The sequence below is a fragment of the Lolium rigidum genome, chromosome 7 (genome assembly GCF_022539505.1).
Source record: "Lolium rigidum isolate FL_2022 chromosome 7, APGP_CSIRO_Lrig_0.1, whole genome shotgun sequence".
Taxonomy (NCBI): Eukaryota; Viridiplantae; Streptophyta; class Magnoliopsida; order Poales; family Poaceae; genus Lolium; species Lolium rigidum.
Window position 1 is genome coordinate 326711536 of NC_061514.1, and position 72089 is coordinate 326783624.

The following is a 72089-nucleotide window of genomic DNA, read 5'->3' on the forward strand; positions in this document are numbered from 1 at the left end:
TTGGGACTCTTAGCAAGTTTTTGCAAGAACTTTATAACTTCAGAGATATGGCAATCATCAAAATCTAAATCATTACAATCTAAAGCAATGGGATTATCATCCCCAAGGTTGGAAAAAATTTCAGCAGTTTTATCACAAGCAGTTTCAGCAGTTTTAGCAGTTTCAGGTAATTTTGCGCGCTTTGCACTAGGAGTAGAAACATTACCAACACCAATTATTTTACCATTGATAGTAGGAGGTGCAGCAACATATGAATCATTAGCATTGCTAGTGGTGGTAATAGTCCAAACTTTAGCTACATTTTCCTTTTTAGCTAGTTTTTCATTTTCTTCTCTATCCCACCTAGCACGCAATTCAGCCATTAATCTTATATTCTCATTAATTATAACTTGGATGGCATTTGCTGTAGTAACAATTTTATTTTCAATATCCCTATTAGGCATAACTCTCGATTTCAAAAGATCAACATCAGAGGCAAGACTATCAACTCTAGAAACAAGAATATCAATTTTATTGAGCTTTTCCTCAACAGATTTGTTAAAAACAGTTTGTGTACTAATAAATTCTTTAAGCATGGCTTCAAGTCCAGGGGGTGTATTCCTATTATTGTTGTAAGAATTCCCATAAGAATTAGCATAACCGTTACCATTATTATAAGGATATGGCCTATAGTTATTACTAGAATTGTTCCGATAAGCATTGTTGTTGAAATTATTATTTTTAATGAAGTTTACATCAACATGTTCTTCTTGGGCAACCAATGAAGCTAATGGAACATTATTTGGATCAACATTAGTCCTATCATTCGCAAGCATAGACATAATAGCATCAACCTTATCATTCAAGGAAGAGGATTCTTCAATAGAATTTACCTTCTTACCTTGTGGAGCTCTTTCCGTGTGCCATTCAGGGTAATTAATCATCATATTATCAAGAAACTTTGTTGCTTCACCAAGAGTGATGGACATAAAGGTACCTCCAGCAGCTGAATCCAATAAATTTCGTGAAGAAAAATTTAGTCTTGCATAGAAGGTTTGGATGATCATCCAAGTAGTCAGTCCATGGGTTGGGCAATTTTTAACCAGAGATTTCATTCTTTCCCAAGCTTGAGCAACATGTTCATTATCCAATTGTTTAACATTCATTATGCTACTCCTCAAAGATATAATTTTAGCAGGGGGATAATATCTACCAATAAAAGCATCCTTGCATTTAGTCCATGAATCAATACTATTCTTAGGCGAGAGATAGCAACCAATCTTTAGCTCTTCCTCTTAATGAGAAAGGGAACAATTTTAATTTTATAATGTCACCATCTACATCTTTATATTTTTGCATTTCACATAGTTCAACAAAATTATTGAGATGGGCAGCAGCATCATCGGAACTAACACCGGAAAATTGCTCTCTCATGACAAGATTAAGTAAAGCGAGGTTTAATTTCAAAGAATTCTGCTGTAGTAGCAGGTGGAGCAATAGGTGTGCATAAGAAATCATTATTATTTGTGCTAGTGAAGTCACACAACTTAGTATTTTCAGGGTTGGCCATTTTAGCAGTAGTAAATAAAACAGACTAGATAAAGTAAATGCAAGTAAACTAATTTTTTTTGTGTTTTTGATATAGCAAACAAGACAGTAAATAAAGTAAAACTAGCAACTAATTTTTTTGTGTTTTGATATAATGCAGCAAACAAAGTAGTAAATAAAATAAAGCAAGACAAAAACAAAGTAAAGAGATTGAGAAGTGGAGACTCCCTTGCAGCGTGTCTTGATCTCCCCGGCAACGGCGCCGGAAATTTGCTTGATGCGTGTAGTTGACACGTCCGTTGGGAACCCCAAGAGGAAGGTGTGATGCGCACAGCGGCAAGTTTCCCTCGATAAGAAACCAAGGTTTAATCGAACCAGTAGGGAGTCAAGAAGCACGTTGAAGGTTGATGGCGGCGGGATGTAGTGCGGCGCAACACCGGAGATTCCGGCGCCAACGTGGAACCTGCACAACACAACCAAAGTACTTTGCCCCAACGAAACAGTGAGGTTGTCAATCTCACCGGCTTGCTGTAACAAAGGATTAACCGTATTGTGTGGAAGATGATTGTTTGCGAGAGAAAACGAGTAAAACAAGTATTGCAGCAGATTTGTATTTCAGTATTAAAAGAATGGACCGGGGTCCACAGTTCACTAGAGGTGTCTCTCCCATAAGATAAAAGCATGTTGGGTGAACAAATTACAGTCGGGCAATTGACAAATAGAGAGGGCATAACAATGCACATACATGTCATGATAAGTATAGTGAGATTTAATTGGGCATTACGACAAAGTACATAGACCGCCATCCAACCGCATCTATGCCTAAAAAGTCCACCTTCAGGTTATCATCCGAACCCCTTCCGGTATTAAGTTGCAAAGCAACGGACAATTGCATTAAGTATGGTGCGTAATGTAATCAACAACTACATCCTCGGACATAGCGCCAATGTTTTATCCCTAGTGGAAACAAGACACAGCACAACCTTAGAACTTTTCGTCACCTGTCCCGGTGTCAATGCGGGCATGAACCCACTATCGAGCATAAATACTCCCTCTTGGAGTTAAAAGCAAAAACTTGGCCGAGCCTCTACTAGTAACGGAGAGCATGCAAGATCATAAACAACACATATGTAATAACTTGATAATTAACATAACATGGTATTCTCTATCCATCGGATCCCGACAAACACAACATAGAGTATTACGGATAGATGATCTTGATCATGTTAGGCAGCTCACAAGATCCAACAATGAAGCACAATGAGGAGAAGACAACCATCTAGCTACTGCTATGGACCCATAGTCCAGGGGTGAACTACTCACTCATCACTCCGGAGGCGACCATGGCGGTGTAGAGTCCTCCGGGAGATGAATCCCCTCTCCGGCAGGGTGCCGGAGGAGATCTCCGAATCCCCCGAGATGGGATCGGCGGCGGCGTCTCGCAAGGTTTTCCGTATCGTGGTTTTTCGCATCGGGGGTTTCGCGACGGAGGCTTTAAGTAGGCGGAAGGGCAGAGTCGGGGCCCGACGAGGGGCCCACACCATAGGGCGGCGCGGGCCCCCCTTGGCCGCGCCGCCATGTGGTGTCGCCACCTCGTGGCCCCACTTCGTATGCTCTTCGGTCTTCCGGAAGGTTCGTGGCAAAATAGGCCCTCGGGTCTTCGTTTCGTCCAATTCCGAGAATATTTCGTTACTAGGATTTCTGAAACCAAAAACAGCAGAAAACAGAACCGGCACTTCGGCATCTTGTTAATAGGTTAGTTCCAGAAAATGCACGAATATGACATAAAGTGTGCATAAAACATGTAGGTATCATCAATAATATGGCATAGAACATAAGAAATTATCGATACGTCGGAGACGTATCAGGGACCTGGTGCAGCCACACCATAGGGGGGCGCCCCCCCCCCTTGGCCGCGCCGCCAGGTGGGGTGGGCCCCCCTGGCTCCCCTCTGGCCCCTCTTCGGTGCTCTGAAAGCTTCCGGGAAAAATAAGATATTGGGCGTTGATTTCGTCCGATTCCGAGAATATTTCCTTTGTAGGATTTCTGAAACCAAAAACAGCAGAAAACAGCAACTGGCTCTTCGGCATCTCATCAATAGGTTAGTGCCGGAAAATGCGTAATAATGACATAAAGTGTGTATAAAACATGTGAGTATCATCATAAAAGTAGCATGAAACATAAGAAATTATGGATACGTTTGAGACGTATCAAGGATCAAGGCCGGGGAGAAAGAAGTTGAAGCCCCGGTAGAGGATGGAGGGGCATACCATGCTGCACAACGACTACTTTGCAGATGAGGCAACACATGCCGACAATTTTCAGCGCCGGTATAGGATGAGCAAGGGTCTGTTCATGAATATCCTCCACGGCGTTCGAGAGTTCGACCCCTACTTCAAGCTCAAGCACAACGCTATAGGCGTTGTCGGGTTCTCGTCGATTCAGAAGTACACCGCCATCATGAGGATGCTTGCATACAGAGCACCTGCCGATACACAGGACGACTACCTTCGCATGAGTGAGTCTACTGCCATTGAGTGCATGTACAAGTTTTGCCGGGCTGTGGTGGGAAAGTTTGGCAATACTACTTGAGAGGGACAATTGAGGAAGAGACTGCAAGGATCATGGCATAAAATGCTGCCAGAGGATTCCCTGAAATGCTTGGAAGCATCGATTGCATGCACTGGTCATGGAAGAACTGCCCGTTTGCTTGGCAAGGTATATACAAAGGGCGTCATGGATATTGCAGTGTGGTGCTTGAAGCTGTGGCAGATTATGACATGTTGATTTGGCATTCTTTCTTTGGCATGGCGGGATCACACAATAACATCAACGTGTTGTAGCAGTCTCCAGTGTTCAACAGACTAGTGGAAGGGCATGCTCCACCATGCAACTATGAGATCAATGGCCACCATTATACCAAAGGCTATTATCTAGCCCATGGTATATATCCAACATGGGCCGCTTTTGTCAAAACAATCTCGGCTCCATCAGGTTAGAAGAATTCCCACTTTGCTGCGCGACAGGAGGCTTGCAAGAAGGATGTCGAGCGGGTATTTGGTGTGCTTCAAGCTCAATATGCAATTGTCCGGTACCCTGCTCTAAGCTGGTCTCACGACCAAATGTGGAAGGTGGTGCAGGCTTGTGTGATCATGCACAACATGATCATCGAGGATGACCGCAAGAATCATGCCAGGACACATGTTGGTCCCTATGAGTGTCAGGGTCTCTTGCGGAGGTTGATCATGAGTTGCCTGCAGATTTTGCTGATTTTCTCGCCATGCAGGCAGAGATTCGTGAAAGCAATGTTCACGAGCAACTTCAAGCTGATCTCGTTGAGCATTTGTGGAGGATCAAAAAATTATCAGCAAATGTTGCGGCACCTTGACCTAGCCTTATTTATTACATTTGTTTAGTTATTTAGTTGTTTTTTGTATTTAATTTGAAAACAATCTCCGCAAACATATTTATTTGTATGCTATATTTAATAAATAGTTGTTTTTTCAAAAACCCTGGAAAAAAGTTTGGGAGCGGCGTTTGGGGAACGCGGATGGGGAGCGACGTCCCCCAAACACGGCACGAACAAAACACGTCCCCCGAACGCTCAATCCGGCGCTCTTTGGGGGACGATTTGAGGGGCGCGACTGGAGATACTCTTAGATCTATGACATCCTGGGGCACTCCACTCACAAGCTTTTAAAGAGGACGATCATAACTTGCACTACCCATTCAACAATCAAGTCCACGCTGCCATTAATATACAGATCACGAATAAGGACATTGACTGAATAGCAAATTGTGAATAAGCACAACCAATACTAAGAACATCTCCACCAGCGGGTCCCGTATAGTCGTCGGCAGGGTCGCCAACACTGCTGTATGGGGAGCACCGGCAGTGCATCCTCTATTTGGGGACGTTGTTCCCACACCGGCGTCTCCCAAACGGCGGCCCCAAATTTTTTTCTTTTCGCAATATTTTGAAACAACATATCAATCATATTTCATTTATACTATATTCAATAATTCATACAATCATACAAATAGTACTTAAGTTATTCATGCAATCAAATAAATAGTACTTAAATTATTCATACAACCAATCAAACAAATAGTGCTTAAATTATTCATACAACCAAACAAATAGAAATAAAATCATGCATTGTTGATGGCTCCTCTCCTCGCCCACAAATGCGCAGCTAGATCCGTCTTAAGTGTACATGAACACCCGCATCTCGAATTTCATTATGCATATGAAGAAAAGCGGCAAATTTTTGGGGTACATGCTCTACCTCAGCAAGTGGCCCTTGATAATCAAATGGTTGATCATCCTGCACAGGTTCGTCGCACTCGCTCTCAATGATTATGCATGATTCACACAGGTCATCACCTCCCACATCTGAAACTCGGACCAAGTGAGAGCAGGGTACCTGACAATGGTGAAACGCTGCTGAAGTATCCCAAAAGCACGCTCAACATCCTTGCGTGCTGCTTCCTGGCATGTTGCAAAATAAGCTTCCATCTCGTTTGTTGGAGAGGGAATTGTTCACAAATGTAGCATACGTTGGGTAGATACCATCAGCTAGATAGTACCCCTTGTTGTATGTGTGGTTGTTTACCTCAAAGTTCACGGCAGGATCTTGTCCCTCAGCTAGCCTGGCAAACACCGGAGAGCGCTACAACACGTTGATATCATTGTTTGTTCCTGCCATGCCAAAAAAATGCATGCCAAATCCAAAGGTCATGGTCTGCCACCGCCTCAAGAATGACACTGCACTCACCAGTATGCCCCTTGTAGATCCCTTGCCAAGCAAAAGGGCAATTCTTTCAGCCCCAATACATGCAGTCAAGCTTCCGAGCATCCTAGAAAACCCTCTTGCTGTATTTTTTGCAGGATCCAAGCTGTATCATCTTCACTTGGTGCTCTCAAATAGTCTTTAGCAAACACCGCTATGACGGCTCGGAAAAACCTGTAGAGAGTCTCTGCACATGTCGACTCTGACATCCGTATGTAGTCATTGGCTGTATCTGGAGGAGATCCGTATGCAAGACAGCGCATTGCAGTAGTGCACTTATGAATTGAGGTGAAGTCCCACAAACCTGTGCAATCTTGCTTGGCAATGAAGTAGTTGTCGTACTCCCTGACGTCGTAGACAATCTTCAAGAAGAGCTCCTTGTTCATCCTAAACCGGCGCCGAATTTTCTTCGGCGAATGAGTCGCGTCGTCGTTGAAGTAGTTGCTGTCAAGCAGCATTGCGTTGGCTTGACGATGTCGGTTGATGTTCCTCCTCTTGCCTGGCTTTAAGCCACCGCGCCGAGGCACGACGAAGAAATGCTGGCGAAGGCACAGCATGCTCGTCAGAATCAGCTGATGATGTTGCCGCCGGACAGCCTGAGCGTTCTGCTCCTCCATGAACAGCCGCACCATCATCTCGTCGTCGCTTTCCATCGCGGCAATCAGACGAACACCTTGCGGGCGGGGCGGTGGTGCCTCGTTGGCAGCGAGCTCTGTTCAGAGTGAAACAGCGGCTGCCGGTAGAGGGGTGGCTGCTGTGTCGATGGACGGCGGTTCCTAGACAGGCGGTGGTGTCTATTGGAAGCAGGAGGCGCGACGGCGATGGTGGCGGTCTAGAGGGGTGGGAGTCGGCTCGGGCGTGGGTAGGAGGTGGAAAATCGATGTGTCTGGCTGCCAGGCGGAGCCCACGCTCATTTTCTGATGTGTCGCGAGCCGCCGGCGTGCCCGATTCGCGCCCTTGTCCAAGGGGCCTGCACGGGGATGCCGAAGATTCTATTGGGCTCTAAAATTAGCCGACGCCGTTTAGGGCGCACCGATGCGAGCCCAAAAACCACGCCGGCCCCCAAAATGCTATCGGGGCCGCTATGGGGCGCGCCGGTGGAGATGCTCTAACATGCTTACTAAGTCTCGATGTTTTTATACTGAGTGGAGGAAGAAAACTCTTTACCTGAATGTTCATATATATGCAGCAAGAGCCAGTGTCATATAAAGTTATACATAAGTGGAGAGAAGCGGAAAAAAAGAAAACACTAGTAGAAAAAAGGCCTTCCATCCCAACCCATTAGTCCCCAAATACTTTGACCCGGGACTCATGGGGTCTTTAGTCCTGGTTCTGCTGGTGAACCGAGACTAATGCTCACCAACCGGGACTAAAGGGCTATGGTGGGTTGCCGGCCGGCGCAGGCCTCTTTAATCCCGGTTGGGGACCCCAACCGGGACTAAAGGGTCCCCAACCGGGACTAAAGGTTTTTTCTGATTTTTTGCTTTGTAAAATACAAAAGAAAAATGATAAAAAATTCAGAAAATAAAATGTTTTCAGATTCTTGTATGTTATGCAACCGACTATTCGGTGAAATTAAGAAATTCAAATTTTCACTTTGTTTGCAAAAAAGGTTTGAAAAATGGTAAAACCGAATTAACTTTTGCATACGAAACGTCGGAAAAAAAACGTATAATATATCAAAATCATCGTGCGAAAAAGTTACATCCGAATTCTCAAAATTCCAAATGAAAATACGAAACCAGGAAGATTTTAGCTTTCGCTATAAATTACGGATTTTATATTTCTTTTTATTTTTAAAAAATTAAAATTAATAATTGCATCCTGCATAAAGATTAGAATTACTTTTACCCAATTTTTAGATTTTCAAATTTTTAGGTTTTAGGTTTGGAAAAAAAATATTTAAAAAATTAAAAATAATACAAATCAAAAAGTTAATGTTTATTTATTTATTCAAGATTATTATTACATCATTACTTTTGTTTATTAAAAGAATTATTCGAAATCCAAACAATAAAGAAATGTGACATCGACCAACATGTTAATAGGATTGATATGATACTAGTATCACATACATGCGCGTGAAGCACTTGGATGCGGGACGGGATGGAACTTGGAAGTTAAATGTGCTAGTGCTAGAGTAGTGGGAGGATGGGTGACCGAGCAGGAAGTTTGACCATGAGTACGTAATTTAACTAGAGATAAGTGTAGTTATAGATAGAGACTAAACTATACAAATTACTGAAATAATAGAAATTCTGAAAAAAAAATAGAAAAAAATGGAGTGAAAAAAAATTAGAAAAATTCACCTGGAGACATTTTCACCCCGACACATGGAACCCACGTGGATGGACCTTTAGTCCCGGTTCATAAGCAACCGGGACTAAACGGGGGGCCTTTAGTCTCGACCCTTTAGTCCCGGTTGCATAATCGGGACTAAAGCCCGTTATGAATCGGGACTAAAGGCCCTTTTTCTACTAGTGAAACTGCGGCGGAAGCAGTCCTATGTAGTGGCAGGGCAGCGGACAGGGTGTTTCTGCACCCAGGTGCATCTACACCCATTATTTGAAATTATTATAAATTTATTTAGAAATGTTTAAAAAAATATTTTAAAAAAAATTCGTGTATATATTGACATGTTGCATGCTCACAAACTTGTTTTAGCAAAAACCGACATGTTTTGTGCCCTGTGTAAAAAAGATAAATTTTTATGCTAAAATAATCTGTTTCTCGAGATATTTTTTGTCTTTTTTACACATGTCACAAGAATCATCAGTTTTATGTGAAACTTCATGTGCACACCTAGAACATATCCCTCTACATGAGAAATTGTTTACTTAAATTTTTTTAATTTTTTAAAATATATTTTGTAGATACCAGGTGCATATGCACCCAAGATCAATTTGGGGTGTCACCAGGACAGCCAGCCTCTCTTCTCCTGCAGGAGCTCAGGGAGCAACTTCGCGCCTGCCACACCAAGGAGTCTCCTAGGGCTCACGCACTGGAACACAAACTTGTTGCGGCGCTTCCATAGGTAGCAGTAAGGGCATCTTCACCCGGTGAGGTATTTCGGATGCCCAAACGGATCGAATGGTCGAAATTGATCGCGCATCCATTTGCGTCAGGGTGGCTCCAGCAGCACGACGCATACTTTTTTCCCATTTATAAAAGCCATAATTTAAATTAATGGAAAACATAAAAAGACTTTTAAAAGGTCATAAAGGCATGCTAAAACGTAGCTAAGGGCTACTGCTCGTCGTCGGTGACGAGGTCGATAAACTCCGGCATCGGCCATGGAAGCTGGTACGCTGGTGGTGGAGGAGGAAGGGCAGGCTGCGACAACTACGGCCAGGCCGTCGCCTACACGGGAGGTTGCGGTGAAGGTGGCCACGGATCCCAAGCCGAAGCAGCAACCGGCGCGTCGTCGATGGAACGCATCGGCGTGGCTCCGGAGGAGTTGTCGGCCTCCCCTACGCGATTGCCGACTCGCGGAGCTGGATTGCGAGCCCGTCCCACATGGCAAGCTCGTTAACCTCATCGAGCTCTCTATTGACCAGTGCCATGGCAATGGCCTCCTCCTCGGTAATGTCCGGCGGCTGAGTCTCCGGATCCCACGCCGGCCCGCCGTTGTCGTGGTCGTAGTCCACGCGCTCCGACTGCTCGTCCTCGTCCTCGTTCTCGTCCACGCCCTCGAGGTCGTTCTCCTCTTCTTCCGTGGCAATCTAAATGAAGAACATATATCAGGGGACATGATGCAAATTCTCTTACGCGGGGCTGGAGAAAAAAATCAGGGGACATGATGCAAATTCTCTTACGCGGGGCTGGAGAAAAAAATCAGCTACATTGAAGATCATAAAGAGAAATTTTAATAAAATTGGTTTTACATCATGCACTGGGAATTAGGGAACAAGTGACTGGCGGAAAATTGATATAAATAACTCGAGACCAGCATATGGGCAACAGTTGTCCTTATTCGCGATCTGCCATTTATGATAGGGTGGAGTTGCTTGTTGAATGGCAAGTGATCCGCGATCATATTCACGACAGGTGGACTCGGTTGGTGAATGTCTTCTAGCACAGGTTGTGATTGTCATCTTGTACAATTTGATAGAGGGATGATTTACGATATCACATATATGAGCTCTATATATCCAACATGCCTACATCACTTGAAATATTATGCAAGAGAACTTTCGCAACCACATGACGGGCAGTGTACTGTGTTGGTGTAGAATTGGGAGTCACTGGGAAAAACGGTGTTTCAGAAAGATGAAACACCGTTTGATCATGCGACGGACTTTGTATAGCTCGAGCATCTGCCGCTAGGCACCTTCATCGTCCGGGCTGCATTTTGCAGCATTTCGGCGGTTTACACATACAAACTTCTAGAGCACAACTCATACGACACAAGTTGTAACAATTTTTTTACTTAGTTTCCCATCCAATACAAGGCCAGCAGCAAGGGGCAGAGCAAGACTTAACGCCGCTGACCGAAGAGCAGCAAGGGGAAGAGCAGAGAACGAACCACTATCCTGGTAGGCCGTGAGGCAGCGGGCGTCTACTGCTCCTAACGTTCCTGGGATGGATGGCCACGCCAACATGGTGCTGCAGCTCCGCCACCGCCTGGCTTACACGGCCACCGCTCACCGGCAGGCCCTCTACGAGTCTACCGTCCCCTCCACCATTTCTGCGGCATGACCGTTGACCGCGACGCACATGAGCAGGACGCGTTGGCAGGCCATGTTACATTATGAGCATTCCGTTAAACTCGTTTTATCAACTATTTATATTATATGAGTTGCCAGTCTATTTATGCAGCTGTTCACTTCTATTTTGTTCCGAATCCGCACTCTCATATATCCGTACTTGAATCTGCAACCTATCATTCTCTGATTCGCCATGAATCCGTCGAGAAAATATGTTATAGGATATGGTAACGCTAAAATCTGATCCCATCCGATTAGATCCTAGCGTATACACACCTGAGGGAAGCTCACAAATTATGTATGTACTAAAATACAAATGCATGTTTATGGCATCATTTAAATTCTAATGGATGCGGCAATGGAAGACAACAACAAATATTTTTTTGATTTCTTCATTTCTTATGAACCTAGGGTGTTTTTATTGATAAACAAATGCACAAATGTAGGTACCAATGTCGTGTGTATAAATTTGATATGTAAGTACCAATGTAGCTCGGGCTGCATGTAGCCTCTCTTTTTAAAACAAAATGGAAAGGACATTTTAAAGTCTCAAAAAATATCTGAAAAAAAGTTTAGATATCAGTGATGATGTTTTGTACCAATGTGTAAAATCACAACTTGAACACATTGTATTTTGGCATACAAAAATGACAAAATCTAACAAATTTTGGAGGTTTTAAGTCTTGTATTCTTCGGTGTCCACTGTTGCAGATCCATACTTTTGACAATTTTTACAGTCTAAAATACGAGGTATATATATCTAATTAAGACTTGACAAGTTTGTAGAGTACATCATTGCCTATGTCTAGGATTTGACAAGTTATTTGAGTATTTTTGCACAGTCTGAATTGGGGTACTCTTTTTTAACTTACTATAGAACTATAGAAGTAACATGCGACCGAGTAAAGATGTGACCATTGGTTGTCCTTATTTCGTGATCTGCATATATTCACGACTGGGCGTAGAGGTGGTTGATGAATGATGAGTACGTGCAGTTTATTGTTTTTCCTCTTGAAAATTTTGGAGAGATGAATGCTTCACAATATCATATATATCTGAGGACTATATATTCAACATACCTTCATCACTTGAAAATATAAGCTAAGCAATTTCACTTGCAAGAAAAAATTGCAGCTGCTGTGTAGGTGTAGAATTGAGAGTCATTGGAAAAGACAGTGTTTCGTACAGATGAATCACAGTTCGGACGTGGGTTGGCTCTTGTATGACTCGAGCATCTGTTATTACTGGCATCCGCTGTCGTGGCGGCACTGTGCAGAACTGTAGCATATTTTGCGCGTACAAACTTCTGGAGCAAGATTTTTTTATAAACAACGAAGCCAAAAGTTTTACACTATTCATTAATTAAGAAGTAAGACGTCCAGTTCGTTTGCGAAATACCGAGCAAAAACTATACAATACCACGCGGGTACACCCACACTCGCCACAGGGATAAACCCACTCAGGACCTCGAAACACCACTCCATCAAGATAGTTACGGGGCCGCTCATATTAAGGAGCAGAAAAAAAAAACCCTCCCGGGCCGCTCGCGTGAGGGCGGCTCCGGAGGCCCCCAGAAACCCTAGCCGCCCGAGATCCCCTCCGCCTCCTCGACGGCGGCCATGCCTGGATGTCGACGACGAAGGGCAGGAAGGCTCGGCTGTCGATTCTTCTTCGCACAGGAAGGTTGACAACATGGTTGCGCAGGTGGAGACCAAGGCGTGTGGCGGTGGCGCCGTCGAGCGGTGCCGGCGGCGCACGGCAGCGAGGCGGTGCGGAGGCAGAGGCGGCGCGCGTGGTCCTGTGGCGGCTCGATTTCCCATCTAGGGTTCGATCCCGTTCATCGATGTGTGTGTCGTTCGGGCTAATCTCTGGGCTCTCTGCGCTTGGAGGTCCGCCTTCTCCTTCTGCTAGCCGGTAACTGGCCGGTGATGAGGGGACTGCTGGTTCAGATGAATAAAGGTTGCGGTCCTATGATCCCTCTTGTGCGAAGATGAAGATCTTCCTGATGTCAGCACTTCTTGATCTGACCGGAGTGGGGGTTCCGGAAGGCTCCGCCGGTGAATGTAACAGCGCATATTCTGTGTGGAGTTTGCTGGAACAAGAGGTATTCGATCGTGCGCACCCATGCTTTTATTCCGGAAGCTCTGTTCTTTCTTGCTATATGGAGACATTCTGTTCCATGGCGAAGTTAGAAGCGGGGAATACCATGATGGCTGGATGGGAGTGCTAGCAATGGAGGTTCAAGTCTTTGTGTTGTTGAGGGATTTGCTTGGTGCTCTAGGTTTCGCAGCAACGATATGCAAGTGGGGGCGGCAACACAGGTGAAGTTTAGATTCCTACCTCTCAGGGTGAAAATCCAAGGTCTGCCCTTAATTGGTTGTGCCTGGCAATGACCTTGTTGGAGGCATTGTTTTGAGAGTGACGACTATCTTCAGGGTGAAAACCTAAGATCTTTGATCGAGCGACGACGACGCTTGTGCACTATTTCCTTCTTGGAGGTGTCGCTTATGGAGAGCCTGGAGTTCAGGTGTTGTCTTGGTGGTGGATGTATTGTTGCTGCTAGAACTGGAATACCATAGCGGGACTTTTCTTTTCTTAGTTTTCTTTTTCTTTTTTGGTTGTGTGCATCCGTACTGCCATTAGGGTATTGTGTTGTTGCAGAGGCTGGATGTAATTGATATCTTTTGATATAAATATATTCCTTTTATCGAAAATTAAGATAGTTACAACAACTTTCACTTAGTTTCTCATCCAATCCGAGGCCAAGCAGCAGTTGAAAGCCAAGAGTTCATGGATATTGGACAGAGTTAAAATAGATAGCCTTGCCGTTTTCAACAGTTCGTTTTAAATTTGGCTAGTGCATTAATTTAAACCTCAGCTAACGTATTGTTTAATCTAAAAATAGTTGCAGCTACCCATCTATCCCATGTCTTCCCGTTTATCAAGCCTAGACATGAAAGTGGTGTTAAAGTAGATAGCTTAGCACTTTTCAAACAGTTGGGACTTTCGAAAAACTTGCTAGTGCATTAATTCAATATAGAAGTGTGTATTAAAAGTGTATACAAGATACAACCGTGAGTTTTGCTAGTCCGTAGAATACTAGATAGGTATACAAACTTCACTAGATGAAATGAGTATCACGGAGTTGGAATCTTCACCAGATGAAATAATCAAAGAGTTTTGATTTCATCGGAAACGATGAAGATGCTTGCATTTGCAAGAAATTAAGTGAGAGCGCTGAGAAATATTTATAATACTTTATGTGGATGACATATCGTTGATCAGAAATGATGTAATTTTTACATGATGTGATTAAAAGGTTTCATTAAAAGGATATGGACTAAAATCATATTTAGCGTCAAGATCTACGAAGATAGATTCATATATGGGTAGTCAAATTCCAAGTTTGAAAATGGTCCGATAAATTTTTGGAAGGTTCTAGAAGGTTTTAGAATCATCCGGAATATTTCACCATGGCAGGTGGAGTCCCGAGCCCTATCCGACCCACCAAGTGGGAAGGTGGAGTCCATGGTGAACTCCACCTCCATGACCGGCCACACCACAAGGAAGGGGAGCAATCCCACCTTAACTAGGTTTCCTGTTATGGTAGGTTGACTCCCATGAAGAGTATGAATGAACCCTAGAGTTTTCCACCTATTTAAAGGGGAGAGGAGGGGAGGGACCGACCACCACATTGGCCGCACCACCCAAGGGCACCTAGGCCGGCGCCCAACCCCTCTCTCCCAAACCCTAGCGCCACCCTCCTCCACCTCTCTCCCGCACGGCTATGGCGAAGCCCTGCAGGAGATCTCCACCACCACCGTCATCACGCCATCGTGATTTCGAGGAGGATCTACTACTTCCACTGTCCGCTGGACTAGGGAGAAGGACGACTTCATCAACATCGTACGTGTGACCGAGTGCGGAGGTGCTACCCGGTTGCAGCACCATCAAGATATTCTACTCGCTCCTGAGAGCGGCAAGTGATCGACTATATCATCCACGAGATTTATCTCGGTAACGCTTAGCGATTTTCGAGGGAACGTTGATCCCATCTCGTTGCTACCATCTACTAGATTAGATGTTGGCTTGTTGTTCGTTCTTTCGGTAGGAAATTTTTTGATTTCTATGCTACGAAACCCTACACATACTACATTATTTATTTTATGAATGTTTTGTTAAACTTATTTTATCAATTACTTTTTTTGGTATGGTTTGCCGACCTGCATTCGCACGTACATATTTGCTTAATTTTTCTGCGCGAAGTCCAATACGTTTTCGTTTCGAATCTGTGGCCTCGTATACGTACTAGAATCTGTAACCGACCATTATCTTTTTTTTTGGGGGGGGGGGGAACTGCCTCTCTTTATTAACTTATAACAGAGCTGGTACAATCAGCACAAATGCTGTCTACTAAAAAATCTGGAATCGCCCTCATCCATACCTGTGACACACCTCCGAGACACGCAGCGCGCGCATAAATGTGCCACGGTGTTAGCTGAGCGACGTGTAGAAACTAAAGAGAAAAACTGAAAAGAGGCTACCAGTTCACTAACATCCTGAAGCAAGGTTGCTATCGCTGATCGATCAGTTCGCCTTGCTTCCCAATAGCGCACCAGTTCCGAGCAATCCGTCTCAAAGATGACCGAGCGGAAATTTCTTTCTTGTGCGAATAAGACTGCATCTCGGAAGGCCAAAGCCTCCGCGCAAAGAGGGTCGCTAATCCCCTGGTATACTTTACTCCAAGCACCTCGGAAGCCGGTTTCGTCACGAGCTACTCCACCACTCCCAGCCGTGCTCTCCTGTTTGCAAATTGCGCCGTCCAGGTTCAGCTTCACATACCCCTCAGGTGGTCTGTGCCATATACATGCCGGCCGTGGCGGTGGCACTACCTTCACTTTCCTCGAAAGTTCGAGGTCTAGAATAGTCTGACGGACCTGGTCGATCGCCGTCTCTGGATCATAACCTTTCCCCCCATGCGTCCAATTATTACGAGATGACCAGATTGAGTACATCACTGTCACAACAATGGCCCGCTCCCTTCCTGTGAACCAGGGCTCGATAAGGATATCAGAAGCCCATGTCTCCGGATGGAGTCTAGGAAGCTTCACCTTGAGAACATCCTTTGCAGCTGTCCAAAACAGCTTGGCATGTGCACATTCAGTCAAGGCATGAAGCAAATTCTCGCTCGCATTTTTACAGATCCCACAAGTGCTATCTTCTCTGACATGCCGCCGGGAGAGAGTCGAGTAATCAGGCAAAATGCCTTTAAGAACTCTCCACCAAAAAACTTGCACTTTGGGTACTGCATCGAGTTTCCAAACCAACTTCCAGACTTCCCTTTTCTCTGAATCTGAGGAGGAAGCTGCACCTGCTTCTACCATTTCTTGTTCCACACTAGACTCAACCAGAGCTCTATAAGCTGACCGGACTGAATATTGCCCTGACTTCTCTAGTGCCCATGCTATCCAATCTGGCCCCCCCTGATGTCTCAACGGTATTTGCATGGTCCGGTCAACATCAAGGGCCATAAAATTTTCTCGCAATTTCTCCACTCGCCACTGCTCTCCCCGCCACCACAGCTCGCCATGTTCTCGAGGCCGTCCGTGGAACCGTAGCATCCATGAACTCCGAGTTGGGGTAATATCTACTCTTCAGAACCTGGGCACATAAGGAGTTTGGATGGGTCATTAGTCTCCATCCTTGTTTCCCTAAGAGTGCAACATTAAAAGCTTGCATATCTCGGAAACCCATTCCCCCTTTACCTTTCGGCACCGCGATCCGATCCCATGCTAGCCAATGCATGGATCTCTTGTCAAGGTTCCCACTCCACCAGAATTTTGCCATTAGAGAAACTAACTTCTTGCAAGTGCTCTTTGAGAGTAGAAAACAACTCATACTGAAAGTAGGTTTAGCTTGAATAACAGATTTGATTAACACCTCCTTAGCCAGGTAAGAGAGTGCCTTTTCTGCGTACCCATTCATCTTAGCCCTTGCTCCTTCTTCAATGTAACTAAAGGCTTCGTCTGTCAATCTACCCACTGCAGTTGGTAAGCCTAGATACTTCTCACTAAAAGCTTCCACATCAATGTCCAGTACCGCTTTCACAGCTAGTCGGACTGATTCAGTCACACACGGACTGAAGAAAACTGAGCTTTTTGATCTATTCACCATCTGCCCCGATGCTTCATTATAGATTCTCAAAATCTCATTCAGCCGGCCTGCACTTGCTTCATTCGCATTTATAAAGATCAAGCTATCATCTGCGAACAACAAATGTGTGATCCAGGGGGCCCTGTTGCACACCCTAACACCTCGGTCAATGACCCCTCCAAAATATCGATTTAAGAGTGTCGAAAAGCCCTCTGCACATATCAAAAATAGATACGGCGACATCGGATCACCCTGCCTGATTCCTCTTGTTGGGTTAAAAAACGGTAGCATCTCACCATTAACCTTCACTGAGAACCTAACAGAGGAAATACACTGCAGAACGAGGTTCACCAACCTTAGTGGGAAGCCAATTTTCAGGAGCATAGCCCGAAGAAAGGGCCACTCCACGCGGTCGTATGCTTTCATCATGTCTAGCTTGATAGCGCATAGTCCCTTCTTCCCTTTCTTATTCCGTTTCATCGCATGAACACACTCAAAAGCCACTAGGGAATTATCTGTGATTAACCGCCCGGGCACGAAAGCACTCTGCTCACCACTGATAATCTCTTCTAAAATAGGCCGCATCCTATTTGCAACTGTCTTGGTGCAGATTTTGTATACCACTGTGCATAATGAGATCGGTCGAAATTGACTAATGGACTGCGGATGCCGTACTTTTGGGATCAAAACAATGGCCATGTCATTTGCGCCATGGATCCATTCACCATTATTCAACAGGCTCAAAACTGCTGGAACCAACTTCCCTCTCACTAGTTCCCAGTGCCGCTGAAAAAAACCCGCCGTGAACCCGTCCACCCCCGGAGCCTTCGACGGGTGCATCTGGAACAAGGCTGTTTTTACTTCTTCCTCAGTGAATTGTTTGTCCAGTGTCTCTCGTGTGTGATCATCAATCTTTTCCTGGACCAAAGATAAAAGTTCATCCATCACAGGATCACCCTGTGAGGTATAAAGCTGTTTGTAAAAACCCTGTACTTCTTCCTTCACCTCTTCAGGTTCCTCACATGAGGTGCCATCACTTCGTTGCAGCGTTGAGATAGTATTCATCCGTCTCCGCTGCGCCACCTGGGCATGAAAATATGATGTGTTTCGGTCTCCTTCGCGGAGCCAGTTCACCCGGGATCGTTGTTTGACCCAAATTTCTTCTTGGACCAACACCTCATTAATCTTCTGCATAATTTTCTTTTCTTCATGAGATGGTCCTCTACCAATGGAATGCGTTCTAACACGCTCCAATCTCTTCCTGAGATCAGCAAGCTTCCGTTTAAAATTACCGAAAGTCGCTGTCCCCCATTTTGCCAAACCCCCTTGCAATGCAGCAAGTGATTGGGTCAGGCCATCCCCACTATCTCCTGCACGGCCTTCCTGCCAAAGCTGCTGAACTACCTTATCATAGTCAGCATGCGTCTGCCATACATTCTCATATCGGAATTTCTTCTCCGGCCTTTGTTGCGATGAGTGCTGGCGCAACTCCGTCAAAAGAAGGCAATGATCTGACTCCACAGTACTTATATGGCGCACTTTGATCACTGGAAATAGTTGTGTCAAGTTCGAATTCCCCAAAGCTCTATCTAGGCGAGCCTTTACATTGGCACTCCCAGCCTGCCTATTGTCCCAAGTGTACGGCAAACCCGAGTAGCCTAGGTCCAGGAGCCCACAATCGTCCACCACCTCACGGAACGGTCTCATCTGCCATTCCGGTCTCTCAGACTCACTGAAGTGCTCTGTAGAATGCAGGGTTTCATTGTAATCTCCCACACATAACCACGGATAACTCCGGAGTGCATGCAAACGCCTAAGAAGCGTCCAGCTCTGATGGCGATCCTCCCGTCGTGGTTCACCATAGAAACCTGTAAAGCGCCAGGGAGGAATCCCACCATCATTGTGTGTCACGATGGCATCAATATGGTTTGAGTTAAATCCTTTTATATCAACTGTCACCGCTGCTGACCAAAACAGTCCAATACCTCCGCTTAGCCCATCACTGTTCACAGCAAATCCTCCGCGAAAACCGAAGGTGCTAGTTAAATTTTCAACCCTCTTACCTGTAATCTTTGTTTCCATGACGAATAAAAGGGTGGGGTCTTGTTGCTTCACCAAACCGCGAAGCTCTCGGACTGCCGGCTGGTTCCCAAGCCCCCGGCAGTTCAAACTGGCACAATTCATTGAGACTGGCCCAGCTGCTCCGCAGCCGGCGCCTTATTGGTTGGATCATCTAGGTTCACATCATCCACCTTCTTCTTCTTGGCATCAGGAGAAGGTGCTGCTGAGTGGGCACCCTTCTCTGGCCTCTCCTCCCTCTTTCCCCCCGTGATCTGAGGGTCAAAAACCACCATCCGGTTTTCAGTCTCCATCGGCGCCGTTGACCCTTCAGTTCCATCCATGGCCAATCTCCGGTACACTTTTAAGTTTCCTCTGGCATCAGCAAAACGTCCTCCCTGGTTCCCGTCTCGACCGCCTCCCCGCCCTCCACCATTATCTGATCCACTCTAAATCCGCCGATAAAATGTGGTACAATATATTGTAGCGGTAAAATCTGATCTGATTACATTCCTAACGTACAGACCTCAGCGAAGCTCACAGATTATATATATGTACTGAAACACAAACGCATGTCTATGGCATCATTTAAATCCTGATGGATTTAGCAATGAATGACAACAACCAACAATTTTTGGATTTCATCATTTCTGACGAACCTTGGGTGCTTTTTATTGATAAATAAATAGAAAAGGCTAGGAACCTATGCCTTGTATATAAATTTGATATGAAAATACGGCACAAATTTCATGTTAAATTATATGAAACGTAGTTTCTTATATTCAGTCATTTATTTCAAAATAAAATTTCATAGACAATGTTCAAATTGCAAATAGAGAAATATCTAATATATTAGAAAAGAGACATTTATTTTATGATTTAACCATATTAAGAAAATTCTGAGTTAGCCTTTTAAATTGTCATGACAAAGTTCGGTCACGTAGTGTAGATCCCATAAAGTCTATACACATATAAGAATTATAGATTCAAGAGTTTCTCTCTAGTTATTTCTCTCTTTTCTGAAATTGTAAGTTGCTCAAACATTTCGTAAAACTCTGTTACTTGCAATTTCGCAATGTTAAAATTCAGTTATTAAAACAAAATTTAGTGGAACCTTTATTGTGTGAATATTTGGATTGGTTAAGAGAGATAAGTGTCACCAATTTTTTTATATAAAATATTTGCATTACAACATAGGTTTGAGGATTTATACAAATTACTCATATGCAGGACTAGGCTAGGCTTGAAGGCTCAGGAGTCTACTGTAGGTAAAAGATATCAGCTACATTCTTGATGCGCTGGAAACTAAGAAGCACCGTGACTTCAAGAAAAATAAGCTGATTGTAGTTTTCGCAAAAAACATCTTGACCACCTTATAGCTTACTTATAGAAGGACATATGACTGGGTAAACAGTTCAGCATTGGTTGTCCTTATTTCGTGATCTACAAATATTCACGACAGGGTCGAGTTGGTTGATGAATGGCTAGCTAGTGCAGTTTATTATTTGGCTAGCTATTATTTGTCCTCTTGAGAAGTTGGAGAGACAAAAATGTTTCACGATATCATAAATCTGAGGTCTATATATTCAGCACAAGTTCACCACCTGAACAGTCAAGTAGTTTATTTTACTATTTTCATATGCAAGAAAAAATAGCAGCCGCATGGCTCGAGAGCACGGTGTGGGTGTAGAATTGTGAGTCATTGGGAACGACAGTGTTTCATAAAGATGAAACACGGTTCGAACAAGGGTTGGATCTTGTATGACTCGAGCATCTGTTGTTACTTGCGTTCGTTGTCGTTGCGTTTTACATAATTCCAGCAGTTTGCGCATACAAACTTCTGTAGCACGAGTTGAATAAGTTACAACAGGAGAATGACCAGAGGGTCAGATGGTTAGTTCGAGTTGGTGGCTACCCCGCAACCCTGGTTTGAATCTCCTCGGACGCGGATTTGCGGCTCATTTAGCTTCTTCTATAAGAATATGCCCTGGGTGCTAGTGCCCATGGATCCTGTTTTTCTTTTTTTTAATGAATAAGTTACAACAGCTTCAATTTAGTTCCCCGTCCAATCTAAGATCAAGTATTATCTGCTCAAGTTGTACGTCCTAGATAGACTGTTTTTATGCAAGGTCGCAATACCTTGGGCACGGTTGTAACACTGCATGAAACGGTACATAAGCTCCATCTGAAAGAACTTAATGGAGTCATTCTAAAAATAGACTTTGAAAAATCTTATGATAAAGTGAAGTGGTCCTTTCTTCAACACACTTAGAATTAAAGGCTTTTTCATGAGTGGCGCACCCTAATATATAATTTTGTTTTCGGAGAAAGTGTGACCATCAAAGTTAATAATGAAGTTGGCAGATACTTTCTAACGAGAAAAAAAATTAAGACAAGGCGATCCATTATCACACATACTATTTAATATAGTGGCTAATATAGTAATATGTTACCATAATAATGGAGCGTGCAAAAAATGATGGCCAAATTGAAGGGGTCGTCCCACATCTAGTGGATGGGACTTTCTATTCTTCAATACGTTGATGATACAATTCTTTTTATGCAACATGACTTAAAAAAAACGAGTAATCTAAAATTAATTATATCAACTTTTGAGCAGCTCTCAGTGCTCGAAATAAACTTCCATGAAAGTAAATTATTTTTCTTTGGTGAAGCTCAGGATGAGGCTTCCCAATATGTTAAACTGTTCAATTAGGGGAAAGGCTAGTTTTCCGTCATGTATTCAGGCATCCGGTTTATTATCGGATACTTACAAATGCATAATGGAAGCAAGTCAAGGAAAGGTTAAAAACGTTTAAGTAGTTGCAAAGAAAATTTATTATCTCTAGGTGGAAGACTGATTCTCATTAATTCGATACTAAGTAACATGTTACTGTATATGATTTCCTTCTTCCAAATACCTAAAGCAGTATTGCATCGATTAGATTACTTTCGATCAAGATTCTTTTGGCAAAGGGATAGTGAGAAAAGGAAATATCGACTAACTAAATAGAATATTTTTTATCGTCCCAAAGATCAAGGAGGACATGGAATTCATGAACTATAGGTCAAGAACAAAGCACTCCTAGGTAAATGGTTATTTAAGCTTCTTAGCGAAGATGAGGTACGGTAAACACTATTAAACAGAAAATATGTTAGCTCATGTGCATTTTTTCAGGTTTATTGGAGACTAGGAGACTCGCATTTCTGGGCTAGCCTAATGGCAACGAAAAAATCTTTCTTTCCATATGGCAAGTTCTCGTTTAAGGATGGTTCGGAAGTAAGGTTTTGGGGGGATAAATAGCTTGGTAATAATACACTCCGAAAAGAATATCTATCTCTCTACAATCTCGTGCGCCGCAAAGGCGAAATGATCACTACGGTGATGGAACTTCACTACCAAATGTGTCATTCAAAGATACATGTCGGTCCCGGTTAGCATCATGGAATGTCTTGCTACAACGTATGGCTATGGTTCAATTGACGCGGGGACATGATGATTTTCGATGGAATTTACAAGAGAAAGGAAAATTCTTAGTACAAAGTATTAATCTAGACAAACGTACCAGTTAATAATAATAATAATAATAAATATGGAAAATGCAGATCCCACTGAAAATAAAGGTTTCACGTGGTATCTTCGTCGGTTTAATCCTCACAAAGGACAACCTTGCGAAACGAAATTGGCATGGAAATATGAAATGTGTCTTCTGTCATTATAACAAGACTATCGAACATTTATTCTTCCGATGGAATTTTGCTAAATCTATATGGTTAGTCATCCAGATAGGTTATACCTTGTGCCCATCACGCAGTGTTGCGAATATTTTTTGCAGCTGACTAAATGGTATGGACAACATGTTTAAATTACTTTTTTTCGAAATGGGAAGTGAAACCCCGGCTTCTGCATCATGATGATGCACACGGCCTTTTATTAAACAAAATCTGTGAGTGCACATGTTTAAATTACTTATTAGGGTGGAAGCGCTTGGCGTTATTTGGTCGCTATGACTATGTAGAAATGACAAGGTGTTTAATGATACAAAATTCTTCTCACATGCAGGTTATCTACCGGCACTGCTACGCTACGTTCATGGTTGTCTCTACAATATGTGAAGTATCACGACCTATTTACGGAGGTGTCTAACCGGATGGAGGATACGGCGAGGAATATTTTTATCCAATATAGATGGTAGTGTAATTTTTCGATTCGTCCTCCATCACCCTAGATGTCTATGCATTCGTAGTATAATTGTATAATGCCTGCTTTTTTTCTTTCCGTACCTTTAAAAGCAGAAGCTAGAGGTCAAGAGTTCACGGGGATGGAGAGAGCACCAACCACCTGAAGCTCCCTTGCTAGGATAGCTACCTTTATGTTTAAGAGTTCACGGGGATGGAGAGAGCACCAACCACCTGAAGCTCCCTTGCTAGGATAGCTATCTTTATGTTAAAATTTTGTGCTTTTAGTCACAGCATCAAAATCGCTGCATGATCACATTCCCCAGCCATATGATTTGGTTAGACAAATGGGTAGTTAGAGCGGACATCTCCAGTCGCCGTTTTCCAAATCTTTCCTCGAACATCGCTGGATTGAGCGTTTGAGGGACGTGTTTCGTTCGTGCCGCGTTTGGGGACGTCGTTCCTCAGCCGCGTCCCCCAAACGCCGCCCCAAATATTAAAATACTTTTTTTTGCATTTTTATTTTAATAAAGAGGAGAAACATTCCACAAACTAATAGTACATAATTGGGAACATGGTTTACACGAAGACATAATTTGGAACATGGTTTTCCACAAACTAATACATAGTTTGAACCATGGTTGACATAAATATAAAACATGGCAAAAAACTAAACCTAATTAGGCCGGGCATCGAAGATTTCGTGTGTTCGCTGCCAAGAAAGAACACTCGAGGGCACACAGTCACCCAAACTGGAAAATCCAGCTGGTGAGGATGCCCATGTTGGTTCTTCCGAGGAAGACCAACCAGAAACCTCCGTGCATATTTTTGTTGCGAAGAAACAACACTCGTCAGTCGTCCTCCTCCTCGGCGTTGTCGCCGCGGTAGTGCCGGTGGCAACGCGTCTCGTCGAACACCTTGACTCTCATGTCTCTGTTGCCAAAATAGGAGGACACGAGCACGAAGCCGGCTTGGAGGCGGTGGTAGCACGCGAACCTCTCCCAGCCGATGTGGAGGTACATCTTGCCACACGCGTCGTAGATCACGTCGACGATCCACCAGTAGCAGTCGCAGTCATCCTCCCGCAGATGCAGTGAGCGCGGGCGCTCGTCGCCGGCGACGTAGTCGGGGAAGGTGTCCGGCAGCCTCTGGATGGCGTGTGGGTCGCCCTTGAGGATGACGATGAACTCGAACAGCACGGGCACCTCCTCGTCCTGCATTTCCGACGATGAGGACGACGAAGGCGTCGCAGGGACGGCGAGCGTGCAGCTCTGCCGCGGCCACGACCACGAACACGGCTGTGAGCTCGGCCTCCGCCTCTACCAGCCATGTCGTCGACTCTTGAGATGGTGGTGGCTAGGGTCGGGGAGAGAGGCGCTAGGGTTTGTGTGTGAGAGGGACGATGAGAGGCGAACCTTTTGATAGGCCAGAGGGAGGCGGGGGAGCGTTGGCGCTCATTAACGCCGACACGCAGAGCTAGGCGCGACGAGACGCTTCGCTGCGCCTCTGCGGGAACAGCACCGTCGCTGCGCGCCAATAACTTCCGTCGCGAGGTAGGCGACGGTTAGGTTAAAATTCAATGTGCCGCTGACGCATCGGCTCCGTCACTCCCCACCTCGCTTTTCGGTGTGTTCGGCGTCCCCGGAGCGTCCTCTGTGGGGTGGGGACGGGCTCGGGGCACCGGACACCGTATCGGCCGCGCCGAACAAAAAGCGGGTTTGGGGGACGTGGTTGGGAACGTTTTTTGGTCCGGCGCGCCCCAAATCTCTTTGGGGGACGGTTTATGGGACGCGGCTGGAGATGCTCTTGGCTCAAGTAACTGGGGAGTGGATGTACAAATTCAGCATTCGAGTTCAAATCCGCACGAATGTGAATTTAGGTTCCTATGTATAATTGAGGTCTAGGCTGATTCTAAATTTATCTTAAGGACTAGGATTTTATCTTAACCAAGATTACAAATTCTAGTACTAATGCCTAATGGACGTGTGCATCCCTAGTGGGTGTAGAGGGGGGAAGTGTAATTCTCCCCATTTTTAATGTGGGTGGCGATGGAAGAACTCGACAAGTCAGGGACGCGACCTAACCCTACCCACGCACGCGACCCCGTACGGAGGCGGCGATGCACCGCCCTGGGGATCCCTCCATCTGCCACTCCAGCCCCCTCCCTACCCTCCTCTCCTCCCTCCGCCGCAGTTGTAGGCGTCGCCGGCCAAAGGCTACACGGTGTGGCGGAGGCGGGACGTCCCGCTAGGAGCTACCAAGGGTGCGAGGTGCCCCCCCCCCCCCCAACTCCTGCAACCGCTATGATGTGCGGTGCAGCGGCCGGAGGCAAAGACGGATTGTGTCACTTGCATCATCTGGGCGTCGGGGCGACGGTCCGGGACATGGCTGCGGCGACTTTTTCTTTCGGAAGTGGTCGGCCCCGTTGGGATTTGGTGTGGGGGATCTTGGGGTCCCACACCGGTGGTGTTGATTCGTTCGACGTTGAGTTTGGGGTGACATGGCAGCCGGTGAAACAGCGCCTCGGCCTTGGTCTTGGCGGACAATGGCGGTGTCGCTTGGCATCATTAACTTGTCGAAGGCATCGTTTTTGCTTGTCTTGTCATTACACTCGAAAGTGAGATCAATGTCACCAAATTTTTCATACTCCCTTGGTCCCTATAAAAGATGGTCAACTTTGTATAGATACGGACATATATAGATATATTTTAGTTATAGATACATATCTAGAAAAAGTTGTGCAGCTTTTTTGAACCGGAGAGAGTATAAAATATTTGCATTACAACATAGGTTTGAGGATATGATACAAATTACTCGTATGCACCGCTAGGCTAGGTAAAAGATATCAGCTGCTGTAGTAATCGTTGGAGTCCACCAGAGCTACAGGAACACTCGATGGGGATTGTAGATTTTTCTGGAACTTCAACTTCCTCTCTATTCCTCACTGGTTACAAATATACAAAGTACCTTTTACAATTCCACCCTCCTATACTTCTAGTATTACACATAAGTACACCAACACTCCCCTCAAGATGAGGTGAAGATGTCAATGAGCCTCATCTTGCTACAAATATTTACAAATGATACCACACTCACACCTTTAGTCAAGATATCTGCTAGTTGATCTGATGACCTAACATAAGTAATTTTGAGTACACCTTTATCTAGTTTCTCCTTAATAAAGTGCCTATCTATCTCGACATGCTTAGTTCGATCATGATGAACCGGATTGTGAACTATGTTAATAGCAGCTTGGTTATCACAGTACAAGCAAATAGGTACGTTAAGAAGCAGTCCAAGCTCTGACAATAGTATCCTCAACCACATCAGTTCACATAACCCTGATGCCATAGATCTAAACTCAGCTTCAGCTGTTGAACGTGCAACTACACTCTGCTTTTTACTCCGCCAGCTAACTAAATTTCCACCCAAAAACATGCAATAGCCAGCGGTTGACTTTCTATCGTCTAGACATCCAGCCCAATCAGCATTAGTATATCCTTCTATTTTAAGATGCCCATAATTAGAAAATAAAATGCCTTTACCCGGACACCCTTTTAGATACCTTAAAATTCTGTATACAGCATCCAAGTGGCTGGTTCTAGGGTCATGCATGTATCTGCTCACAATGCTAACCGCATATGCAATGTCTGGTCTAGTATGTGATAAATAAATTAAGCGCCCCACTAATCTTTGATATCTACCTTTGTCCACTGACTCACCAGAATCCCCTAATATTCGAAGATTTTGCTCAACAGGTGTGGGTGCTGGTCTACACTCTAACATTCCAGTCTCAGCAAGTAAATCAAGTACATACTTCCTTTGAGAGAGATAAATACCTTGTGCACCATAAACAACCTCAATCCCAAGAAAGTAGTGAAGGTATCCCAGGTCTTTGACTTCAAACGAACATGCCAATGCCTTCTTTAACCTCGATATCTCTTCATCATCATCACCTGTAATTACAATGTCATCAACATAAACAACCAGAATGGTACCCTTGTCATTATGGCGCTTAAAAAAATAAAGTATGATCTGCATTGCTCTGTCGATAGCCCAGCTTGCACACTTCATTTCTAAACCACCCAAACCAGGCTCTAGGTGATTGTTTAAGCCCATACAAGGATTTCTTTAATTTACACACCTTGCCTTCAGTTTCTTTACTACCAAAACCTGGTGGAATCTCCATATACACTTCTTCATATAAGTCCCCATGAAGAAAAGCATTTTTAACATCCATTTGGTACAACTTCCACTTATTATTTGCTGCTATCGATATGAGCGCCCTGATGGTGTTCATTTTTGCCACAGGTGCAAAAGTTTCATCATAATCTACCCCATATGTTTGACTGTACCCTTTAGCCACCAACCTGGCCTTATATCTTTCTACCTTTCCTCTCGAATTTTGTTTTACCGTAAATACCCACTTACAACCAACAACCCTTTTATTAGGAGGAAGTGTAGTAAGTACCCATGTGTTATTCTTGTCAAGTGCTGCCATTTCTTCTAGCATGGCATCTCTCCATGTGGGGCACCTCTTCGCTTCCTGCCAATCATGGGGAATGGGTACAGCCGAGTCAAGTGCAGCAATAAAAGCTCTATACTGAGGTCCCATAGAAGAATATGAGACATAATTAGAAATATCATATTGGGACAAATGTGATGGCAGTTTCCTAGTAGTGGAACGAGGTTGTTTCCTCTGAGCTATAGGGATATCAAAATCATCAAATGGAGTAGAAACTATACCATCACTTGTAGAGGGACTTGAACTTGAGTCATGTAAATCTGGCTGTATTTGAGCATCAGGATTCTGACTCAAAGAGATTTCTTCCTCCCCTTGCACTTGATCATCCTCAGCTCTCTGTCTCCGTGAGTACACCTTAAGGTTTTGTGGCCACCTTGATCTTTCAGTTTGATACTCTTCCTGCTCCCCCTGAGTGTGATCTCGTTCAGCATTTGATGTATCTTCATCTCTACCATCAGGCTCATCTCCGGTTGGAATTACTCCAACAATCATCTTTCTAGATGTTGTTTCATTTTTTCCTTCTTTGTCTTCCCCTGTCTCGCTGTCCATACCTGGAATATCATTAACATATAGATCAAGAAAAACATCAGATAAATCCACCGGTTCTCCATAAAAATGGTTGATATTCTCTGAACACTACATCCATGCTTACAAACATTCGCCTCTCTGATGGGCACCAACATTTATATCCCTTCTGTTTTCCTGAATATCCCACAAACACACACTTTAGAGCTCTTGGATCAAGCTTGCTCACAGAAGGTCTATAATCTTTCACAAAGCACACACACCTGAATACCTTGGGTGGAACCACATAAGAAATCTCACCAGTTAAACATTCTATTGGGGCTTTATACCCAAGCACTCTAGATGGCATTCTATTTATCAGGTAGGCTGCTGTCATCACAGCCTCACTCCACAAAAAATTTGGAACATTCATAGCCATCATTAAACACCGGGTAACCTCCAAAAGATGTCTGTTCTTCCTTTCAGCCAAGCCATTTTGTTCAGAAGTACCTGGACAAGTTGTTTGATGAATAATCCCAAAACTGGACAAATACTTATCGAATTCCTTGTTGACATACTCCGTGCCATTGTCAGTACGAAATATTTTCATGCATGCATTATATTGTGTTTTGATCATATTATGAAAGTCGACAAAACATTCGAACACATCATCCTTGTTTCTCAACACATAAACCCAAGTGACTCTAGTGCAACAGTCAATGAAGGTAACAAATGAACGATAACCATTTAGGGCTGAAACTCCACTGGGACCCAGACATCAGAATGAATAACTTCAAGTGGCGTTGTACTTCGATTATTAGATGGCACATAAGAGCTTCTAGTTTGCTTTCCAAATTGACATGCATCACATACTAATTTCTCCTTCTTAACTTTATTATAAAGATCAGGATAGAGCTGACCCAAAATAGGGAATGGCATATGACCCAACCTGCGATGTTGCAGTAGAAACTCTTCTAATGGTGAAGAAGATAACATAGCTGCAACAAAGGGTGACATCTCCTTGTCCAGGTAATATAAGCCATCACGTAAGCTTCCCATCCCGAGTTTTTTTCCAGTCCCAAGTTCCTGAAATATACACCATGACGGGAAGAAAATAGCAGCACAATGAAGTTCCCGTGTGATACAACTTATGGACATGAGATTAATTGGGAATGTGGGAACATGGAGCACAGATGAAAGTGACAAGTTAGGATTACATATAACTTTTCCTGAACCCGTGATGGCTTGAGCTGAACCATCGGCCAATTTAACACTTTGGTTACCTATCTCAGGAATATAATCATGAAATTCTCCATAGGAACCAGCCATATGTCGAGATGCACCTGAATCAATCAGCCATGGTGCACCTTTGCGATCAGACCAAACAGGAGTTGAGATATTACTACAATGCTTAGCACAGACAGTAGCAACTTCACACATTTTCTTATCACCATGTTCTGTACCTTTGACCTGGTACCAATTTTTGAACTGGTACCATTTTTCCAAATCATCAACAGTCATCCGGACAGTGACCTTTTGAGACCCTCTACCAGCACATACTCCACTGACACTAGAAGGACGTACAGTTCCGCAACGATTACAAGCACCACGGAATGCAAAATTTACATTCCCACAGCTTGTCTCTGGACACAGCCAATCCCCACTTCTCTGCCAAGACTTTGCAACACAACCCCGCGTACTGAAACCATAAGCATGTTCTCTGTTATACCAATTCTGTCTGTGTCCATAACCTTCTCTGATCAGTTCAGGACAACATGCCCTCACATGTCTTGACTGTCCACACCAGAAACAAATTTTATCAAATGTGTTCACTGACCTTGACATCTTCCTGGTTCTGCTAACAGCACACCACTAGCAGCAATTTTATCCGCTGCCACAACTCTCTCCTCAGAGTTTCAGACCAACCTGCAACGGTCCCCTCTTCTGAAATCCCAATAATCAACACACAGAAAAACAATCCACCAGCCACCTCTTCATTCAGTCAATACAGCAATTCCTCCTTCCTTCTGGTCGCTCCTCCTCTCAAGTACACAACAGCTTCCCTGGCAATCTTCACCACTTGCAATACCACACCACGAGCACCAGGACCTGGAATCGCCTCCAAGGCCAAGCACCTCCTCCGGCCCGTACTTGTGCACGCTGCCGGCCGCCGGCTCCGCACCAGCACAACGCCTCCTCCCAAACAGTTGCCCTTCTCTTGGATCTTGTCCCCGCCTGCACCAACTCCCCTGGCTGCCTAGAGCTCCGCCGCATGCTACCGACTCACCACCGGCGAGGGTCGACCGGTGCCTCCTGCTCTGATACCATGTAGTAATCGCTGGAGTCCACCAGAGCTACAGGAACACTCGATGGGGATTGTAGATTTTTCTGGAACTTCAACTTCCTCTCTATTCCTCACTGGTTACAAATATACAAAGTACCTTTTAGAATTCCACCCTCCTATACTTCTAGTATTACACATAAGTACACCAACAGCTGCATTCTTGATGTGCTAGAAACTAAGAAGCACCGTGACTTCAAGAAAAATAAGATGGTTGTAGTTTTCGCAAAAAAATAAAAATATGTTGACCACCTTACCTTATACTTATAGAAGGACATATGACTGGGTAAACATGTGAGCATTGGTTCTCCTTACTTCATTATCTACAGATACTCACGACAAGGTAGAGTTGGTTGATGAATGGCTGGTGCAGTTTATTATTTGGCCAGCTATTATTTGTCCTCTTGAGAAGTTGGAGAGACAAATGTTTCACGATATCATAAATCTGAGGTCTATATATTCAACACATCTTCACCACACCTGAACAGTCAAGTAGTTTATTTTACTATTTTTGTATGCAAGAAAAAATAGCAACCGTGCATGGCTCGAGAGCACGGTGTGGGTGTAGAATTGAGAGTCATTGGGAAAGACAGTGCTTCATAAATATGAAACACGGTTCGCACACCTGTGAGATTTTGTATGACTCGAGCATATGCTATTACATGCCTCCACTTGCGTGGCTGCCGTTAGCATAATTTCAGCAGTTTGAGCGTACAAACTTGTGGAGCAAGAATCATGCACAGGTTACAACATCTTTCTCTTTGTTCCCCGTCCAATCCAAGGACAACTAGAAGCTGAAGGTCATGAGTTCACGGCCATGAACAGAGCAGGAACCACTGTCATACTAGGTCGCCGTGGTAGCGGGTTCCTACCGTTCATGAGGATGCATGGCTACGCCGACACGATGCTGCAGCTCGGACACCGGCTCACGTACCACTGCCTCCGTCTCACTCTCACACGTGAGGCGTTGCCGGAGTTCGTGGCCGCTCCTAAGTTGCCTGCCTCTGGGGCCGAAGGTGATCACCGCCTGTTCGGTGTTTTGGTCAGCTGAAAGCATGTCCCAGGAACAGAGGCCATTGCCATGATTCTAATTTCCACCTAAACAATATTCGTCTGCCATTGAACGAGTCCCACGGTTTCAACCTCGTCTCGGATACTGCTCTCGTCTCCATACATTTTGGATATATCGGAGTTGAACACTAAAGTTTCCTTGCAGATACACGTCAGATTAAGTGTCGTGGAGGTGATGCATGTAGTGATCTGTTGTCTGATGGTAACTGTGGGTGTAGTGTGGGTTATATGTACTCCCTCCCTCCCACAAAGTCCAAATTTTGACAAATCTAAGAAAATCCTCGTGGGACGGAGCGAGCAGATGAGATGACTCGGCTGTAGTGAACTGATGAGGTTCTCTTTTGTGTACTTCTCTTTGTTATCTGTATTATCCTGGAACCATGTGCACAAGCTAGCTCTGCCCTCAGTTTTGTGGCACACTTTTTAGCAAGTACGCAATTTGTAGCCGTGCACAGTTTTCTGAAAAGTTTGGACTAGCCAACAATGTAGCTATAGTTGAAGATGATCGTTGTCTTAAGGACAATAGGTAATTCATAGTACAAGTTCCTGATGGCAGAGTAGGGTATCGCAAGTTCAGCAAAATAGTACCCCCTCTCTTTGAAAATACTTCTCCTTTAGCACATTGACAGGGTCTCTCATGTGGTACTTTGACCATCTATTTGTTTGAAAGCATGTCACCTTCAACAAAAAATAGTAGAAATCATGTAAGCATATATATACTAGTATACCAATTTGCGGATAACAATTGTGGATAAATTTCTCTGAAATGGCAGTGCAGTATCAGAAAGTTTGACAAGACTAGATTTAAATGGACAAGTATATATTTGATAAATGTGTCCGCAATATTTGGGACATGAAGCATGGTCGTGATTTGATTTAGGTGGTCAGTTTGGATCTTGATTTTCAAGCTGGGATCTGGCCAGTATTGGAGCCTTTCTTCAGCTGTCTGTCAGCCCACCTCATTCAGTCAGCAGTGACGCTAACTACTACCATTGGATACTTTAAACAGGGTAGGCATTTTAGGATACTTTAAACAGGGTTTACTAGACTCGAAAATGTGATTTGATTAGTTGCACGCCACACCAGGTACTACTTAATTAAGTACAATTTGCAGGTCTGGACACTGGAACAAGTGGCGACATCTGTCATGGTACATACAGTTCATAATATTCAAACTGTATTCAGAACATGGTCATCATGGGAAAGGATTATTTCTACCTGAAGTTTGCTAATGGAAGTAGTACTGAACAAGCAGCAAGCAATGCAATGTGAAATTATGGAGCAAAGAAATAACATCATAACAAGGCCAGAATTTTCTAACGAGATATGATATGGTAAAGCTTGGTGATCAAGGATTTCTATTCATGCAGTTCAATGATATATGTATATCATCACCACAGTGCATGCCTGAAGACCATAAGAGTGCTCTGGTAATAACTGATCTGTATGACAAGATGCACAACTTACAAGCAAAGAAACAGATAACACAGGTTACAGAACAAGCAAACTACCAGTCCATAATGCTTCCACCAAGCGTAACACAGATCAAAGGGCAAGATAAATATCAGTTAATTAGTGTGCTTATAGTATCTCCGGCTCCTACCAAGCATCATGCCACAAGTTTGACATACCAGCCTAAGGCCACATGTAGCGGCAAATGCCATACTACAAAGTCTGCGCCAAAAAGAGACCCATTTCGTTCTGCCGCGGAAACTAGAAACGGGTGAGAACCTCGAATACACAAAAAGGGTCCGGGATAGAAAATTCTGCCCCAGTTTTGAAGTCTAAAACTTCACCTCCTTCAGGACCGGTACTCCCAACAAAACACTTTTTGCAGGATTTACTTGCCATGTTTCTTGAACTCTTGCTCGCTTTGTTAAAGGCCACATCTTTCAAAAACGGTGTGTGGATTGGATTGGCCGTCACAATAATTGCGGTCTTCAGCACCCGTGCACTCTGAAAGAAGAACTCAAGGAAGCCAACCTCGCCTGGCTCCCCTGTGTACTCACGGAGACTCATCACGGTGATGCGCGAGACGACATTTTCAATGGGACCAGACTCCTCCCAGAACTTGGCGCTGAGGTTACCAGTGGGTTTATCACATCTTTTACTCTGCGAAATTTGATTCAATCAGTCAACAGGTGGGACTGACAATGTTGGGAGAAATGACAAATAAATACTCCCATGCATCAAATTCAACCCTAAACCTACTGGAAGAAGACAATCTGGACATACCAGAAATCAATATGCCAAGCAATAGAAATCAAGATGATGCCACAACAAATGGCACAGCAAAATTTCCAACAAACAGATGAAATATGCAACCCCGATAATTCTATTTGTGCACTCTAGTCTGTGTAGAGATGACCCAATGGTTGAGAAAAGATGGCCATGCATGGACTATAGCTATGATTGGTCAATGATAATTGGTTAAGTATGCGTAGTGCCGTAGTCATATCGCTGATGTTATCATCACCTTGTTTTGTTATTCACAGGCTATCACTTAGCATAGCATGCATAATTACATACATGACTAACATTACACTGTATAAGAAAAATATAAAACATCATACAAAGCTGTAATTAAATTGACTTGCCACATCTATCATCTATGCAAAGACGTTAGAAACTGCGAGCAATATAATCTCCTGCAAGATTAGAAGTTCAGATCAAAATTTTCAACTAACATGTAGAGAGATGTGGTAAGAATGTAAGAAAACATGAATAAGCTGAGACAAACTGATATGTAGCTTGGAAAGAATACTCTAGAAAAGGCAACGCAATACCATAATTAAACTCATTTTATTATGAGAAAATGGACCATTTTTTCATCAAATATAAGGAATCTGTAGTACATGTAGTGCTAACTGCTAAAAACATTAAGTACTGCAAATTAAACTTTTGCATAATTTTTGGATCTGCAAAAAAAAAAGTCATAACTGTACTTCGATCGAGGAAAGTAGCAGAATGCGCTAATTACCAAATAGTCTAGTAGTGAAGAGAGAGAAAAACCGAGAATAATGTACACACTAAAATGATGATGACAATTCATGCATAACAAATAAGATGTAAAGACTGCAAAGTTCAGTCCACAATGTACGTCTTAAGTCATAACCACATTTTGCCAGATATGCTCTTCAATACAAATTTCCACACATGAATGATGAGCCTACGCCATAATCTTTCTATAATAAATTAGCCGCGCCGATAGTTTCCTAAGCTCCTGATATGACGAACCTAGAGTAGTAGCATCCAGCAGTACAGTACTATGGTACACCAATACTCCCTCAAGAACCGTTGACAGGAATGTTCTAGTTATTATGTGTACCTTTCATAAGTCTAAGTAAGCAATGCATGTCAACATCAAAACTAGTACCTCATATGGACAGTGAACACACTAGTACAAGAAAACCAAATCACGAGAAATCATAATACTGGAATAATGACTCATTGTGCCACAAGCCCGCAATGTCATAACGCAAAACAGATGAGCATGAAACCCTTCACAATTTTATTTGTGCATTCTAGTCTATTTATATACAAAGTAGAGAAGACATGATGGCTAACAGTAGATGCAAGGCATGTCATTTGAACTATAATTGGTCACATAAATTAAACATCATAACTGCCTAGTCATCCAGCTGTTGTTGTAGTTACCTTAGCCTATGAAAAAATTACTTAAACTAGCTTGCATCACTATAATCATTCAAATTACAGCTGAGGAAACCAAAGACCATATACAGAGCTATCACAGTAACTGGCCTCAAGTAAATCTATGCATCGAACAGAAATTCGTAGAAATGTGAGCAGATCATGAATTGGTGACAACAAATAGGTACCATGATATGCAGCCTGTCCAACTTGGGAAAGCATCTGAGTAAGGTAGGCACCATCTTGACATCATTGCGAACTCCGAAACGCACAGTCAAACTCAGAATCTTGACGCTTGTGAGCATGCTTGTTGTGGTCGCCCTTATCCCGGGCTGGTATTCGCCCAATTCAAGAAGGAAGATCATGCAATTAATTCATGGACCTCTGTCAGCGCTGGACACCATTGCTAACTGAAGAAAAGAAAAGACTGGGGGAGCAGCAGACGGGATGTACCATGATGATGGTGTCTCGGACCTCTAGGACCTGGGCTGGCTTGAGGTATCCAAAAGCGTGCAGCTTGGGGGCATCTCCAATCCTGACCCTGGTACACAACCCCCCGCCTCGTTTGTAAGATCCATGGAGGATGAGGCGTTCCAGGCATGGAGCCTTTACCACGGCGATGTTCTCCATGACAGAAGCGGCGATTTGCACGCACCGAAGGCTCTGGCTGACGAGGCGGAGGCGCAACCCCTTCATGCATCCGAGGATGTTGAGGATCTCCAGGACGGGGCTCCTGGCGACGAGGTAGTCGACGTCGCCGGGCTCCATTTGCACGAACAAAAGGCCGAGCTCGCGGAGGTGGGGAAAGGAGGCGCCGCGCAGGGCGGCCGTGCCGGGCAGCTTCCAGAGGCCGAGGTAGAGGCGGGTGAGGGTGGTGATGGTGAAGACGGTGGCGGGGAGGGGCACGTCGAGCGGCAAGGGGCGGTTGACGAGGACGAGGTCATGGACGCCCTTGGCGGCGAAGAGCTGGAGCCAGCGCGCGAGCTGGGGGCGGTACGAGTCCATGCGGCTGCAGATGAGGTGGACGCAGCTGAAGGGCCCCGGGTGCGCGTCGAGGATGCTGGAGACGGCGGCGGTGATGGGCTGCGAGTTGGTGGAGTAGGTCGGGGGAAAGGCGTGGCCTTTGGGGAGGAGGTGGGCGTCGACCAGCACGAGCGGCGTGGAGAGCCAGAGCGTCCGCCAGCGCCACGAGAGGACGGCGGTGCGCGCGGCGTCCTTGACGGGGAGGCGGGACACGATGTCGCGCCGGAGGTCGCGGGGGAGACGGCTGATGCGGTCGGCGCGGTCTGGACCGGCGCCGGCGGCGTGGAACTGCTGGCCGGGGTAGAGGGGGTAGTTGGGGAGGCTGGCGTAGATGTACGACAGCATCTGCTCCATGCCTCGGTCCAGCTCGCGCGGGTCGGAGCCGCGGCGCTGAGCATCGCCCGCCGCCGCAGGGTCCAGGACGTTGAACGGGGCGCGCTCCGCCATGGCCGACGACGGCGATGGTTTGGGGTTTCCGCCGATCGAGTGGCAAGTTGGAATGGAGTGTGGATTTCCGTCGAGACAAAATGGTCGGCGGCGCTGTTATATACTGCTCGGCTGTGTGGTGGTGGACCTAGGGTTTCGTTGTCTGGTTGGGCCAAATTTCCGACACGAGTTGCTCGCGGGCCACGGTCATGGTCACTCACTTATTTTTCCTTTTGTTTAGACGATCCTTAGAATTTACTCAAAATGAAAAATCAAACAATACACCACATTATAGCAAGACACCTAGACACTGAGGAAGCGATAGTGTGCTTAAGACACTTAAAATAACATCTCCAAAATGAATTTTTTAACTTAAAATGCAGGGTACTACTTCATCCTAACCCTCTCGCCCCCGCGTCGCGCCAGGGCGGCCGCCGGCGCTCCTCCTCGTCTCGTCTGTGCGCCCACCCCCTCCCCCCGCATCGCCACCGCATGAGGCGTTTCTAGGCAAAACCTTGGTGGCGTGGCTGAGGCAAACTCTCCTCGGCTGTGGACCGGTGGGAACGGCGGTGGTGACCGGCCTAGCCTTCCTGATGCAGCGTTGCGGGGAGGCGGTGGCCATTGCGCCGATCTGCATGGGCGGCTTCGCTGGTCTACGACAACATCGAGATCGAGCCAGATCTAGGCTGATGGGCCTAGATGGGCTGCAGATTTTTCGTGTTGTGGCTCCTGTCGTTGCTACGTCGGCGGTGAGGCGCTACTGGGCCTCTCTTGCATCATGAGGAATCCTAGGGCAGCAGCTCTAGGCATGGCGGTGGTGTCCATCTTCACCGTTGGAGGTGGTCGGCCGAATTGGGGCTGGTTTGTGGTGATCTCCTGATCTCACTTCTAGTCCTAGCAGCGAGTTGGGGATGCTCGGCTGCCGGTGAAAATCATGCTCCAACCCTGGTCGTGGCGGACGATGGCGATGTCACGTGTCGTAACCTTCTTGAAGGCATCGACGTCACAGTCTGTGTCTACTCACTCGCGCGTGCTGCTCCGGGGGAAACCCTAGATCTGGATCTCTCGGATCGTACGATGGCAGTGCTCTCTACGTTGTTCTACCTCTTGGGGCATCGTTTTTGCAGCAGCTGCTGGATGGTGGTGGGTTGCGGTGGTGTGGTGTTTATCTACCGCGTCGACGATGGTGAGTCTCGGCGGCATGGCGCAGTGGATTATCCGTGTTGGATGTGGGATGATGAACACGCGTAGGACGGTGGTGCTGTGAGGCGTCATGGTGGCGTCGATGGAAGGCCTAGCAAGGTCAGTGCGGTGATCTCTCTTGGAGATGGGTTCGACGAAGATGGCTGTAGCGATTTCTGCGCCTTGTGCAATGGCGTGCGCTGAGGGTCTGCTTGACTAGTTGTGCTTCTCACCCGTCAATGGGCGGCTTGGGAATGCATTCGGTTTTAGATGATGTGCGTTGGTGTATTGCTAGGGTACTGGTGCTGTTCATGGTCACCCCGTTCATCACTCTTGGCCAGTTGTCGCTAGAAAGACGGTTCTGTTGCGGTCAGAAACCCACCGGCGGGCAGCGACGGGCAACACCGTAGAGCCGGGAATCTCCCAGGACTGCGGCTGGCCCTGGTCCCTCCGAGCGACGGCCCGCAAAGCCTTCGGCACGCACGTCCGATGCTGATGCAAGGGCGTGCCACCTGACCCAGGAAGGTGTTGGATGATGCCTCGCTTAGTTTCCTGCATGGCATACACGTAAACATTAAATACGAGCCTCGATCGGCTCTCAGGTTATCCTGTGAATCGGCTCAAAGAGCCGATCCACCCATGATGCGTACGAGGTGTACGATCGGATGGTGGTCCTGCTTGATCAAGATAAAGCTAAAGCGACCTACTACGATTTGGGGTTTTCACCGCATAATCGGAACATCCTACTCGTGATCGAGCTCGGCGGCCACGCACGGTGATCGTAAACCGACCCTAGACAAGGCCTAAAAACCAACACGAAGTTGATCCTCGGAACATCCTGTCTAGGGCTAGCAAACTACACCCTACGCGCCACTCGGATCCTTCGACCCGTTTGTAAGGCCTAACGATGCGGATATTAAACTAATCCTTGAAGATCAAGGAGCAATCATAACGGATCGGATCTACTAAACAATGATCAAGCGGGGTGCCGCCCTTACACCCAAGATAGGCGTAAGGGCGGCTAGATGCCTAAGGGTTGCACGACGATAGCATATGATATGATGAACAATGCTAACCCTAAAACATCTATGATAACTACGTTGCTCGCCATCAAAAAGGCTTCAGCACGAGCAACGCATGAACAACGAATAAACGTGTGCTGCCTAGATCGCAAGATGCGATCTAGGCAGCATGGTGCTTACCCGGAAGAAACCCTCGAGACGGGGGAGTTGGCGATGCGCCTAGATTGGTTTGTGGTGAACGTGATTGTTGTTTATTTCATAAACCCTAGATACATATTTATAGTCCGGGGGACTTTCTAATTCAGGCGTGCACCTAACCGTGCATGGGTTAAACTCTAACTTCTAACCGACACGTATCCTACTATGGTACAGATACACGGGCACTCTAGCCCAAACTTGATACACAAGGCCGATTCATGTATTTCTTCTATGTATATTCTTCAAGCCCGTCTCCAATCGCGGCCCACCTCTGATCCGGTCAAATTCTGGTGATAACACATGCCCCCCTGGTTTTGGAAATGACATTTCCAAAATCATTAAGATTTTCCTTCGTCGGGTCATGTCGTGGCAGAGCAGAAACCGCCGCAGTATCCTTCATCATGATGCCTTGCCTCCTCCACTTCTCCGCGTGGCCTGACCAATTTTTTTTTTGTTGGGCACCACTTCCTCGGAAACTGCTGTGGCATTGAATCTCCACCATATCCTCTTTTATTCAACCGTTCCAAACAGTTCGCTTCTTCATCCCCTTCGCATTAGCACCCAAAAAACCCTCCTGCGCCACCATGTCTTCTTCCTCCTCTTCCTCTTCCGGTCTTTCCTATCGGTCTTCCTCCTCCCGCGAGCCGACGCCGGAGGACATACGCGCACCAGAAGAGTGGGACCAGGAGGACCACGCCTCCTCCGTCCGGTCCGAGGACGACAAGTCCTTGACCAGCGGAGATGAAGATCTCCGAGTTCCTCGCCGATGGGGAACTGGAATCGGAAAGCGAGGATGACTTGTTCCCCTGGGACGGCTGCCCCTCTTCTGAAGAAGAGGAGGAGGAAGACGACGACGATGACTCCCTCGAGGGCTACCCGCCGGCGAAACGCCTCCGCACCTGGTGGGACGACGACGACAGCGATGATGACGAGGAGGATGAAGCTCCCGTAGAGGGCTACGGGAGCAGCGACGAGGAGCCCACCGGCAGTAGTGCTGATGAGAGCTCCGAGGACGACGACGAGGGCAGCGACGGCCCGTAGACTAGGATCTGCTAGTGTAGGCCTAGTAGTAGTAGATTGGTCAACAGACCCTTCTTTTGTTCTTCCTTCTTTGAGCAATCGGCTCTTTCTTTGTAAGAAATCATGTTTATTAATGAAGAATTTCCCCCAATTTGATCTTGCCGATTTCTTTTAAGCTAATTTAGCCGATGCTCAATGAGCCGATGGCAACGCATCGGTCCTTCACAATCTACCCTTCAACTCTTCGACTGATGACTTTGAGACCTGGTGGACAACATGGAAGACCCTTGCCTTCACGAGGGTCCTTAAATTCCTCTTACCAGCTCCGGTGATCCTCCTCTGCAAAACTCACCATCATTGAAGAAGATTGCGACGCAGGACCAGCCGATGATATTCCAATCGGCTTCTAGAAACAGAGCATCTACCAGGTCAGCTGCCCCCCGAGTCTCAGTCAAGGCGAAACAGAGACGAGGACACGCAATTCAGACACATGGACCTGGGCTCGGTCATATCTGAGAAAGCTACCATGCAGAGCCAGCCAAAGCCGATCACCCCTCTTCCGTTGAAAGCCGATACTGCAGATGGTCACCGGCGGCTTTAGAAACCAAAACTCCTGTGACAAAGAGTTGGAGATCCTCGTGTGGTAGATCCTGTGTCGTTGTGCTACCGTGTGGTAAAACCTTTTTTTACGGGCCGATTTTTCTATCGGCCCCCAATATTTCACTGCACATGTATCGCACATGTTCATCTGACTAGGTGCCCCCCGAGCCGATTCTGCCAGGTTACTACTGATATCGGCTCTGTGATTAGCCAAGGCACTATATGTGAACGTCGGCTCTGTTAGGACCAATGTGGACTTCTTCCAGCTCATCAGCCGACGCAAACCCATTGCCCATTAGATCGACGTTGGACCCAGGCAGAATGAATGGTGAGGATAATTTTGGCCGATTGCTGGAATCGGCCTCCATGTTGCTCGATGAAGGTTGTGCAATGTTCCTCCATAGATCCTTGGGGCCGATCACCTGGATCGGCATCGCCACGTTTGTTCATAGATGCTGCTCTTGTTACACGGTCAGGCCGGTGGATAAAACCAGCCTAACCCCGTCCTTTGTCACGTCGATGCGCTCACAGTCGTCCAAATTGATGCCTGAGAGTGGCTCTTGGCCTGATGTCTCCCAAACGTTCATGGCAGCCGTTGAAATCTCGGCTGAATCATCTGCGTGGACGACTTCTACTTCATCTCCATCCCACTGTATTAGGCATTGGTGCATCGTGGATGGAATGCAACAGTTGACGTGGATCCAATCTCTCCCTAGTAGGACAGCATAGGAGCTCTTGTTGTTGACAATAAAGAACGTCGTAGGGATGGTTTTCCTTCCTACGGTCAGATCCACGTTCAGAACACCTTGTGCGTCAGATGCTTGGCCGTTGAAATCGCTCAGTGTCACATTGGTCTTGATCAGATCCGAGCTAGAGCGTCCCAACCGACGTAGCATGGAGTATGGCATAATGTTAACTGCCGCTCCGGTGTCCACCAACATCTTGTTGACAGGCTGCCCATTGATGTAACCTCGCAAGTACAGGGCCTTCAGATGCTTGTAGCTTCTCTCTCGTGGCTTCTCAAAGATGACCGGCCGTGGGCCGCAGTCAAGTTGTGCCACGGGTGCTTCGTCTAATCCTGGAGCACTAAACTCCGTTGGAAGGATGAAGACCATGTTTGTGCCGGCCGATGTCTCGTCATCGGCTTTCTTTTGTCCGGGCGCCACTCTTTCCTTTGTGGCCGACCTTCTTCATCCGGGGTTCGCTGAATTTTGGCGGCCAGATCAGGCCGCGCCTTCCTCAACGTGTGCAGGTATAACCTTTCGGCTTCCTCCAACCCACGTAGTCGCTGAATCCTTCGCTTCTGGGAACGGCTGAGCCCATCAGGGCACCACCTTGGCCGATGATACTTGTCTTCTTCATCATCGTCCTCTAGTTCCTCGAGATCTTCCACCCGAGCGGACTCAGCATGCTTGTTCCGAGGCGGGAGAGGCCCTAGACGTTTGAACACATACATGTTAGCTGCATCCTTCTTCTTTTGTTTACATTCTGGGCAGTTGCCGATTGTAGGCAATCGGCTCATTCCTGAATCCCAGCAGTGTCTGAAGAAGGGGCAGTCCCAGTGCCTATCCACGTCGTCTTGCTCTCTCGACTTTTCCTCGGCGTGGCGCTCATCCCGCTCCTCGTCGCGATCATGCCGACGGTGTCTCCTGGCGTCTCTAACCAGACGATATCTTTCATCATCGTCGTTGTATCGCCGGCGTTGGTCGTATTGACCCACGTACTTGTTGAGGAGGTGATTAGAGAGAGGTCGCTGATATCTTACGTTCCTCACTTCTCCCTCTGTGATGTAGCGCTTGCCATCGTGACGGAGCCGATCGCGTGGAGCGGCTTCCTCTATGTCCTTGCTATGAGAGCAGCTGCCCTCATCTCCGTCCTTACCAGAGTGGTGCCCAGGTCCTACCATGTTGATATTGCACGAGAAATCTGGCTGGCACCCTCCATGGTAAGTATACTCCACAATGTTAACGGCGGGGAAGGGGTGTGTGTCGACCTTCATGGCGTACTGGCTGAAAATTAGCCGCCCTTGTTCTATCTCCATTTGGACTCGTTGACGCCACACCCTGCGGTCGTTGGTGGCGTGGGTGAACGTGTTATGCCATTTGCGGTATGGCTTTCCGTTCAGCTCTTGCACCGTGGGGATCTTGTGGCCTTCGGGTAACTTTAGCTGCTTCTCCTTGAGTAAGAGGTCGAAAATCTGCTCAGCTTTGGTCACGTCGAAGTCAAACCCTTTTGGAGGACCTTGTGGCTTAACCCATTTACCGGACACGGGGCTTGCCCCCCGAGTCCATTCAGCCACTGCTACCTCTTGATCTCCCGCAGCACCTTCATCTTCATCTGCCTCAACCAGGACCACCGCGCGCTTGAATTTATCCTGGTAAACATCCGGGTGGCGCTTGTTCATATGCCGGCGGCTTCGCACCATGTGCGCCGGTGAAGGGTAGTACTGTTTGGGAGGCCACGTCCTTGATTGATGATGAGAGACCCACCACCGCCAACTCGACTGCTTCTTTTCACTTACATGAACCGAATAGCATCGGTTCCTAATGGTCCTGAAGCGCGGACGTATTCTCGCCACTGTTTCCCCGCGCTTCGTCGTACTTGTGCTAGATCGGCAATGCCAGCCTCGGAAGCCTCGCGAGTGATACTGCACGTGGAACTGCTCTTCCAAGCTGCTTCCAAGTCCGGATTGAGTTTGGTGGCAGCGATGTGTACCACCCGAAAGCCGATCCTGTGAGGGACTGTGCGAAGAACCTCACACGCAGCTCGTCCGATGCTCGAGATCGTGCCCAGCTGTGCCAAATATCGGCTCACATGCTCGATGGAGCTGGAACCATCTGATCCATTAAACTTGGTGAAATCAGGGAGCCGATATTTGGGTGGTAGCGGGATCAACTCGTACTCATTGGGGTACGGCTTGGAATAGCTGATTGCCCTCTTTTTCGGCATCATGCCGAACTGGTCTTTCAGAATTGTACAAATCTGATCCGCGGTGATGGTTGCAGGCGTCGAACTCTTAAGATTCGCCGGGGTGGCATACTTAGCCAGCCATGCCTGCTTTTCCAGCTCTGAGCCAACTGCAGGAGCTGAGCTCTGGAGGTTTGTCGGAGTGGCGTACTTAGCTAGCCACGTCTGCTTCTCAAGATCTGTTCCCGACATTCCTCCTGCTGTTCCAGAAGTCCCTGCTGTTGCAACCTGGTTCGAGAGTGCCCAGTTACTGCAGTCTGGCACGTATGCGCACGTGTATCCGTGGGGGATCTCCTTGGGCACCTCATGTAAGAATTGGTAGTCACTAGGGTCACTACCAATCTTGTAGACGACGTATGCCGATGAACTCGGCACTTCTGGTGCTGCCAACGCAAACGGCAGCGGTGGACGGGACTGGAGTGGCATCTCTCCTTGGTAAGTCCCCAGAGCTGGTCCTGGCGGAGAATGCGATGGCTCATGATTTCCTGGATCACGCGCAGAGCGACACGCTCCAAAGTGTTCACCGAGGCTCTCGGAATGGCGGTGCAGCGAATGAGCCACCATGAAGTTGATCTCCTGACGCAGCGACACGGTGCGTTCTTCTGACGGGGTGGACAGGTCCACTCCATCGAGCGCGCCTTCAGGTGAGAACCCTTTCCACCTGATGCCATGTGAGCGGGTTATGTGGAAAGAGCCGATGAGGTCGGCTTCGAGGACTGCTTTGATCTCGTCATGCTTCTTCTTGAGCTCCTCAGTCAGATCCTCGTACTTGACCGGAGTGCCTTCCGCCATCTCAGATGTAGATGGCGATGCGGTTGATGTCGAAGATAGTCCCACCGGGCGTGCCGAGAATGTGTTGCGGTCGGAAACCCACCGGCGGGCAGCGACGGGCAACACCGTAGAGCCGGGAATCTCCCAGGACTGCGGCTGACCCTGGTCCCTCCGAGCGACGGCCCGCAAAGCCTTCGGCACGCACGTCCGATGCTGATGCAAGGGCGTGCCACCTCACCTATACCTGATCAGGAAGGTGTTGGATGATGCCTCGCTTAGTTTCCTGCATGGCATACACGTAAACGTTAAATATGAGCCTCGATCGGCTCTCAGGTTGTCCTGTGAATCGGCTCAAAGAGCCGATCCACCCATGATGCGTACGAGGTGTACGATCAGATGGTGGTCCTGCTTGATCAAGATAAAGCTAAAACGACCTACTACGATTTGGGGTTTTCACCGCATAATCGGAACATCCTACTCGTGATCGAGCCTGGCGGCCACGCACGGTGATCGTAAACCGACCCTAGACAAGGCCTAAAAACCAACACGAAGTTGATCCTCGGAACATCCTGTCTGGGGCTAGCAAACTACACCCTACGCGCCACTGGATCCTTCGACCCGTTTGTAAGGCCTAACGATGCAGATATTAAACTAATCCTTGAAGATCAAGGAGCAATCATAACGGATCGGATCTACTAAACAATGATCAAGCGGGGTGCCGCCCTTACACCCAAGATAGGCGTAAGGGCGGCTAGATGCCTAAGGGTTGCACGACGATAGCATATGATATGATGAACAATGCTAATCCTAAAACATCTATGATAACTACGTTGCTCGCCATCAAAAAGGCTTCAGCACGAGCAACGCATGAACAACGAATAAACGTGTGCTGCCTAGATCGCAAGATGCGATCTAGGCAGCATGGTGCTTACCCGGAAGAAACCCTCGAGACGGGGGAGTTGGCGATGCGCCTAGATTGGTTTGTGGTGAACGTGATTGTTGTTTATTTCATAAATCCTAGATACATATTTATAGTCCGGGGGACTTTCTAATTCAGGCGTGCACCTAACCGTGCACGGGTTAAACTCTAACTTCTAACCGACACGTATCCTACTATGGTACAGCTACACGGGCACTCTAGCCCAAACTTGATACACAAGGCCGATTCATGTATTTCTTCTATGTATATTCTTCAAGCCCGTCTCCAATCGCGGCCCACCTCTAATCCGATCAAATTCTGGTGATAACAGGTTCAAGTTGATCTTTTTATTTCCCTTGTTGAGCTTTGTGAATAATCTAATTAAAAAAATTGTGTGCATTATTTGGATGCAGAGCTTGGGGTTGTGTTCCCATTTTGAAAAATAAAAGGATATTGCTTCATCCAAGTATCATTTTCCCTTAATCTAAAAAAAAATTCCTTTTGTATTTTGTGACACCTACATATAATTATGGGAAGATATAACCGCAGCTAGAGATTGGCTTAACATCTAGAACGTATCAAAGAACGTATCAAGTGCGGTGACTGCCGTTGACGAATGGAAAATGGAAGGAGGTCCGAAGGCCTCTGTCACCATTAACTTGATACTCTCGTGGGGGATAAGGGAGCTTGCGCCACATCGTGCACCTCCATTAAAGAGCCACATACCTCTACCAATCAAAAATAACTAGGAGACTAATTAATTGCTCCAACACGATCATATATAATAATGAAGTACTTCCAACACAATCACCTAATGATAAGACATTCTAAACAAAGATACATGAAGTAGTTCAGTCAAATGATAAGAAAATCTAAACATGATAAACTAAGATGCTCTGTCAAACATCAGGCTTTCCCGCCAGCGCCTTCCAGTTAAAGCCTCAATAAATTTGATGTCGTTGGAGTCTGCATCGTTGTCGCTGAATAATCATCCTCCTGCTAGTACTGCTGACCCGTGTCGAAGGGGTCAACATCCTAGTCATATTGTTGGTCCGCACCGGAGAGGCCAGCCTCCTGCCGGTGCTGGATGGGTGGGCCTTCCTAGTTGAACACCCGGCGTTTCAACACCTGAACACATGTCTCAGCGGGGATGATGGCGCAACCTCAGGATCAAACACAGGCAACTCAGCCTGGTGGTGCTCCTCCTTCTCACCCTTGTTGGCCACCCTCATACCGTATTGTGCGAGTAAGTAGACAATGTCTCGAAACTCAGGAAAGTTGAGCCCGCCTTATCGTTGAAGTATTGCACCGCCATACATTCATAGGCTTGTGCCGCCTTCTTTGGGTTCGGCCAGGTGCCGAGATAGCATTTCTCTGTGGTGATGATGATTTTTGTCCCTAGGAGGGATTTTTGTTGTTCTTGTGCGCACCACGGTACTTACACTTCCGCTCCGATATGGTACTAACAACACTTAAATATATCAACATAATAAATAAAAATTATCAATTTACACTACGGTAGCAATTTACATTACACTAGCATTTTACACTACACTACACTAAAGGTATTATTTTTCTAACAAATTATCTACACACTACACTAACATCATTAACATCACTAACAACTACACTATTTTTCTAACAAATTATCACATACTACATTAACATCATTAACAACTATAACATGTTTCTAACAAATTATCTACATACTAAACTAACATCACTAACAACTACACTATTTTTCTAACAAATTATCTACACACTACAATAACTACACTATGTTTATAACAAACTATCTGCATATTACACTGACATCACTAACAACTACTTCCCTTCGGCCAGTTTTATAGGACTTCTTAGCCATTATATAGGTTCAATCACTTTTATTTGTATCTAGTCTATTTTTAGTGTAGGTTCACTTCTTTTGTTTTGTATCTAGTATACTCTGAAAGTGTCTTAAACATCTTATATTAGTGAACAGATGAAGTACACACTATTTTTCTAAAAAATAAATCTAAACACTATATTAGCATTTAGACTAGCCAACAAACAGTTACATCACTAACAAATTATCTAAATAAAATAAACTGGAGAGAAAGCGGCATCACGGCACTCACCAAGCACGGTTGGTGAGGCGAACGGTGGCGGCGCGGGGCGAACATCAACAATGCGGGGAGGACCAAGGTGGGCGGCGCCAAGGATGGCGACGACGCGGCGAGGAATTGCGACGATGCGGAGAGGGAATGGTGGGGTGACGACTCGATGATGTCACGGGGGGATCATAGCACGTGTGGCGGGTGGCGCGAGGGTCGACGAAGATGGGGAGTGAGAGAGTGGGGGAATTGGAGTGACTGGGTCATGGTCCAAAATCTGAGGGTGTGGCCTAGAGTATACCTCAGGTGTAGCTCCGTGGGCCATCCCACCAGAGTTTGGGCGTGGATCGGGCCACCAGGGCCTAGTGTTTATCGGCAGCAAAAATAAACTTTGACATGCCTCCGGTAGTTAAATACTCGCGACATACTGTATTTATGTACGTTGCCAGTATTTTGTCCAAATACCAACGGCGTGGAAATTTTGTGGTGTCGCTCATATTTTACTCATATAGACTATTTCCTACTAGTGCTCGAAAACGTTGTGTATGAAAGGTTTCGCACCAAAGTGGCATGATCTAATTAGGCAATTTGTTGAGGGGTGGTTTGCTGGAATTTATGTCCATAACGATATCAATCATTATTTTCAAACTAGAAAGGGACTGAGGCAAGTCGATCCCCAATCCCCGTACTTTTCAATATTGTCGTGAATATGCTTGTTATCTTAATTGCGAGACCAAAAGAAGATGGTCAAGTAGGTGGAATCATACCCCATGTAGTTGACCGTCCCCGGGGCGCGTCCGACGGTACATGGCACACGCCCAGGCAGCGGCAACTCGTCGATCGGGGCGCCGAGTTCAAGGCTGCATGGCTCATGCAGCACAGGAGTCTTGCCCGGTACGCCGATCATGTCGTCGTCGCCGGTCGCTCCGTCCATGCCTAACATGTCGCCGCCATTGCGCTCTTCACCGCCGGCCATGTTAGCCTCACAGATTTCTGGGCCTAAAGGCAATAGCACTACACCTTTGCAATCCTCAAAACGAACAGTAGTTCACATGGTAACACCCAAACGGAGCAACTATACTGATTCTCCTTTGCCTGGGTCGGTACATCATATGGTTAGTAACAGTGATGATCGCTTTAATGCAACTATTATAACCAGTCCAAACAATTGTGTTTCTCAGGCAAATGGTGGTGCCAAGAAAAGCATGACACCGGGTACAGTGGCCACCCCAGCAGCTAAAGCTTTCTCTACTGAAGAGGTGATTGCTTTTGGCAGCATAAAATCACAGGAGGCAAGAGGTGTGAGGTCAACTGGAAGACTTCGAGCTCAGCCTAATACTGATGCGACCCAGCTTCAAAAGGCTATGATGCTTGCACAAAGGCGAAATGAGAACTTTGCGCAAGGTATTTCCCAACCACACTCGTTACTTAATTTTACAGATGCGGATATTATCCATAATGCTACTGCGCTAGGGATTTCTATGGGTAGTTCACTTTCGGAACAGGTTAGTGAGGCACATAAAATTAAAGAGAATGAATTACAAAGGACATTAACTATTTTAAGGAAAAATGAGTCTGTTTCGAATAAGTGTGGGGATACACTGCCTTGTTTGATTGTTTCACGTGCTTCGGATTTAGTGGTGGATCTAGATGATGAGGATCACCTAATGGATGATAATGGGTTGTGCTCAGCCCCTGTTGCAAACAAGATAAAACGAAATAAAAAGAAAAAGTCTTATGATAAGAACAAAGTTAGACGAAGTAACAGAATCCGAAATAAAAATTCCAAGTAGATGGCTATGAATTCGTTGTGTGGTTTGACGTGGAATAGTGAGGGATTTGGTGATCCGGGCAAACATCTTTTTGTGAAAGAATCTATTAGAGAACATAGACTAGATTATATTGCACTTTTGGAGACTGGGAGATCAAATTTTTCGGTTCCTTTCCTTCGAGACTTATCATGTGGAAAGGATTTTTGTTGGTTCTGTTTACCACCCCAGGGTCGATCCGGAGGTATTTTGGTTGGTATCAACACTAATACTCTAAAGGTTAATAATGTAGTAAATGGTGATTTTTGCGTCAAATTATCTTTGAAATCAAAATGTGATGGGTTTGAGTGGGTTTTGGTACCAGTGTATGGGGCTGCCCAAGACTCTCTCAAACACGAATTTTTGTCCGAGCTGGTGCGGTTATGTGAGGACGAGCCCTTACCCTTACTTCTTGCGGGAGATTTTAATATACTTCGAAAACCAGAGGAGAAGAGTAATAATAATTATAATCCTCGATGGCCTTTCATTTTTAATGCAATTATTGAAAGCTTAAATCTGAGGGAAATTGCGCTCTCTGGGCGTCAATACACTTGGGCTAGTCGGCGTGAGACACCTACTTATGAAAAATAGGATCGGGTACTGGCTAGCGTGGAGTGGGAACAAAAATTCCCATTGGTTTCGGTGAGAGCTCTACCTCGTTCAGGGTCTGATCATACACCGCTTCTTATTGATTCGGGAAATCATGCACATCTAGGTAACAAGGCTCGGTTTTCTTTTGAGTTGGCTTGGTTTCAACAAGAGGGGTTTTATGAAATGGTGGCAGCTGAATGGGCTGCAGGTCCAACGGGGATTTCTCCTATTGATACATGGCAAAAAAAGATTAGGCACTTAAGAAGATTTTTAAGGGGATGGGCGAAGAATTTAAGTGGGAAATATAAATTAGAGAAGGAGAGGTTACTTCAAATTATTGAGGCCCTAGACATTAAGGCAGAGACTTGTCCTCTATCTACTGTTGAGAGGGATAAATTAAAATTGGCTAATGACAACTTGAATAAACTTAGAAGGTCTGAGGAAACAAAATGGGCACAAAGAGCGAAAGTTAAATATGTGCAAGAAGGAGGCAATAACACAAAATACTTCCACTTAATTGCTAATGGGAAACATAGGAAGAAGAAAAATTTTCAACTTGAACAAGAAGAGGGTACGATTGTTGGGGATGCAAATCTTAAAACATACATTACTGAATACTACAAAAAACTTTTTGGTGAGCCGCAACGCAGTACAGTAGTAATGGTAGAGGATAGAATTGATGACATTCCTCAAGTATCGGCGGCTGAAAATGAGACTCTGATCAAAGACTACTCATTCAAGGAAGTGTATGAGGCGATTTCACAGATGAAGCATAATAAAGCGCCAGGACCAGATGGTTTTCCGGCGGAATTTTATCAAACTTTTTGGGAAGTAATAAAATCGGATTTGATGGCACTTTTTATTTCATTCCAAAGAGGAGAACTACCGTTGCATCGGCTAAATTTTGGGGTTGTTACTCTGCTTCCAAAAAAGGATAATGCGACACAAATTCAACAGTACCGCCCTATTTGTCTACTTAATGTGATTTTTAAGATTTTTACTAAGGTTGCCACCATTCGTATTTACGAGGTAGCTCATAATGTGATTAAACCTACTCGGATCTGCGTTTATGCCGGGTAGACATATTCTGGAGGGAGTAGTTGTGCTTCATGAGTCTATACATGAATTACATAGAAAGAAACTAGATGGTGTTCTTTTTAAAATTGATTTTGAAAAGGCATATGACAAGGTAAAATGGCCCTTTTTACAACAAGTTTTGTGTATGAAGGGGTTTGATGAAATATGGTGTAATCGGATTAAACAGTATGTTCAAGGAGGGAGTGTGGGAATTAGGGTGAATGATGATATTGGTCACAATTTCCAGACTAGGAAAGGATTGAGACAGGGGAGATCCTTTATCTCCAATTCTCTTTAATATTGTCGCGGATATGCTAGCCACTCTTATTGCTAGGGCTAAGGAAGCGGGACAAATAGGGGGGCTTTTATCTCATTTGGTTGATGGCGGCATTTCAATATTACAATATGCCGATGACACAATTTTATTTATGGAACATGACATTGCCAAAGCACTTAATATGAAGTTGATTTTATGTCTATTTGAGCAACTCTCCGGATTAAAAATTAATTTTCATAAGAGTGAGATATTTTGTTTCGGTAAAGCAAAGGATACCGAAGATCAATATATGCAAATTTTTGGTTGTGAGGCAGGAGTTCTACCTTTTAAATATCTTGGTATTCCTATCCATCACCGAATTTTGAGAAATGCTGAATGGAATCCGGTTGAGAGTCGTTTTGCTTCAAAACTAGGATGCTGGCGGAGTAAAATGCTTTCTTATGGGGATAGATTGGTTCTCATTAATTCGGTCTTAACAAGTTTACCAATGTTCATGTTATCTTTCATGGAAATCCCAGTGGGGGTTAGGAAAAGATTAGACTTCTATAGATCCAATTTTTTCTGGCAATCGGATGAACAAAAGAAAAGATATAGACTATCTAAATGGAACATGCTTTGTAGGCCGAAAGATCGGGGGCCTGGGTATTGAAGTTTTGGAATTAAAAAACAAGTGCTTACTTAGTAAATGGTTTTTCAAAATCCTTAATGAACAAGGTATGTGGCAAGAAATTTTACACAACAAGTATCTACATTCTAAAACTTTAGCGCAAGTTGAGGCTAAACCTACAGATTCACCTTTTTGGAAAGGTCTGATGAAAGTGAATTCTGATTTTTTAGTAGAGGGTTTTTCAAGATTGGTGATGGCGGTTCGGTACGTTTTTGGGAAGATATCTGGCTAGGGGATGCCCCTTTGGCACAACAATACCCCTCTCTTTATAATATAGTTCAGCATAGAGATGTTTTGGTATCTACCTGTGCTGGCTCAAACTCCATTAAATATTACTTTTAGGAGAGACCTAAATGATCACAAATATACTGAGTGGTTGCATTTGTGTCAACGATTAATTACCATCAATCTTACCGATGAACCTGATAAGTTTGTATGGAAGCTTACAGATTCGGGATTGTTCACAGTTAAATCTATGTATCTGGATTATATGAATGGACATACTAGATTTCTACGCAAATATTTATGGAAACTGAAAATTCCTTTAAAGATTAAGATTTTCATGTGGTTTCTTAATAACAAGGTTTTACTTACCAAGGACAATTTGGCAAAACGTAGATGGACAGGGTCTCAAAAGTGTTGCTTCCGTGATGCAAATGAAACTGTTGAGCATTTGTTCCTTCTTTGTCCTTTTACTACTATCATTTGGAGGATGATCTACTTTGCTTATAACATTCCGCCACCAATGAGTATCAATAATATGTTTGGGAACTGGTTGTATGGAGTTCCGAAGAAAGATAAAAATAAAATTAGGATTGGTATTTCTGCTATATGCTGGACAGTATGGAATACTAGAAATGATATGATTTTTAATAATCCGAAGAATACTAACTTTTTGCAGGTTATTCATCGAGCTGTGCATTGGATACAGTTATGGGCTTTCCTGCTACCGGAGGATCAGCGCAAGGATATGGATATTGGCTGCAACAAGCTGCTGATGGTTACGCAGGATTTCTATTACCGGGCTACTGGGTGGCGACACAGTAATAGGATAGAGTATGGCTAGCCTATTTAGGTGTCGTTGTTTCCGTTGGTTGATTCATGTCGCAACCTTGTCGGATCCTTGAATGTAATTTCTCTTTTATTTATTTATTTTTGTTCTCATACTCGATACTTCGTGATATTTAATAAAGGGCCGTGTGCATCAATTGATGCAGAGGCTGGAGCTATTGCTCCTTTATCTAAAAAAGTTGAGGGCAGAGTGTCCATCCTACAGTATGCCCATGACATGATCATGTTTATGGAGCATGATTTTCAGAATGATGTTAATATGAAATTAATTGTATGTATCATCAAACAACTTCCGGGATTTAAAGACTGAGAATGATATTTTCAATTTTGGAAAGGTCAAAAAGATTGAGAATAAATACAAGCAAATCTTCGGATGTATTGTTGCCTCTCTTCCTGTCAGATACCTAGGTTTCCCTGTCCAATATAGAAGACTATTAGACAAAGAAAGAATGGAACCCGGTGGAAACCCACTTTGAGAAGAAGGTGGGCTGCTAGCAAAGAAAGCTACTATTATATGGTGGTTTGTTTTTGCTTATTAATTATTTTCTAACAAGTTTACCGATATTCATGTTATCTTCCCAAGAGATACCTAAAGGGGTTCAGAAAATATTGGATTTCTATTTGTTTCTTCTGGCAAAGTGATCAACGTAAATGAAAATATATAGTAACAAGATGGTGCATCATTTGCTAACCCAAGGACCAATGTGGTCGGGGGATGGAGGTTCAAGACATTAAAAATAAATGTTTGCTCAGTAAGTGGATGTACATACTTCTAAATGAGGGAGGTGTGTGGCAAGAGCTACTACATAATAAATACCTCAAACATAAAGCATTGTCACAAGTGACTACCAAACCAACGGACACTCAATTCTGAAAAGGGTTAATGGTATTCAAAGATAAGTTCTTTAGTAGAGGGTCACTTAGTTTGGGGATGCGTCGTTGGCCAACCCTTCTCTCTAAAGTATTGTGCGGCTGAATAACTTTTGAGTTGCTCAATATGGGAGCTCATTAAATATCGAATTTAGACGAGCCTTAAACGAAAATGACTTTGAAAGTTGGCTTCAATTAGTGCGAAGACTAATGTGAGTTAATTTAACAACCGAAGATGATAGAGTCATATGGAATCTTTCAATCCCAAGTTCTGTCACTAGCGAAATCTTTGTACGCTGATATGATGAATGGGAATAACATTTTTTTCGAGGAAATACATTTGGAAATTGAGGTATCTCTAAAAATTAAGACCTTTATGTTGTTCCTTCATCAAAAGTTTTTCTCACAAAATACAATTTAGGTAAGTGAAATTGGAATGGTTGTAAGAAATATGCTTTCTCCGACTTAGAGGAGTCTACTAACCATCTCTTTTTTGCTGGTTCATTTGCTTGTCTTGTTTGGAGAGTTTTGTATTTTACATTTAATGTTCCTCCATCCGCCAATGTTACCATTATGTTTGGAAACTAGCTAAATGGAGTTGAAAAGCAAACTAAAGCTCGGATAGTATATGTGTGTGTGCTTTAGTATGAGCATTGTGGAATTGTAAAAATGATATGGTCTTTAAGAAGATTGAAACTGCTCATTCTTTACAAGTTATGCATATGGCTACTTTCAGGATCCGCAAACGGCCCTATCTGCTACCGAAAGCGCAATGGACGCATATGAATTTTGGATGCAGCGTGCTATCTGTAATTAGGGTGGCTGACGACTTGTGTTAGACATATCACTAGCAAGAAAACCATATGCTTCAGAGCACTATTTTGATTTTTTTTTTCGTTGGTCGATATGTAGAAAGAAAACCCCCTCTTCGTTTCTCCCTTGGGCTCACATCGCCATATCACTAGCAAGCACTGAGCAGGAGAACTTGCGCTCCGCGTCATCCCATCAGTTCAATCACATTTCCATCGAAAAACAGAAAATTCGTGCCTCTAATTGTAGAATAAAAAATGACACGACATGGAGATACAAGACATAGATTTTGTAATTCAAAGTTCGCCGTCGCAGATGAGAGAAATCAAATTAAAATTAGAGGAGGAGTAATCAATGTCTCAAACAAATGGATCGAAAAGTCTACTGAAGATAGACCGAAAAGTTGATCTGAACTTATTTAACGTACAGGGTGTGTCAGATGAAAATAACAAGAAATTATTGTTCACACTGCAAATCAAACCCTTCGCTTCTTTGAAGAAAGGGTGAAAAACATCGGACAGATTACCGATATCGGCTCACTCTTTAAGCATGACTCGTATATATATCGCGTGTGTGTGTATAGCTCAACGTACGTCCTCCAAAGAACTCACGGCTTCCGACCACCACCTCCGTGGTCGCCGCACACGCCGGCGTCGAGGGTGTGGTAGTTGACATACCGGCTGGGCGCCGACGGCGGCACTCGGAACCTGCGAGGCATGCACCCGTTGGCCGCCCGCGAGCGGAAGATCGGCTGCCGGCGGTGCAGCCGTGCTCTCAACGGCACTGACGTCGGCGGCTGCCTAACCCTCCCCTCACCGCCGGCCGCCGCAGAAACCACCAGCAGGAGTAGAAGAACGATCATGGCGACATGGGTAGGCATGGATCGATGAAATGCTGTGTATGTTATGAGGCGAAGCTAGATGGAAGGCGCAGTGCTAAGATCTGTAGGGTTCTTAAAGACACGATAGAGAGAAGGGGAGAGTGAGAGAGAACAGCTCATGGCTAGCTAGCTAGAGAAAAAGAGAGACGAGACCTTTGCATCGACCGATCGAGATCGTCGTACTCATGGACTGCTAGGCTGTGTATCCGTGAGGATGCTCGTGCAACGGAGTTATGGCAAAGCTTTGCTTGCCTGCGTGGAGAGGTTGACATGCTGGCGATCCAGGATTGGACTTGGCCTAAAGCAAGCAATTAGTTGACGTGTCACATGCATTGTTTCGTGGGCGCGTCTAGCGGGCGGCCGCGTGCCCAATAGTCAAACCGAGCGGCCGGCCCAAAAAGGAAAGTACCTGTCGGCTTTGGCTGAAAAAGGTAAGCCACCTGGGTCCACCACCTGGGTGCCGGTTGGCTGTTTCTGGCACGCACCAGATCCCGAAAAAACAGCGCGGGAGATCCTCCCTCCAATCCCCGCCCAAACCTAGCAGCTCCCCCAGATCCCAGATCCCATATAAGGTCCAGATCTGTCATACCAGAACCAAAACCTACCAGCTCGAGCTCCCAGCTCTTCGTCAACCTGGAGCTCCGTTCGTCTGCCTCCAGCTCCCCATCTTCCTTCGTCACCTTCCCAGCTCCCTTCGTGAAGCTCCCAAATCCCTTCGTCAACCTCCCAGCTCTCCATGTCTACGAACCAAGAACCAAGCATCTCCAGAACAGGAAGATTTCCAGTGGGATCTTCAGATCAGGTAACAAAAACTGAACAGAAACCTTCAGAAATTGCCTATAGATCCTCCTATTCCTCTCCTGATAGCCTTCTTTTTTCATCAAAGAGAAGCTATGGGACATACCTGCTAGTTGTCTGTGAAGTTTCTTGCCTATACAGTAGTAGGATTTTGCTCCTGCATCTAGATTGAAGTTTCCCATCTAGATTGGAAACTATCAGGCAACTTTTGTTCTTGTTAGCCATGCATACTATGTGCCCATGTAGTAACAGGCAAAAAATTTGGGCAGAATATGCAACTGGTAGCCAATTTGAAGCAAGTACTATGAGGAACTCGCAAGCTGGTAATAATTCTAGGAAGAACAAGCAAAAAAGGAAGCAACTTTGTTACCCATGCATGCAAATTCCTTGCCTAGTACAAGCAACAAGTAATGTTTCCCGTGCAACTTGTAAAAAATAGGGTGAAAATAGTAGAGTAAGCAACTTTTTAGCCTATGCATGCAACTTCCATGCATAAGAGAAGCAACAAAAAATGTTTCCCAGTGCAACAAGTAATGTAGGATGACACAAAAGTAGAAGCAGGTAACTTTGTAAACCATGCATGGAAATTCAATGCTTAATAGAAGCAACAAGTAAATGTTTCCAGGCAACAAGTAATTTGCAGGTCTGCACTACGGCACATAGTAGAAAATAGAAGTAAGGATCCATCAACAGAAAATGGAACACATATTCAACAGTGGTCTTGACATCTAGAAAGAAACTCCATGCTATGTACAAATCCACATATCTGCAAACTAGAGCGTGCACCTAGCCAAGAAAAATGTACTCTGTTCTAGGTAAAAGTAGCAATTGATGTTGAGGAAGTCATGATGTTGTCCTTTGCAATTCCCGTTGCACTTTATATCTTCTCTCGTCAACGATGCCTATGTGTTTATAAAACAAGGTGTTAGTTCCAAGTCAAAAAATGTAGTTGTAAGAAGTAAATATTTGCAGTATGCAATACATAAGTAGTAAGGCATGAACATAAAAATTAGTATTATGTTGATAGCAACAAAAAAGTACTCACCGTCATCATCATCATCTTCCCTACAAAACCCACCTGTTTTTTGCTACATGTTTGTGCATGTTAGTTGCTCTGTTTGTGGTTGTTAGTTGCTTTGGTTGTGCATGTTAGTTGCTTCCATGCCCATGTTAGTTGCTTGTTTTCACTAATTATTTGCCTGAGTTACATTTTGTGTTGTTGTAATTGCTAAAAGGGTCATTTGTTTCTAGGTCCCCGGTACTCATGGAGTGGATTTCCTTGATCTAAATGAGGTTCCTTTTGATATTAATGAGGAACCTGGTATCTTACCTCCCAATTATTTTACACAACCGTTGGATGAGGCAATTGACGAGTCTCCACAGCCACCCGTGAACACTCACGCCCCGGTTGTTAATGTAGAACCCGCTGCAACAAATACATACACAGGTCCTTTTGTTGCTCCTACAGTACACTACTTCAATTGCACAAGATGGAAATGAGGATGAGGCTTCGTCTCAGCCAAATGACCCCCATGTTGGCATGCGCTATGATACGTTGGAAGGTGCTAAGGAGCACTACAATGCACATGCTGCAAGGAAAGGTTTCTCTCGTGAAAGTAAATAGTAACAGGAGGTCTACAATCACCGGAGAAAAACGAAACAGCAGTTCACTTGCAACAAATTCAGGAGACCAAGGAAAGATGATGGTGGGGCTGAGTTGCAGGTTGATGTGGGGCCAATTCCTGATTCTGTGTCTGAAGATGAGGCTGATATTGAAAATGCAGAGCTTGCTTCCGTTGTGGCTGATCTTGCTGCTCAAGGGCGAAAAGAAAAGGTGCCCAAGAAGCGTAAAAGAGAAAATATTGTGCACACGTTTTGCAAGGCCCAGATGGTTGTGAAGTTAATTGATGGAAGGTGGGAGGTTATCCACTTTGTGCCTGAGCATAACCATCCACTTATCCACAAACCATCGCTCACAAAGTATCTCGAGGTCACACCAAGGCATGCCAAAGGAGGAAAAGGAATTTGTGAAGAATCTTCACAATACAAATTTGACAAATCGGTAAGTTTTTCAGTTTTGATACCGCAAATTTGTGTATGTTGCATGTGGAAAAAAATTTAGATGGTAAGAATCATTTGGAAAAGTAAAAAAAGAATGTGAAAGTAGTATTTGTAAAGTTGCATGAAAAGAATAACTAGTTGCATGTAATGGTTAGTAAGTTGCTCCAAAATGGTCATGAAGTTGCCTCGTTCTATTAATTTACTTGCGTACACTTGAATTGGTACTAGCCTGGAATGGTTCTATGATTTCATGGATTGTTTAGGTAGTTGCCTGGTTTACTTGTCAAATTCCAGGATATGTTGTGCAAGTTGTCATTGAAAAAATGCATGTAAAAAAAGTTTGGAAAGTAATGCTCGAAAAATGTGAGGCAAAAAATAGTTGTGGACTATAATACAACCAACTAACCATTTCCTACTTTGTTTTCAATAACAGTAAAATGATGGAAATCATGTCGAATTTTATGGTTCAGTAGTTGCTTGTGCCATACACAACCAAGACAATCACCAACTATCGTGCAACTCCGACTAGAGAAGAAACAAAAGATGGGGATCTCGGCTAAAGTTGTCGACTACTTTGTAGAGCTTAAAGAAGAAAAGGATCCGGACTTTTATTTCCGGTTAAAATTGGACGACGAAGACAGGGTAGAAAACATTTTCTCGGGTTGATGGTGCTGCCCGGAAGGCATATGCAGAGGCTTACCACGACCGTGTCTCCTTTGATGCAACTTACTTGACAAATAAGTACCAGTATGCCTTTTGCGCCATTCATTGGGATAAATAAACATGGGCAGTCCATCATGCTGGGTTGTGGATTTGTTAAGCAAGAATTGGCAACAAGCTATGATTGGTTATTTGAGAGTTTCCTTATTGCCATGAACGGTCTTGCCCCGGACAATATTATCACAGACCAAGATGGTGCTATGGCGGTCTCGATTGGCGATTATTCCCATCGTCTCGTTCACCGTAATTGTCGCCGGCACATAATGCGTAACGCACAGCTTGAAATGTGGCCCTACATCAGGCAGGAACCCCGGATTAGCTGAAGATTTCAATGATTGCATCGATTTCAGCTTTTCACCGCAGGAGTTTGAGGCAAAATGGGCTCGTTTGTAGGCAAGTGGCCGCTTGTTGGTGGTGCAAATTCTTACTTTACGACTCTCTATGCTAATCGTGCTAAGTGGGTACCATGCTACTTCAAGCTACGTATTCTTCCCATTCCCGCAGTCCACGCAACGAAGTGAGGGCTTTAATGCCATTCTCAAACGCTATACGAACCCAAAAAAGTCTATACTACACTTTGTACAACAAGTATGAGAAGTTGCAGTACTCATGTACTTGTGAAAGAAGGGGGTAATGATTACAGTGACGGATTGTTTGGAACTTACTCCATGGTCACCATTCCCCGTTGAGGAACATGCTTTCAAAGTTTACTGCAGAGACATATATTTGAGGTTCCGTAACGAGTTTGAGCTGATTGGGAGGTACAATGTGTTACCATTTGGTTGCAACTTTTACAAGCTTGAGCCAAACAGGGGATGGTGCGCAAAATATGGTACTAGGACCTACCTCGGTAACCGCTAATAAGGAAGAAGGGACGTATTATCGTGAGTGCTCCAAGATGGACAGGGATGGTATACTTTGTTGCCACATCTTAAAGATCTTCACCCACCTTGGTGTTGATGAGATACCAGATAGGTATATCCTAAAAAGGTGGACTCAAGGTGCTTTGAGTGGTTATGTGCCAGCAGCAGTTGCTGAACAGCCAGATGTTATGCCTCTAGAATCACAAGTGCAATTGCGGCACGCGAACCTCAATATGGGATTCACAAAACTTGCCCGTATTGCTAGTAGAACGTACGCAGCTACTGCCATTGTTAACAAACATTTGAGAGCTGCAGCAACAGAGATATCTCACTTGAACAAGTCGCTCAAGAAGAAGAAGCCTGTGTCAGCAGTCCCGTCCACTAGTGCACCTGATCAGCCTACGAAACCTAGGGACCCGCAAAAACAACGACTAAAGGGAGGACTAAGGAGCACCGTACAGCTTCAGCTCTTGAGTTGCATCCAAAGAAAAAAGTTCAAGTGTCACACTTGTGGTTCGTTCGAGCACAATTCTCGCAACTTGCAAGCTTAGGTTTCGTAGTACCGCGTAAACACAAGTCCTTTGTAGTTCTCCGTGAGCTTTATTTTTTTTTCTCTTTTAGTTGCCTACATTAGTTGTGACTTATTGAAAAATCAAAAGAAAAGTCTTGCCTCCCTTATTGTAGTCTAGTGTGCAACTCTGAAATATGACAAAAATTCCTTGCTGTTATGTGTTGTGGCAACTTTTAGGTTAAAACGATGCAAAATGCAAGTACTAGTGCAAGCAAATTGTGATGACAATGAAGCAACTATGATAACATTGATATCGTACATGTACTCGGCGAGTATGAAAAAACTGAATTAGGAGATGAATTATAACATGTAAGTAGTAAAAATGATGCACCGATAACATTTATAAAAAAGTAGAAACCAATAAAAAGGAATTGATGTTCCGCATACTTGTTCTTCAAATGTTTAGAATTTGCCTCCAGCTTCCTTTGTTATCTTCTCGAAGTAACCCAACCGTGCGTCAAGCAACTTCCTTATCTTTGGGATATCCTCGGCTTTATATTCCGGTGGCAATCTCCCTCCCCAACCGTCCGCATTCATGAGCGTGCAAACCCCACAATCACGGCTGCAACACCATAAGACGCGACAGAAAGAAAGAACAAGGAAAATAAAAAGGCAAAGTGAGTAAAAGACCATGGAATGTTAAACACAAAGTGGAAAAGAAAAAGCATAAAAACATAGGTTATAAAACAAGTGGTATTGCTTACTTATTGGTTTGCTTTGGCACTGCTATTTCTTGCAACATGAAATCGTCTATTTTGATTTTAGACTTGTTGTAGTTCTCCTCCCATAGAATGGACAAAGTAGTGCGGATCTTCTTGTAAGTTTCCCTTAGAGCTTTGTCATTGAATGTCCTCCATGAATCGAGCACTTGATACCTCTTGTCCCTCATGTTCACAGCTAACAACCAATAGTGGTTAACGAGAGGTTCATTTTTTGTCTTCTTGTTTAGTGGTTCGCAGACATGTATCATGACCTGGTAGTTTGACATATATAATTACTCGTTTGGTCGAGCTTAAAATAAAAACAGAGCAAAAATTTAGTAAAAAAAAGTTATTCATGAGAAGACATGGGTTGTGTTGCTCGTATTAGTTGTGAAGTTGCATGAATAGGAGCCGTAGTTGCCTATATTTGCCTTGAAGTTGCATGAAATTTAGTACAAAAGTTCTATTCATTCTATCTTAACACCGAAGTACAAAACATGTTTAAAAAATAAATTATTAGTTATGAGTTTGCATGAAAAAATAGCTACTCGTATTTGCCTTGAATTGGTTCTAAATTACACGTAGTAGTAATAAAGGATGTTGGATGGGTATGGTTTGAAATTACTTATTGTTTGGAAGTATTTGCTATACAAAAGAAAAGAATGTTGCCTCGTAAAATGTTTTTGTGTTGGTGATAAATAATACCGGAGTCACTAAAGTAGTTGCTTCTTAAACAGTAGAGTGTTGCCTGGAATGGGATTGAAATTGCTTTGTATGTAAAGAAAGTTGCTTCTGAAGTTGTTTTTAGCATGAATTGCATGGTTAGCACCAACCATGAAAAAATGCAAAACAAATAAAAAATTTAAAAAAATACAGAGAAAAAGAAAGGAAGTTATACCATGTCTTTCTTATCTAAACGTCTTTCATAACTGAACAGCTCCTTCATTTCATGGCGGTTAAAGTCGAGGTTCTGCAACCAAGTCTTTGCAAACGAAACAAAAAAAAACAAAAAAATAGTAATCAGCATTTTCATGTCCAACACAAAAAAGAGTTTCTCATACTGTACATGACTTGTACTTACTCCTATCCTCAGTGGCATGATGACCTTGTTAGATGATGGTTTCATGTTCTTTGTGATTGCCTGGAATTCCCACTTCCATAACCGCACTATGTAGCCAACCACCCGGCTTCATTGAATTTGCGAGTTCCTTGGCCGTAATATGGTATCCACCAAAGTCCACGATATGAAGGTCGTAAAGAAATTGAAGGGAGAAAGACAACCCCAAAAATAGATAAGTTGCAATAAAAAAGTGTTTGCAACTAAGCATGCATCATTGATTCATGGAAGAAAACTAGTGCATGTTGTAGGTAGGAGAAAACCTTTTGTCATCTGAATTCTGTTGCCTAGTGCTTCTTCCTGCATACTGGATTACCATAGCATACAGCTTTGTTCACTTCAACTGAGCACTCGGAACTGTTTGGTGCTATCAACATTGACAAAAGGAGATTTTTTGCACGGTGGAAGCTTGATTATCCTCCTCCGGAATTGATGAGGAACTCGTTGAGCTTCCGTACCACCCGATATTGATTCAGCTTGCAACATTCTCTCGCTTCTTTCATAGGTGTTTGAAAGCTGTTTGGAGATATTGAATTCTCGTTCAGCTCTTTGTTGCTCGTGCACAGTGTCCGCGTGCTTGCTCTGGCAGCAATACAAACCCTCTCAATCTCTTCGGGATCAATTCCTTCCAAAGCATCATACTCTTCATCCGCGGGAGCACATGTTGCAGCATTTTGATTTTCAATCAAATCGAATTCCGTGCCAAGATTGAATGTTGGCGCGTTGCAATACCCTTCCGTAAGCTCACTTCCGCACCTGGTCCTCGGGAGTTTCATCTTATAATTGCTTTGTTCCTTCCCTTTGTTTCAGCAGATTTGCTGCGCTGCATATGCCGGGGCATGACCGGTGACGCGATGCTCTTGTTGATCAAACCGTATACCTCATCCCGCGACAAAGACCCTCGAGGAGCCGTGTGTGGAGATGGCGGTGGGCATGTTTGACGTGTAGGAGGACTAAACCGCACCCTATTGCCGGGCACAACCGGCACCCGTAGGGCTGGAGTTGCATGTTCCAAAGGGCTTGTTGCCGCAAGTGAACTCGGTAGTTGCCTTGTTTGCAACACTTGTTGCATGATCGGTTGGTGAGGTACAAACAGGTCCAGGTGTTGTTGCCTCCCCGGCATCATGAGTTGCGCGGCATCTCGGTGTATTCCCCGCATGGTGGTAGGAGTTGCCCGATGTGGTGGATGAGGCAGCTGGACCGACGAAGATCTTTGAAAGGCTCTTGGATTTGCAGCTGTCTCCGGCCTAGCCGTAGTTGCCTCGGCTTCCAGCATTAGTTGCATGTATGCTGCCGGAAGTTGCAACAACCGTGGATCGATGTTGCCTTCGATCCGGCATTTGAATGTTCTCCCCGCAAACTCGCATGAACAGCTTCAGTAGCTGACTGTTTGTTGATGTTTTTCATGGCACTTGCATGTTTACCCAATGTGGGCTCATCATGTTGCTCATCTTGTGTCCTGTGACTAGGAGTTCGACCATGAAACTCCATGTATGCCCCCGGGCTACCTTGCATAGCATTGATGAAAGCCAATCCATCCTCATGTGCAGCATTGGGGGTTGAATGTTCTTTGGACACATTTTCTTTGATATTATGTGACCTTTCCTCAAGAACAACATGTTTTTCCGTTGGAGGGATGTCTCGCAAGCTTACTCTTTTTCTCAAATCTGCACAAGTCAGCACCGATGCTTCCTCCATTGTTGCTCGTTGGCAAAACATCGGCATCATCTTTCTTTTTCCTCTTGTCACCCGTACTCGTATCGCCCTTTTTACTCCCGGTATTAAGATAGTACCGCGCAGCTGGTCAAAGAATCGTCACTAGCTTCGTCATCATGCATATCGTCGTTTTGTCCCCCCGACCGCCGCCTGCAGCATTGTTGCCTCCATCACCATCACCGTCATCATCTCCGTCATCACCTCCTTTACCATCAAATTCATCATCATCTCCCTGTTCCCCTTCCTCTTCCTCTTCATCTTCCTCTTCCTCTTCCTCATCGTCCCCATTCCCTTCACCCTCCTCCTCATCGCGTCATCACGTTGTTCCCCATCATCCTCGGCGTCAGCTCGGTTGTCATCGTTGTTATCATTCTCACTCGTCATCCTCGGTATCTTCTTCCCCGTTAACACGAAAAAGGGGAATCAAAAAACTATGCATAGATTATTTATTTTGGTAAAAGTTGCAGCTTGAACAGCTTGTAGTTGCATGTAATGGCTATTAAAAAAATAGCCGGAAAATGGTCATGAAGTTGCCCGTGTTTATTAGTTTACTTGCGGACAAAAATAATTGCAAGTGGAAAAATAAATTTGGGAAAGTTGCGTATAAATGCAGCTCTAGTTGCATGTACCGGTAAATTAATTGCTACGAGATGGTAATGAAGTTGCTCGCTTTATACTTTTAGTTGCCTCGTAATAGGTATTAAAATTGCATCTAAATGATCATGAAGTTGCTCGTTATAATGTTTCATGTTTTGCATTTGAATTTTGATAATTACTTGCCTTCTCGTCATCGTCGCTATCATCATCATTCAATACCACGTTGTCGCCTTCATCGTCATCGAATTTGCGGAGTCATCGCATCGTCTTGAAGTGCCGCCTCTTCTTCGTGACTCATACGCTGCCTCTTCGTTGGCCTCTGTGGTTTTTCCTTCGGTACTACATTGGCACGGTAGTGCTTCCAAGCAGCAGTACGTTGCTCAAGATTGCCAATCCCTCGGACAAACTTTGCCATCGACTCTTCAAATTCGGAGCACGTACCATAAAGCAACGCAGAAATTTTCCTTTTCTTCCGTAACAATTGAAATCAGTAAACAAACTCTTAACAATTATAAGTCGTGGAAAAAGAATGATATAAAAACTATGCTATAACTAAGAAATAAGTATTGTTTTAGGTGCTCACACTTTGGTCGTAGTCTCGTGGCAGATTAGACGCAGTAAACTGTTCAGCCTTTAGCAATCCTCCAAAAAGACCACCCTGTTGAGTGTCCCTGTACTTCTCCTTCAGCTGGTTTTTAAATTCATAAAAGAAAATTCGAAAAAATGTATCAGTGTAAGGGCAATAGAAAAAGAAGACTGTGAACTTTCTAAGAAATGAAAAAGTTATCTTAGCAAAATTAAAAAGAAGTTTATGGTCTATTGCATACTTGTAATTTGCCGAAAACTCCAGGGCTAATCCTATCCTTCTTCTTCACCTTGCTAATTAATGAGCTGTCCCAGTGCATCAACACGAGGATTGCAGCTCACTTATAACCTCATCAACTTCTAGTGAATCAAGGTACAGCATCTGCTCATTAAAAAAAGGATGTGTGAGGGGGCAAAAGGAAGCATTGGAGAAACAAGAAACAGTAGCTATTTTTATAAGGTTATAAAGTGACTGCAAAATTCAAGGCAAATACAGTAGCTATTTTCATGCAAAATTCATAATCAAAAAATCTGAAATGAATAGCAACTTTGTACTAAATTTCATGCAACTTCACAACTAATATAGGCAACTACAGCTCCTATTCATGCAACTTCACTACTAATATAGGCAACAAAAAACATATATGAAATCTGGAAAAAATTGTTTTGGCTCACAAAACAGAATTGAATTACCCGAAAATCTTGTTGGCTCACAAAAACATCATAGATAGAAAAAAAGCAAAACTACTACATGTGAGGCAACTTAAAAACTCGTATTTCTAAGCAAGTAAATATGGATTGAAGGCAACAAATTCATTGATAAAACCCAAAAAGAGCTCTTGGTGGATTATGCAATACATAGTTGGGAGGCAATTTATGACTTGAACAAGGAAACTAACAACGAAGACATGTGCAAAAAGTATGTACCAAAAAGCAACTGCAGAGATTAAAAACAGTGGAAAACATGAATTAACACACAGGCTGGTCATATCTCAAAAACTAGCAACTAAAAATGTTTGAATGTAAACAATAATTTTCCTCATATATGCTATTCTCTGTATTGTGTTCATCATAGGAAAAAAATACACTTACCACCAAATGAAATACGCAGCAACATGTACGTACTTCTTATTTCCCAATGCGCTGAAAGCAACCCCGATCCGATCAGCAACAAATTGGCATATATTTGTCCGTGGAAGAAGCTTGATATTATTTACAACGAGGTAGCAGCGTGGGCTAACTTTAAGGCCGGTAGTCGGCGCAAGGAAGCAATCAAAAGCAACAATAGCCCAAGCTCGGAGAAAACGATCATCGAAGCACCTTTCATATCTTTTATCATCTTACACCATGCAGTCTTTTCAGAGCATTCGTTCCAGGAAAACCGTACTCCTCATTGATTGCTTTGATGATGTCCGTCTTCATCTCGTAGCAAACTTTGAGCCCGGAATTCGGTAGCCCCCAAACTCTTGAAACACTTTCAGCGTCAATCGGTATCTTCCCCCGTTGGGTATCACTAACTCGATTTCGCATGATCATAACACTTCATCACCCATTGGCTGAGATCAACGGGCATAGTGCATGCACCGATGTTGAGAAGACCACCTAAGTCCATCTTAAGTATGGCAATCCTTTGATCAGCATTAAGATCACCATTTAGAGCAAAGAAACGGGATGGTGATGCCCCGTTTCTTATTTCCTGCATAGCCAAGTTGCACAAGAAATAGAAAAAAGAAAAAAGTTACTCCTAAAAGTCCCATCAACTCTTAAATTTACTCGCATGTTACAAAAGAACCTACCAAGAACGGACAATTATACAAAAATGCTCGTGTAAGAAAATGATGCATCGTGAGTACAAGTAAACTTACATCTGCGCTATCCATTTTTTTCTTAACTTCCTTTTCTTTCTGTTTCGTTGCTGTCTTCTTCTGAGCTCCAGCATCCCCAGTCTTTTGTGGTACCACCTTGTTGGTGGTCTTCCTTTTTGGAGGATGCCCTCTACCGGCTGCAGCCTTGTGTTTCATTGCAATATGACTGGTAGGCTGCATTGGGGAGTCAACACACATATAAACACATATAAAAGTTTGTAGGAGAAAAAAGGACCCAACCATTTAAGTGAATACAAATTACGTAAAAGCAAAAAAACAAAAGAGATTAAAAAAAGGAAACTAACCTCGAACTTGCTCGGTGACCTGAAGAAGACCCAGCTACTTCAGACGGATCAGTTCCTACCATTTTAGCACACCTATTTTGGTAAAAAAACAAATGATAAGTAGGTAACCTTATCAACATGAAAATTTACAAAAAGAGGAAGAACTGAATCTACATAGCAACTTTACTAGCACTACAGGCAACAAACATAGCAAAGTTGAGCAATAACAACCCAAATAAAAGCAAACTATGCACACCTGAATCAAATACAACTCTTCATTCAGTCTATAAGAAAAACTCAAGTATAGGTCCTAGCCTTTATTTTCAATACACACCTGAATCAAAACTAAAGCAAAATTCATAAGGTGTGATTGGTTTTAGACTTGAACCTAGGAAGACATAGCCTCATGTTTTCAATATGCATAAACAACCTAGATGGTGGTCTTCAACCCAGAGCAACAGTAAAAATAAAGATAAGTATGAAAATCAAAATGCTGGCTCAAAAAAGTTAAATCCACCTAATCATCTCAAACTATGAACCTGCGTAGGTGTGACAAGCAACTATTGTATCAACATAGTCAACCAAAACAACAAATATGAACTTGTAGATAACCATCTCAAACTATTGTAGCAAGTTTTCTACCACTACAGACCATCAAACAGATCCGGATTAGCAACAAACAAAAATGGAACAAAAACAAAGTACATAAGCAATTTTTCTACCATCGCAAAACTGCATAACCGCATAAGCATGTTTTCTACCAGTGCATAAGCAAGTTCCCTACCACTACAGTGCAACAAGCAAACCTGTAATAGCAATAACAAGTAATACAAAAAGCAACTACAACATCAACTTATCCGAAAAAAACCTCAAAAACTCCCTCGACCCCTCTCGCCCGACCCAAACCCAACCTCGCAATCACTTCGCAAGCTGAGCGGTTCAGAGTTCACACGCGCCGGCCGAAGCAGCCACGAGGAAATCTCGCCGCCCGGCGACATGAAGCTCCCGCTGTCGGCGGCCTCGCCGGACTCCGCGCCGGAGCTGGCCAAGCCGTAGCTGCCCACCACCCGGCTCATCCCGCACACGCTCTTCGCGCCACATCCATGACCGTGGGCTTCCGCTTCTCCCGCCTCGTCGTCTTCCTCCTCTTCCTCCCCACCCCGCCACTCAACCCCGCCACACACCTCGTCTCGCTTGTCACCCCACCGCTCACGCTCGTCAGCTCCAACGCCACCGCCACCATCACCACCACCACAACCACATCCACCACCGTCACCACCACCACCACGGCCGCCGAGACCGAAAGCCTTCGCGCACAACCAGGTCCACCACGGCCCCGTCTTCGTCGGCCGCCACGCCATCGATGTCCGCAAGTGGCCCCACCCCGACCGCAGCGAGCTCCTCAAGGCCCACCACATCCTCGCCGCCGTCCAGGCCGCGCAGCGCAGCAGCAGCCGCCGCGGGAACGGGCCGCCCAGGCCCGTCATCGCCATCACGCCCACCATCATCGCAAAAATCAACGGGGAGGCGAGCACCCCCAACCTCTCCGCGCCACCTCGCCGCGCCACCTCGCCGCGCCACCTCACCTCGGCGCGGTCGACCTCAACCTAGAGTTCCGCGCCACCTCGCCGCGGAGTAGAGGCCAAATACTACCAAAATCGCGGGTAGAGTGCCGCAGGGGAGGAGGGAGTAATTACCGCGACACGGGAGTGCACGGCGGCGCGGCGGCGGAACACGTCCTCGGCGCCGATTGACTCGCCGCCGAGATCCGGCCGCCCGTTGCGGAGCGCCACCCGCCTCCTCGCCGCGGCAGTAGCTCCCGAGGTCGGCGTCTCCGATCCGAGCCGCCCCCGTTGCGGAGCGCCACCCCGCCGACCCCTACAGCCTCCGGCAACCACCAAAATCGCCGCGCAATCGCCGGCGAGGTCCGCCGCTGCCGAGAGAGGAGATGGGGAAACTGCGGGATGCGGAGTGGAGAAGTGGGCACGATCCCCCAAATTCGAACAGCGGTGTAGTTATTTTTCTCACGACGAAACCAAACCAACCCGGTCACCGACATGTGGGACCCATGACGAGAGCAACGGTTAGTAAAAAAACTCACCCACGTGCACCCACCGGACAAAAAAACACCTGAAAAGGATCAGGTGGCCACGACACCGCCCGCTCGGCGCGTCATTTGGGCGGCCGCACGCCAACAAGATTTCAGGTTGTTTCGTTACGTGTAAAGGAGGGAGCACAGCCGCACGGGGGCCTTAAATTAGGTCTTAGCTGGAAGATGTGGATATATCAAATCCAGATCACATTCGTATATATACACAACTTTCATGAAATATAAGGCAGTCACTTTTCATATATAAAACCATTGATTAGGATATATCATTAGATTAGATTTAGGATAGTGATGCTAAAACGATATCATTAGTTTGATCAAGAAAATTATTGGTATAATATTAAAGTTCATATTTTCAGTAACATATACTTATAAAATTGGGTGTGACTAATGCTCGGTCTATTGAGAATTAGCTTAGACTGAAAACTATCTTAATTCTCAGTCAAGTGATATGTTTTTGTACTATGTTAGCCATTTTTTATTTAGAAAAACTCACTTGTGATTTAAAAATTTGGTTCCATCCTAACTTGTAAGTTTGCAACTAGAAAAATCTGAGTTGCAACTCGACTTGCAACTAGAAAATCTCAGTTGCAGCCTATAGTACAGAAAAAATCTAGGTTCCAACCCCAGCGTGATGCAAACCTATTGATTGTGAACTTGATTGGGCACTAAGTTGAGAATTAACAAATCCGTATAAAATTTATTGGTCAACTAAGAATATTAGAGACTATGTATCGAGATCAAAAAAATGTTGTCTATTTACGAACTAAGGGAGTATATATCTGTTGTACGGTGTGTAAGATGCTAAATTCATCTAGAGAATTCTATATGTACATTAAGAAAGTTTAAGCAAGTTGTCTGTTAAATAGATCTAGGGAATTGCATATTGCAGAAAGTTCAAGCAATTTGTCTGTTACATTAGGTTTTTATAAACGAAATGAGTGAATATCAGTAAAAAAAATCTAAAGCAAATTAACGGGAGTCGCCTTAAGCTGATCAGTGATCACCAGCCACGATTGATGTACATACACTCGAGTCACATGCGTCGCCAACTCGGGCGCACGTGTACGCGCTTGCTATGCTGGACCAAAGTCTCCACGGCCTCTGAAAGAAAGCTGGCAACACCAAAGGGCCGATTCAACCTGCACCCAAAGGACTCGCGTGAAGAATTAGAAATGACTTATCCCAGGTCGTAAAGCCAGCAAAGCCAGTACACACTACCGGTAGAGAGTTCCGTTTTCCTAAACGATGGCAAAAGCTTTTCCATATTTCAATGGTTAAAGCATCATAAATATTTACATTCAAGAGAACGGATAAAAGGCTCGAATGGGATGGTTCTTTCTAAGTTCCATCTCTACTGCAAAACTGAATATGAGAGTTTCTTCTTATCCAGCTCCTCGTAATGAAATGAGAAAGATAGATACACATTAATGAAAAAATTATTTTTTTACTCTTATTGAATACTGAATAACGGTAAAATATTCTAATTCAATAAGAATTTCGCGGGCGAATATTTACTTTCTCCTATCTTAATTTGTTAATTTAAAACCTTACCAAATAAGATAATTTTATGGTTTCCTCCACAATCGCACCCAATAAAATATTAGGATTCTTTTTAATAAAATCCTGTTGAATCATAGGTTCCATCGTTCCCACTGCTTCTCCTTGAATGGTTAGGTCTGAATTCCACAATAAAGCTTTTAAAAAAATCTCAATTTTATTAATCTGGTCGGCTCTTTATTCTCCTCAAGGAGCTTAGAGTGTAGCAGCTGCTCCTCCAGAGTGGACCACGGACCGGAGAGGCCATAGAGCCAGCAGGAGTAGAGACCTATGTCCAACAAAAAAGACGGAAAGTCTCGAATGGGAGTGAGACTTCTATCTCGTTCTAGTGAGGAGTTGGAGGTTGACAATGCTCGCGGTGGGAGCAACAATGACGCGACATGGCTTGCTAACAAGCTAATCAATCACCAAATAGCGTGCCACTCGCATATCTCATGACTGTTCTCAAGGCAACGAGAACACCTGAGGAGATCTCTACACGCTGATGCACGGTGTCGAGGAGCTACACCTCCAGACTCTGTAATTCTGTTCACCGGAGCAACATCGAGAAGAAGAGCCATAGTTGGAGGCTCCAAGCAGCAATCAGAGTCACAAGGGACAAGCTCCCTACCAAAGTAACACAAAACTCCACAAGGAAACACACGTCCCGTACCCCTTCGCTCCTGAGAAACGCCTAGGAGGTGATTATGGTTTCTTCGTCTCCTATCAGCGTCATCGGTGACCGGCCTCGCTTCTGTGGCCTTCAGGCCATGGAGGTGGGG

At 44.8% G+C, this 72089-nt stretch overlaps 1 protein-coding gene, 2 long non-coding RNA genes and 1 pseudogene across 5 annotated transcripts; all 4 read right to left on the bottom strand.

Annotated features, from left to right (window-relative positions):
- Positions 1-26770: 26770 nt before the first annotated feature.
- LOC124675137 lies at positions 26771-28429 on the bottom strand. The gene is made up of 3 exons (XR_006993177.1): positions 28163-28429; positions 27888-27962; positions 26771-27372 (listed from the first exon to the last, which is right to left on the bottom strand). It is a non-coding gene; the product is annotated as an uncharacterized LOC124675137 (long non-coding RNA).
- A 127-nt stretch (positions 28430-28556) lies between these two features.
- Positions 28557-30127, bottom strand: LOC124675138. Of its 3 annotated transcripts, none has more exons than XR_006993180.1 (4): positions 29663-30127; positions 29395-29531; positions 28767-28955; positions 28557-28643 (listed from the first exon to the last, which is right to left on the bottom strand). It is a non-coding gene; the product is annotated as an uncharacterized LOC124675138 (long non-coding RNA). The 3 variants fall into 3 exon arrangements; XR_006993179.1 differs by having other exon boundaries at positions 28580-28643; positions 28738-28955; XR_006993178.1 differs by lacking the exon at positions 28557-28643 and having other exon boundaries at positions 28766-28955; positions 29729-30127.
- Positions 30128-33363: 3236 nt separating this feature from the next.
- LOC124678220 (F-box/FBD/LRR-repeat protein At1g51370-like) lies at positions 33364-36978 on the bottom strand. The gene is made up of 3 exons (XM_047214138.1): positions 35962-36978; positions 35697-35840; positions 33364-33969 (listed from the first exon to the last, which is right to left on the bottom strand). The coding sequence occupies exons 1-3, from the start codon at positions 36976-36978 to the stop codon at positions 33571-33573; spliced, it is 1560 nt and encodes a 519-aa protein (XP_047070094.1). The 3' UTR covers positions 33364-33570.
- A 31752-nt stretch (positions 36979-68730) lies between these two features.
- LOC124673363 lies at positions 68731-69163 on the bottom strand (annotated as a pseudogene).
- Between the last annotated feature and the right edge of the window lie 2926 nt (positions 69164-72089).

Excerpts from the sequence above, each read along its gene's own strand:
- LOC124678220 (XM_047214138.1), bottom strand. The coding sequence starts at position 36,978 with ATGGCGGAGCGCGCCCCGTTCAACGTCCTGGACCCTGCGGCGGCGGGC. Across the intron at positions 35,841-35,961 it reads TCCGAGACACCATCATCATG|CCCGGGATAAGGGCGACCAC; the intron begins GTACATCCCGTC and ends GGCGAATACCAG. Across the intron at positions 33,970-35,696 it reads TGGACAGGCTGCATATCATG|AGTAAAAGATGTGATAAACC; the intron begins GTACCTATTTGT and ends CAAATTTCGCAG.